The sequence below is a fragment of the Natator depressus genome, chromosome 1 (assembly GCF_965152275.1).
Source record: "Natator depressus isolate rNatDep1 chromosome 1, rNatDep2.hap1, whole genome shotgun sequence".
NCBI lineage: Eukaryota > Metazoa > Chordata > Testudines > Cheloniidae > Natator > Natator depressus.
Genome location: NC_134234.1, coordinates 6,716,956 through 6,788,702, shown reverse-complemented (window position 1 = coordinate 6,788,702; position 71,747 = coordinate 6,716,956). Strand labels below are relative to the sequence as shown.

The following is a 71,747-nucleotide window of genomic DNA, read 5'->3' as shown; positions in this document are numbered from 1 at the left end:
TCCCCACTGAGGCAGGGTAGAACTGCATGTGTGAGTAATGGTCGGACACACAGGAGTCCTGGTAAGAGACTCAGGCCTAGTTTCCCTCCCCATCCGCTCCATTTGTGCTGCCCCAGCAATGCAAAACTGTAGAAACTCGCCTCAACTCAGGCCCAGCTAGCTCCTATCCCAGCCCAGCCCATTCAGTGTAGGGTGACCACCTTTTCAAAAAGCAAAAGCAGGCCACAGGCCAGGATCTCCATCTCCTCGGTGACCCCGCCCTGCCCCTCTTCTTCCCCCTGGAGACCGCACTCCCTGCTTCTCCTTTTTCACCAAGGCTCCACCCCCTGTCCAGTCCAGAAGCCGGAGCCTGGATATGGAAGGTGCTGATCAAGGAGCCAGAGCCTCTTTGAGGAGCCCCAGATCCTCCAGCTGCCCTGCAGGGGACTAGGGGGACAAAAGAATGCCCTAGCCTATGTCTCTGCCCCTCAGGATGAATCCCCAGAGAAGATGGAGAGTCTGGGAATCCCCACAGCAGCCTGGGCTCCCGGGCTAGATGTAACCATGCTTTGGTGGATCACAACAGCAAATACCAAATTCAGGACAAACTGCTAAGAAATAGGGCAGACAGACCCCAAAATTGGTGATTATTCTCCCATGAGATATACCAAAACAGCAACACAAAGTAAACTTCTGTTTGACCACAATGGCTAACAAGAAGTCATAAAAGCAGTTTCCTTAGATATTCCAGTCTTTATATCCCCATCAAAAATGCTAGATTTAAAGATGAGTGTTTTTTTTTAAACCAATTAAATGTAATGACAGGTGCTTCTGATCCCAAAGGACGAGCCGCACACCTAGGTCAATATATAACTCAGATCTTACCCAAAAATCATGGTGATGCCAATCCTTTGGTATCTAAAGTCTAAAGGTTTATTTACAAACAGAAAGAAAGAAAGGTGAGAGTTAAAATTTGTTAAAGAAGTCAAATACGTACACTACATAGGAAGTTCTTATTTCAGGTTTGTAGTAGTGTTGGAATAACCTGTTGCCTTGATAAGTCTCTGGTCGCTTCCAAATCATTGGAAAGACCTCAGTCCATCGGAGAGAATGCTCCCATTAGTCTAAGTCAATAGTCCAGAGACGTGAGCAGGAAAGAAGCAAAATTGAGGTGTTTCCTTTTATAGCCATTTGTAGCATCTGCCATGAGGAGGGAAACCCATTGTTTCAAACAAAGCCCTCAGCACAGCTGATGGAAAATGACAGGTGACAAGCTGGGGTTTGGAGTCACCTAGGCAAGTCACATGGGCATGATAATTTTGCCTAGTCACAGCAGAAAATAATTACCTATACCCTGGACAGTATATTTGCAGGACAGTCCATTCAGTGTAGATGGGCGTCTCCCAGGGTCCATTTTCAGTTAAGTGTTTCTTGATGAGCCCTTGATTTGAATATTCCCTCCAAGATTTTCAGGCTAACTACTTTGTGGTTAGGAGTAAACATTTGAAATCCAGGTATAGAGCCAATAGTCATACCTTCAAATACAAAAATGATACATGCAGACAGACAGCAGAACCATATCCAGCAAATCATAACCTTTTCATAGACCTCTTACATGCCGCATTTTGTACAAGTTTGTTGAAAATATATAACAGTGGTTGCAAAAGTGATCTATATGGTCATATTTTGATCAGAGAACACCACGATAGCTCTTACCACTGCCCAGCTCTGGTGTGGCCAGGAGGCGGAGCCTCAGGGGAAGTGGAGCAGCAGGAGGCAGGGCCTAGTGGGAAGAGATGGGTGGTGGGGGACTCAAGGGAAAAAGCATTGCAGAAAGTCTGAAACAATGCAGACACCACCAACAAGGATGATAGGGTGTTCATGAGTAAAACAGACTGGTCAAGCTGGAGGGTAGGAGAACTTGTGTTTTAGAGAAGACTGAAAAAATGTGACCTCACAAAGGGAGCTGTCATAAATATAAAGGGAAGGGTAACCACCTTTCTGTATACAGCACTATAAAATCCCTCCTGGCAGAGGCAAAATCCTTTCACCTGTAAAGGGTTAAGAAGCTCAGGTAACCTTGCTGGCACCTGACCAAAAATGACCAATGAGGGGACAAGATTCTTTCAAATCTGGAGGGGAGAAAAAGGTTTTTGTCTGTCTGTGTGATACCTTTGCCGGGAACAGATCAAGGATGCAAGCCCTCCAACTCCTGTAAAGTTAGTAAATAATCTAGCTAGAAAATGCATTAGGTTTTCTTTGTTTTGGCTTGTAAATTCGCTGTGTGGAGGGAATGTGTATTCCTGGTCCCTCCCCCCCCCCCCAACTGTTCCTCAGACGTTCTTGTTAAACCCTGGATTTGTGCTGGAAATGGCCCACCTTGATTATCATACACATTTTAAGGAGAGTGATCACTTTAGATAAGCTAGTACCAGCAGGAGAGTGGGGTGGGGGGAGAGAAAACCTTTTGTAGTGATAAACACCCATTTTTTCATGGTCTGTGTGTATAAAAACATCCTCACTTTTTTTCACGGTCTGTGTGTATACACACATCCTCACTATTTTCCACTTTATGCATCCTATGAGGTGAGCTGTAGCTCATGAAAGCTTATGCTCAAATAAATTGGTTAGTCTCTAAGGTGCCACAAGTACTCCTTTTCTTTTCAAGGTGCTCATTATACTCAGAGACCGGAAGATCAGTTCTGTGTCAGGGATCCAGAGAGCAACAACTCCGTCAGTATCAACATCCTGGTCTGCTGATCGGTAATATATCCCTACTGCTATATTCTTCTTATTAGAGAATGGAATTACTATTCATTGAGATCCTTTGGTAGAATTTGGTTCATTTAAGATTTTTACTTCATTTGTTTCAACACTTTCTATAACATACAGTGCCACTCTTCCACCAGCACGATCTGTTCTGTCCATCTGATATATTTTCTACCCTTTGATTATCCTCATTCCACAAAGCTTCTGTGATGACTATTATATCAATATCCTCATGTAATACGAGGCAATCTAGTTCCCTCTCTTATTATTTGGTCCAGTTAGGTAGCATCACCGCACTGGCCCTGTGATTTGGCCTCCTGCACTTCGCCATTGGGGGTTAAATCTGTTGCACAGGAAGCCGAGCAGCTGAGATTCCCTTTTGGCCAAGTGGCCCCCAGGGGAATGTGCAGGCACGCTTCATAAAGACACCTGCCTCCCTGTCTGAACAGATACGGCCTGCTGCCTGTGCGACATCTCCAATGACTCCTTGTCCTTTAGGGTGACGACCTCTGGTGTCAGGAGCTCCCCTTCTAACAGGAATTGGGTACGTTGGCAGGTTTCACTATCTTTAAAATGTGAAGTGAAGGGGAAAGGCTGGAAGCTGTTTAAATTTGAAGATGTTCTGTGCCACCACAGCGAACTCCGCTGGGCTGTCGGGGTGACTCAGTAACAGAGGAAGGAGGACAGGCAGCATTAGGAAGCTTGGGCACCCCTCCCCTGCATGTTCCCACGGTGCTCAGTGCGTTATTCAAGTTACATAGAAACTGGAGCTTGGAGTGTTAAAACCCTGATGCCCCGAGTCAGGATTTTTCAAGGGGTCCCATTTCTAGAGGTTCCGTGTGCTCTGGGCCCGATCCTGCCATTGGCTGAGTGACAGGAGACCCTACGGAATGTCAATGACTAGTTCCCAAATCGCCTCAGGTTTATTTGCTCCTGGGAATTTAATCAGCACATGCATTTTCAAAGCTTTTATTCTCTGTCTTGATTGTGAACTCAGGAATTCAGAGGTTCATTGCTTTGTGGTAACGGGTCTGAGAGGGCATATTTTTGCCCTATAGTTACAGGGCTACCGTCATCTCTTCCCCGTCTCTGGTCTCTGAGTTCCAAATGTCAGGCACTGTAGCCTTCCCGCTCATGGGATGGAATCCTTCCATTCACCCACCCTCAGACTGGACCCTGGGCTACAGCTCAGTGTGGGTCAACTGTGCCTGCCGAGAAGGTCCGAGTGGGTTCAGCACCTGTGGTTGACACATGGCTGTATATTGAAAGCCAGCAGCAGAGTTGTCAGAATCTCTGCAGGAAGGAGCAGGGGTAACTTTACTGCTTAATGGCTTTGGCTTTAGAATGGGTTTCAGAAGTGCTCCACATACGGTTTGCAATGGTGTCAAGTATCATGGGGTAGCCGTGTTAGTCTGTATCCACAAAAACAACAAGGAGTCCGGTGGCACCTTAAAGACTAACAGATTTATTTGAGCATAAGCTTTTGTGGGTAAAAACTTCACTTCTTCAGATGCATGGAGTGAAAGTTACAGATGCAGACATAAATCTACTGACACATGAAGAGAAGGGAGTTACCTCACAAGTGGAGAACCAGTGCTGACAGGGCCAATTCGATCAGGGTGGATGTAGTCCACTCGCAACAATAGATGAGGAGCTGTCAATTCCAGGAGAGGCAAAGCTGCTTCTGTAATGAGCCAGCCACTCCCAGTCCCTATTGAAGCCCAAATTAATGGTGTTAAATTTGCAAATTAATTTTAGTTCTGCTGTTTCTCTTTGAAGTTTGTTTCTGAACTTTTTTTGTTAAGTATAGCTACTTTCAAATCTGTTAGGGAATGTCCAGGAAGACTGAAGTGTTCTCCCACTGGCTTTTGTGTGTTACCATTCCTGATGTCCGATTTGTGTCCATTTATTGTTTTACGTAGGGACTGTCCGGTTTGGCCAATGTACATGGCAGGGGGGCATTGCTGACACATGATGGCATATATAACATTAGTAGACGTGCAGGTGAAAGAGCCTCTGATGGTGTGGCTGATGTGGTTGGGTCCTCTGATGGTGTCGCTAGAGTAGATATGGGGACAGAGTAGGCAACGAGGTTTGCTACAGGGATTGGTTCCTGGGTTAGTGTTTCTGTGGTGTGGTGTGTAGTTGCTGGTGAGTATTTGCTTCAGGATCGGGGGCTGTCTGTAAGCGAGGACTGGCCTGTCTCCCAAGGTCTGTGAGAGTGAGGGATTGTTTTCCAGGATAGGGTGTAGATCGTTGATAATGTGCTGGAGAGGTTTTAGCTGGGGGCTGTTCGTGATGGCCAGTGGTGTTCTGTTATTTTCCTTGTGGGGCCTGTCCTGTAGTAGGTGGTTTCTGGGTACCCGTCTCACTCTGTCAATGTGTTTTCTCACTTCCCCAGGTGGGTATTGTGGTTTTAAGAACGCTTGATATTGATCTTGTAGGTGTTTGTCTCTGTCTGATGGATTGGAACAAATTCGGTTGTATCCTAGGGCTTGGCTGTAGACAATGGATGGTGTGATGTGTCCTGGATGGAAGCTGGAAGCATGTAGGTAAGTATAGCGGCCAGTAGGTTTCCGGTATAGGGTGGTGTAGTTTCTTTTGCTACTCCTCACTGGGGTCAGAGGTTAGTAGCCTGTAGAATATGGTGTTGGAGAGTTGCCTGGCAGCCTCCTGTTCATAATCCGATCTGTTCATTATTATTACATCACTTCCTTTGTCAGCCCCTTTGATTATAATGTGAGAGTTGTTTCTGAGGCTGTGGATGGCGTTGTGTTCTCTACAGCTGAGGTTATGGGGCTGTTTGTTCATAATTTCAGCCTGTGCACGTCTGCGGAAGCACACTATGTAGAAGTCCAGTCTGTCATTTCGACCGTCAGGAGGAGTCCACGCACAATTCTTCTTCTTGTAGTGTTGGTAGTGTCGAGGACTCGAACCCCAGATGGCACGGTTCGTTGTCTGACCGCAGAGAGACAGGCAACACCAGCAAGGTCCAAACAGAAGGTCTTTATTGAGGAGTGCACACAACAATAGAGAGCGGCCCGTCTCCAAGGAGAACCAGCTGCCTCTTAGGTAAAACTAGTAGGTTTTTATAGACAGTTCCATCGCTTCACAGATTATTTATTAAGCAGCCCCCCCCCATGTTAGTTAAAAGTTTTTTTTTTATTATGCATGGGCATACTTATCCCCCTATTGTATATAGCTTTTAGCAAGTCGCAATGCCTCACCAAACTTTTTTTATTAGTATTGTTGTTAAACCGGAGACGAGGAGTTAAGAACAGACATAGAACAGAAACAGGGAGTGGAGACAGTGTGTCTCCTTATCTAAACAAACCTTTTTCAGAACATCTGGTACAAAAATGCAGGAATGCAGGTCTCCCCTTATTTTATTCCTGCAACTTAAACAAGTATTCTTTCATTCTATTTATTTTGTTCAGGGACTTTCCCAGCAACCTTTTTTGGCCTGACTTTGGTTCGGTTGGCATTACTGCTTCATGTTTAATTATTCTCACCTAACAGTAAGAGGGGGTCCTGTGGGTCAGTGCACTGTTCAGTGGTGTGTTGAAAATATTCCTCAAGTAAAAGATGATGAATGTAGCCTTCCAGATCACCTCAGAACGGTAACATGTTTGTGGGGGTGGTGGGGCAGAAAGAGAGTCCCCGAGATAGGACAGACTCTTCACCCAGGCTAAGTGTGTGGTTGGATAGATTAACTACATTGTTAGGTGAGTTGAGGGTACCACTGTTGTAGCCCCCTGTGGCATGTAGGAGTTTAGATAGTTTACTGTCCTTTTTCCTCTGTAAAGAAGTGAAGTGTGTGCTGTAAATGGCTTGTCTCGTTTTTGTAATGTCCAGCCACGTGGAAGTTTGTGTGGAAGGTTGGTTTTGTATGAGAGTCTCCAGTTTTGAGAGCTCATTCTTGATCTTCTCCTGTCTGCTGCACAGGATGCTGATCAGGTGGTTCCTCAGATTCTTTGAGAGTGTGTGGCACAGTCTCTCACCATAGTCAGTGGAGTATGTCGATGGCAATGGATTTTTTACCTTCAGTCCAGTTGGTATGATGTCCATCCATCTGCACTTGGAGAGGAAGATGATGTCTGTCTGTATCTGTGTGAGATTTTTGTTGAGGATGATGGATTTCCACTCCATACGGCTTAATTTAGTGCCTTGCATGGTGTCAAGTATCAGAGGTTAGTCGTCTTAGTCTGTATCCACAGAAACAACAAGGAGTCCGGTGGCACCTTAAAGACTAACAGATTTATTTGAGCATAAGCTTTCGTGGGTAAAAACCTCACTTCTCCAGTTTGCAATGGGTTTGTGCTATTAACTCTTTGTTCAGTGAACAGTTGTAGGATACTATCTCCTGGTAACTAATTGACTAGCAGCTGTTTCTAACACTTACATTCAGAGTCATGCACTCAATACCTCTCCAAGGCGTGTGCAAGACTTTCTAAAGAGTCATGAGAGACCAGAACCGCTGGTCTGTGTTTCAACAAAGAGTTTAGCTGAGGTGCAGGGAAGGGGAGTGGTATAGTAGTTGTATGTAATTGACCCCAGTCACCAATTACATGAGCACGACTGAAGTAACTTGTACACTCAAGTGGATATAAGTGCAATACCAGGGTTTGCAGGATTGACCCATTTGTGATGCCAACTCCTCTGCTGCCCAGCTGAAATAACTGTCAGTGTCAGGTTGTAATTTTCCAAATATCTACAGACCGTTGCATGGGGAGAGGATGCAGGTCCCGGGGGGATAAAGAGAAGCCTGTAGGATGATTGAAGTCTCTGAATTCCATCAACATTGGCCAGGCAATGCCCTTCAGCTTCTCTTGGAGGGATTCTTGAGGGTCAGAGTGTATCACTGGAAGCTTTTGGTAAGGGTGAGTTGAAAGCCCAGTTCTGATTGAATTTACACATGAAAGTGTGGCATGAGCCGTAGATATCACTGTTATTGAATTAAGGACCTGACCCTAAAAATGTATCCCATATCCTGGAAAGAGGCAGTTGCATAACCTAGACTGTCAGCAGCACAGAAGAAAAGAATTCACATAATGAAGCTATAAAACACATTTAAAAATAGCTTCACTGCAGGATAGATAAATACAATGACCGTTTTCACCATGCACGTACCATGTATTTACACACATGCCATGATACAAGGGGCCACACTCAGAAGTGCAGGGCCAGAAAGGGTGTCTGTGTGAAGAGTGTAACAGGGTTCAAAAGAGAACTATGTAAATTCATGGACGATGGATCACTCGATGATGATCTGTTCTGTTCATTCCCTCTGGGGCATCAGGCATAAGCCACTGTAGAAGACAGGATCCTGGGCTAGATGGACCTGTTCTCTTATCCAGTATGGCTGTTCTTATGTTTGTATGTTCTAAGGTCACAATGGTTAAATAATACAGTGTGCAAGCAGGCTGTGGAATTCACAGCCACAGGATATCAGTGGGGCCAAGAGCTTAGCAGGATTCAAAGAGGGACTGAGTAACCAGAAAATCCAATTACAGTAGACAGGATTGTTTTAAAAAGGTTTTGAGGAGGCGATAAACCTTCCTGATTTACACCACAAAACATGTCTAACTTGTGGGTGTCAGGGGGAAACTCCCTGGGAGCAGCTTATCTCATCGCTGCTTATTTCAGGGCTTCTTCCACCTCCTCTGAAGCATCTGGACATGGCCACTGGCTACTGGGGGATGTGGACTACAAGTCTGATCCAGTCTGACTAATCAGAACCATGTAAATCCAACAGTAGGTTTTTGCTTATCTACCTTGAGTTCTCGGAGTCCATAGACGTGCAATAAAGGCAGAATGATTTCTTGCTAATATCATCTAAACTCCTCTTTTTTTCTTTTAGGAAGGACATTTCAGAATTCCTCGGAGCTCCACAGTACAATATGTCAGCTGTCAATGACACCAAAATAAAATCTGTAATATTCCTTCTCACTGGGTTACAGGTTCATGGAGATACACATCTCTGGATCTCTATCCCCTTCTGCTTCATGTATGTTATTTCCATAGTAGGAAATTCAGTCATTCTGTTCATTATAAAAACAGATCCAGCCCTCCATGAGCCCATGTACATTTTCCTTTCCATGTTGGCCATCACAGACCTTGCCTTATCGATAACCACCATACCGACGATACTGGGCATATATTTGTTTAACTCAAGGGAGATCAGCCTCAATGCCTGTTTAGCCCAACTCTTCTTCATCCATTTGCTTCAATACATTGAATCCTCTGTGCTGTTGTTGATGGCCTTTGACCGCTTCATTGCGATCCATAACCCGCTGAGATATACCTCCATCTTAACCCTGCCGAGAATAGCCAAGATGGGACTGGTGTCTGTGCTAAGAGCGATGGTCCTAATACTTCCACTTCCCTTTCTCCTGAAATGGTTCCGATACTGTCAAGCCAATGTCCTCTCCCATTCCTACTGCCTGTACCAGGAGGTCATGAAGATGGCTTGTTCGGATATCACAGTCCACAGCATCTATGGATTGTTTACTAAACTCTTCCAGATGGGGTTGGACTCACTGCTTATTTTCCTCTCTTATGTGATGATCCTCAAAACAGTGCTGAGCATCGCGTCCCATGAGGAGTGCCTGAGGGCCCTGAACACCTGCGTCTCCCATCTCTGCGCCCTCCTGCTCTTCTACACACCAGAGATCAGCTTGTCTGTGATACACAGATTTGGGAAGGGCTCTTCTCCTTTGCTTCAGATTCTCCTGGGCTACATGGCCCTGCTTCTCCCACCGCTGATGAACCCAATTGTGTACAGCGTGAGATGCAAACACCTTCGTGTGAGGATAATCAGGCTGTTCATCAAGTGAAGGGTCAGTTCACCACCTGGCTCCAGTGACATGGGAGATGAAAAACATGAGCCACCTGTTCCATTCTGGACCCTTACATCTGAGATGACATGAGTTACTGATCTCCACTCTATAGAGTGGTTCAGATGGGGTCCAAGGCTGGTAAGGGGGTACAGGGCACTGGGGGTGGGAGGCCATCGGCAAGCCATTGGCTGTCTCCAAGTCTGTGCTCAGGTGGATAATAGCCAGGCCCTGCCTCATAGCGATGGCAGGAGGATAAATACATTCAAGGTGCTCAGATATTCTGAGACCAGAAGATCAGTTCTGTGTCAGGGATCCATAGAGCAACAACTCCATCACTATCACCATCCGAGTCAGCTGATTGGTAATATACCCCTACTGCTATATTCTTTTTATTAGAGCATGGAATTACTATTCATTGAGATCCTTTGGTAGAGTTTGGATCATTTAAGATTTTTACTTCATTTGTTTTGACACTTTCTTTAACATATAGTGCCACTCTTCCACCAGCACGATCTGTTCTGTCCTTCTGATATATTTTCTACCCTTTGATTGTCCTTATTCCATCAAGCTTCTGTGATGACTATTATATCAAAATTCTAATTTAATATGAGGCACTCTAATTCACCCATCTTATTATTTGGCCTTCTAGCATTGGTATAAAACCACTTGATAAACTGTCACTTTTTAGCTGTGTGCCATTACATGATGTAATTGAATAGGACTTTTTTCATTTCACTGTTCCTCATCAGATCCTACCTTTATTTTATCATCTTCCATTCACTCCTCTTTACTAGGAGATAAAGAATCTCTATTAATAAATTATTCCACAAGGGATATCTCTGCCCAAATTCGTGCTCCTTTGCACCTGTTGGCTTTCCCCCAGCCCTTAGTTTAAAAATTGCTCAATGACACTTTTAATTTTAAGTGCCAGCAATCTGCTTCCATTTTCATTTAGATGGAGCCCAGCCTTCCTGTATGGGCTTCCTCCTTTCCCAAAAGTTTTCCCAGTTCCTAATAAATCTATCCCCCTCCTCCCTACACCATCTTCTCATCCATGCTTTGCGACGCTTCAGTTCTGCCCGTCTCACTGGCCCTGCACATAGTAATGGAAATGTTTCAGAGAATGTTATCCTGGAGGTCCTGGACTTCAATCTCTTACCTAGCAGACAAAATTTGGCCTCCAGGACCTCTCTCCTATCCTTCATTATGTCATTGGTACTTACATGTACCACAACTTCCCCAGCACTACACATAAGTCTATCTAGATGTCTCGAGAGGTCTGCAGCCTTTGCTCCAGGAAGGCAAGTCACCATGCAGTTCTCCCACGCATCACAAAGCCAGCTATCTATTTTTCTAATGATTGAATGCCCACAAGCTATGACCTGTCTCTTCCTAATAACCGGAGTTCCCTTCCCTGGAGATGTATCCTCAATGTGAGAGGACACCACAACATGATCTGGAAGGAGGGTCCCAACTAAGGGGTTATTTCCTTCTGCTCCAGTTGACTATTCTCCTTCTCTGAGACTTTCATCCTCCTCAACAGGACAGAGAGTGTGAGAGTAGGGGAGGGACTGTTCTACTCTGTCCCAGAAAGTCTAATCTATGTACCTCTCTGTCTCCCTTAGCTTCTCCAATTCAGCCACCCTCGTCTCCAAAGTCCATACAAAGAAAAAAGAAAAGGAGTACTTGTGGCACCTTAGAGACTAACCAGTTTATTTGAGCATGAGCTTTCGTGAGCTACAGCTCACTTCATCGGATGCATAGCATATCATGGAAACTGAAGAAGGTCTTCAGAGTAAACAGCAGAGAGGGAGACGAGGTCCTGGAGCTAAAATACAGTGCTGGCACAAGAACAACTGGGACAAACTGACCAGAAGTAAACTGAGGCTGGAAAGGAGAAGGAGGTTTCTGACCATCTGAGGAGGGATGTTCCGGAACAGCCTCCCAGAAGGAGCAGTATTGAGCAAACAACCCAGTTGGTTTTACAATGAAGCTCGACAGATGTCAGCCTTCTGCCAAGTGGAGGCAGCAGCAACCAGGGTGGCCTTCAATCTCTAGGGGTTCCTTTTCAACAGGACATCACAGAAGTGTCTTGAGCCCCCATCCAGTAAACTGGGAAAATTACACGCCACCCCTTGGTGCCTCTGAAAGGCAATACTTCTCCACTCACAAGCACAAACTCTGAGTGTAGGAAAGTAACTTTTAATTAAAGGAGGGAAGTTATCCAATCTTAATTAGGGAAAATGTCACAAGCAGGAGTCATACACATAAAACTGTGAGCAGGACAGAGTGTGTGGGGCAGTGGCTTCTGCCTCATATGCTTGCATTCTACAACAAAAAGTTCCTTTACTGTGCCCCTCTCTTCTCCCTCACCTCACCCCACTCACTGAGGTCATCCTTGGTCAGCGAGGATACAGGGTTGAGAGGTGCATATGTGTGAGTTCATCTCTCACCTGGGGAAGAAGGCACCTTGCTTGCTCTGCCAACTGAGCACTTGCTCTGGCTGGCCATCCCGCCAGACGCAGTTCCTCTCCACTGGACGACTGGTACTTCCCTTCTACTGCCACCAGTATCTCTGCTTTGATCTTGGAAGGTCAGTCTCTTAGTCATTGTCAGCTTTTAGTGATTTTCAACTTTTAGCAGGCCAGGCAGAAATGCCCTCCCACCACCAGTGATTTCAGTTCTCATATGATCACTGAAAATAACAAAAGGCTCCTAATGGACCCTATTTAGCTCTATCTTTGAACAGTGGGTAGGAACACATTAAACCAGACCTGGAACCCTTAGGGAGAGTCCACACATCCTGGCTAGGACACCTGTCCCCACCCCTTTTACCCTCACAGGAATCTGGTTTTCGAGCCCCTGGCTTAGGAAGATACTTTCAGCTAAGGGTACCCCCCCACACACATTTGGGGCAGGTTAAGCACAGTTCTGATCCCCTTTATTCATACAATAAAAACAATAAGATTGATAACATTTCACCCTTAATGCATTTAGTACTACAGAGATTTGTAACCCAACACTAATCAAAGCTGATCTTTTTGAGCATCACCACTCTATCTGCTGGATACCTAGGCAGAGTAAGTGTGTTTATGAAAATAAAGGTTGCTCCTGAAGTGTCTCCCCTCCTGAATAGCTGTCAGGGGAGAACTCACTCAGACCCTGCTTACACAGGCTTATTCACAGGATGATATGCCCGGGTCACCTGCCGTAAGAGAGGACCAGGCACACTGACCCAGGATGTCTTTCCAGGCCTATGTCCATATTGGTCACATTAGCCCATTTTGAGTCACACTGGGAGCTCATGTGGAGTTGCTTGTCCAATATGACCCTGCTCTGTGGCCTGGCCAATGGATTTGTCCTTCAGTGGAATCAGGAGAAAACATGATTCAGCCCCAGAGAGGAACAATGGTTGAGTCCCAGGCTCACACAGGTTTCAGCAAATGCTCCTTCCACAAGAAAGAGGTAAACAGATTGGAAGATGCTCTCAGAGACATGGGGAAACTAAAATGGATCCCAAGAGCTCCTTGGCTTCCCAAAAGAATGTAACTTGGAAACGTATATTTTTCTCTTGGAGAAGAGACAACTAAGGGGAGATATGATTGAGGTATGTAAAGTCATGACTGGTGTGGAGAAAGTAAAGAAGGAAGTGTTGTTTACTACTGTCATAAATATAAAGGGAAGGGTAAACCCCTTTAAAATCCCTCCTGGCCAGAGGACAAATCCTCTCACCTGTAAAGGGTTAAGAAGCTAAAGGTAACCTCACTGGCACCTGACCAAAATGACCAATGAGGAGACAAGATACTTTCAAAAGCTGGGAGGAGGGAGAAAAACAAAGAGTCTGTGTCTGTCTGTATGCTGCTTTTGCCGGGGACAGAGCAGGAATGGAGCCTTAGAATTTAGTAAGTAATCTAGCTAGGTACGTGTTAGATTGTGATTCCTTTAAATGGCTGAGAAAACAGCTGTGCTGAATAGAATGAATATTCTTGTCTGTGTGTCTTTTTTGTAACTTAAGGTTTTGCCCAGAGGGATTCTCTATGTTTTGAATCTTATTACCCTGTAAGGTATCTACCATCCTGATTTTACAGAGGTGATTCCTTTACTTCTATTAAAAGTCTTCTTGTAAGAAAACTGAATGCTTTTTCATTGTTCTAAGATCCAAGGGTTTGGGTCTGTGGTCACCTATGCAAATTGGTGAGGATTTTTACCAAACCTTCCCCAGGAAGTGGAGTGCAAGGGTTGGGAGGATTTGGGGGGGAAAGACGTCTCCAAACTACGTTTTCTCAGGAACCCAGATAAAGTTTGGTGGTGGCAGTGGAAATCCAAGGGCAAAGGGTAAAATTAATTTATACCTTGGGGAAGTTTTAACCTAAGCTGGTAAAAGTAAGCTTAGGAGGTTTTAATGCAGGTCCCCACATCTGTACCCTAGAGTTCAGAGTGGGGAAGGAACCTTGACAACTACGTCTCATAACACAAGAACTAGGGCCACAAAATGAAAATAATAGGCAGTAGGTTTAAAACAAATAAAAGAAGTATTTCTTCACACAATGCACAGTGAACCTGTGGAACTCCTTGCCAGAGGATGTTGTGAAGGCCAAGACTATAACAAGGTTAAAAAAAGAACTGCATACATTCACGGGGGAGGGGTCCATCCATGGCTACTAGCCATGATGGGAAGGTGTGGAGTCCCTAGCCTCTGTTTCCCAGAAGATGGGAAAGAACGACAGGGAGCTGCCGTCCCCCGCCTCCCGACTACAGCCGTGTCACTGCAAGTGTCAGGAAGCTACTTCCGAAGCTGCAGGGATTGGTACCTGCAGGCAAGCGCAGGGCCGTGTGGACCCACCTGCACCCCCCACCAAACGGGACCTGCCCCAGGTCAGTACCGAGCACCCCATCCCCCTACCCCTGCCCTAAGCCCCGTTGCGCACTCTTACTCCTGCCCAGGCCCTGCACCCCAATCCCCGGTCTGCTCCTGAACCCTAACTCCCTCCCAGACCCCCACACCAACCACCAGCCCTGAGCCCCCTCCTGCACTCCAAACACCTCATCCTCACACTCACCCCAGAGCCCACACCCACAACTGGAGCCCTCACCCTCTCCTACACCCACCTCCTGCCTCAACACGCAGCCCCCTCCCACACCCTGAACCCCTCATCTTTGTCCACTGGAGCCCAGCAGGGTGACACCATTGGCTCAGGACTAGTGGCTGATCCACTACTGGCCCAAACCCACCCCCACAAGTCACACCCCCATCTGGGGCAAGAGACCAGGGAATCAGCGCTCCTCACCAGCTGGACAGGGATACAACTGGGCACCAAGCTGGAATCGGGAGTCCAAGCTGGTGGATTGGGCTTGAATGATAAATAGATGGGCCCTGGCCCCACAAGGCCCACCCATGACTACACCCCTGCTTCGACACAGCCTTGTTTCCCTGTGTCTCTGAGAGCATCTTTCCGTCTGTTTGCCCCTTTCTTGTGGAAGCAGCTCTTGCTGAAACCTGTGTGAGCCTGGGCCCTGTCACCACAGTGCTCTGTGCTCAGTGTGTTACAGGGTCAAGGTGTGAAGCTGACCTTTGCCCTCAGACTGCTTTCTGCCAGCCAGACCGTCTAAGATGAGGCTCCTGTGTCTGTTAGTCCATTCTTTGCAATGACTTGAAAACACAGGTCTGGTGACTGTGCAGAAACTCCCGGCATCCCCGTGAGACTCCCACACGCCCCTCCAAAATCCTCATCCTTATTCCTTGTTCCTCATGGAGAAGGGAAGGGTCCTCCCCTACTGAAAAAATGGAGGGAAATTTCTATGTGGGGACCCTTGTGGAATCTCCCTTCATTTGTCTGGCCTGCACCCTGGGTTTGTAATGCAGGAAAGGGGGCTGCCGGGGAGAAATCAGGCCCCATATTATTACTCTCTTTTATTTTATTTCAGCAAGATCACAGCTGTGATGGCATCATTGTTACCATTCAGCCGCCCTCGAAGTGGCCATGTCACTAATCAGAACCATATGAACAGTGATGACCAGCCCGGATTCCAGGAATAGAGCCTGCTGCAGAGCTGACACTAAAGTCTAATTAAGTAGCATCACCGCACATCCCCTGTGATTTGGCCTCCTGCACTTTGCCATTGGGGGTTAAAGCTCGTGCACAGGAAGCCAAGCAGCTGAGATTCCCTGAGGGCAAGTGGCCCCCAGGGGAATGTGCAGGCACGCTTCATAAAGACAGCTGGCCTCCCTATCTGAACAGATACGGCCTGCTGCCTGTGCGACATCTCCAATAACTCCTTGTCCTTTAGGGTGACGACCTCTGGTGTCAGGAGCTCCCCTTCTAACAGGAATTGGGTACGTTGGCAGGTTTCTCTATCTTTACAATATGAAGTGAAGGGGAAAGGCTGCAGACTGTTCAAATGTGAAGATGTTCTGTACCACCGCATCGAACTCCGCTGGGCTGTCAGGGTGACTCAGTAACAGGGGCAGGAGGACAGGCAGCACTAGGTAGCTTGGGCACCCCTCCTCTGCATGTTCCCACGGTGCTCAGTGCGTTATTCAAGTTACACAGATACTGGAGCTTGGAGTGTTAAAACCCTGATGCCCCGAGTCAGGATTTCTCTAGGGGTCCCATTTCTAGAGGTTTCTTGTGCTCTGGGCCCGATTCTGCCATTGGCTGAGTGAGACCCCACGGAATGTCAGTGACTAGTTCCCAAATTGCCTTGGGTTTATTTGCTCCTGGGAATTTAATCAGCACATGCATTTGCAAAGCTTTTATTCTCTGTCTTGATCGTGAACTCAGGAATTCAGAGGTTCATTGCTTTGTGGTAACGGGTCCGAGAGGGCATATTTTTGCCCTATAGTTACAGGGCTACCAGCATCTCTTCCCCCTCTCTGGTCTCTGAGTTCCAAATGTCAGGTCTTGTAGCCTTCCTGCTCATGGGATGGAATCCCTCCATTCTCCCACCCTCAGACTGGGCCCTGGGCTACAGCACACTTTGTGTCAACTTTGCTTGCCGAGCAGGTCTGAGCGGGTTCAACACCTGTGGTTGACATGTGTGTACTAAGGTACAGAAGTGTAAATGTTATGCCAAAACTATTCATTTTCATACAAATATTACAAACCAAACTTTCATGACATGACTGTATATTGAAAGCCAGCAGCAGAGTTGTTAGAATCTCTGCAGGAAGGAGCAGGGGTAACTTTACTGCTTAATGGCTTTGGCTTTAGAAAGTGTTTCAGAAGTGCTCCACATACTGTTTGCAATGGGTTTGTGCTATTAACTCTTTGTTCACTGAACAGTTGTGTGATACTGTCTCCTGGTACCTGACTAGAAGCTGTTTCTAACACTTACATTCAGAGTCATGCACTGAATAACTCTGCAAGGCTTGTGCAAGACTTTCCAAAAAGCCATGAGAGACCAGAATCGCTGGTCTGTGTTTCAGCAAAGAGTTTAGCTGAGGTGCAGGGAAGGAGAGTGGTAGAGTAGTTGTGTGTAATTGAGCCCAGTCACCGTGGCTGAAGTAACTAGTACACTCAAGTGAACATAAGTGCAGTACCAGGGTTTGCAGGATTGACCCATTTGAGATGTCAATTCCTCCGCTGCCCAGCTGAAATAACTGTCAATGTCAGGTTGTAATTTTCCAAATATCTACAGACCGTTGCATGGGGAGAGGATGGAGGTCCCGGGGGGAATAAAGAGAAGCCTGTAGGATGATCAAAGTCTCTGGATTCCATCAACATTGGCCAGGCAAAGCCCTTCTGCTTCTCTTGGAGGCATTCTTGGGGGTCAGAGTGTATCACTGGAAGCTTTTGGTAAGGGTGAGTTAATAGAGCCCAGTTCTGATTGAATTTACACATGAAAGTCTGGCGTGAAGCTGTTGATATCACTATTATTGAATTAAGGACCTGACCCTAAGAATTTATCCTAGAGGCTGGAAAGAGGCAGTTGCATTACGTGGACTGTCAGCAGTGGAGAAAAAAAGAATTCATATAATAAAGGTATAAAACACAGGTCAAGGTTCCTTCCCCACTCTGAACTCTAGGGTACAGATGTGGGGACCCGCAGGAAAGACCCCCTAAGCTTATTCCTACCAGCTTAGGTTAAAAACTTCCCCAAGCTTCAAACTTTGCCTTGTCTTTGAACCGTATGCTTCCACCACCAAGCGTTTAATAAAGAACAGGGAAAGAGCCCACTTGGAGACGTCTTCCCCCAAAATATCCCCCCAAGCCCTACACTCCCTTTCCTGGGGAAGGATTGATAAGAATCCTCACCAATTGGTACAGGTGAACACAGACCCAAACCCTTGGATCTTAAGAACAATGAAAAAGCAATCAGGTTCTTAAAAGAAGAATTTTAATTAAAGAAAAGGTAAAAGAATCACCTCTGTAAAATCAGGATGGTAAATACCTTACAGGGTAATCAGATTCAAAACATAGAGAATCCCTCCAGGCAAAACTGTAAGTTACAGAAAGACGCAAAAACAGGACTATACATTCCCTCAGCACAACTTATTTTACCAGCCATTAAACAAAAGGAAATCTAAGGCATTTCTAGTTAGATTACTTACTAACTTAACAGGAATTGTGAGGCTGCATTCCTGATCTATTCCCGGCAAAAGGATCACACGGACAGACCAAAAGCTTTGTTCCCTCCATCCAGATATGAAAGTATCTTGTCCCCTCATTGGCCATTTTGGGTCAGGTGCCAGCAAGGTTACCTTAGCTTCTTAACCCTTTACAGGTGAAAGGATTTTGCCTCTGGCCAGGAGGGATTTTATAGCACTGTATACAGAAAGGTGGTTATGCTTCCCTTTATATTTATGACAGCACATTTAAAAATAGCTTCAGTGCAGGACAGATAAATACGACTGTTTTTATCATGTACTTGCCATGTATTTACACACATGCCATGATACAAGGGGCCACACTCAGTAGTGGAGGGCCAGAAAGGCTGTCTGTGTGAAGTGTGTAACAGGGTTCAAAAGAGACCTACATAAATTCATGGACGATGGATCACTTGATGATGGCCTGTTCTGTTCATTCCCTCTGGGGCACCTGGCATAAGCCACTGTCGAAGGCAAGATCCTGGGCTAGATGGACCTTTTCTCTCACCCAGTGTGGCATTCTTATGTTTGTATCTTCTAAGGTCACAATGGTTTTACACCACAATATATGTCTAACTAGTGGGTGTCAGAGGGAAACTCCCTGGGAGCAGCTTATCTCATCACTGCTTATTTCAGGGCTTCTTCCACCTCCTCTGAAGCATCTGGACATGGCCACTGGTTACTGGGGCAGATGGACTACAAGTCTGATCCAGTCTGACTAATCAGAACCATGTAAATCCAACAGTATGTTTTTGCTTATCTACCTTGAGTTCTCGGAGTCCGCAGACATGCACTGAGGGCAGAATAATTTCTTGCTAATATCATCTAATCTCGTCTTACTTTTCTTTTAGGAAGGACATTTCAGAACTCCTCACACCTGCCCAGTACATTATGTCACCTGTCAATGACACCAAATTAAAATCTGTAATATTCTTTCTCTCCGGGCTACCCGGTCATGGAGACGCACATCTCTGGATCTCTATCCCCTTCTGCTTCATGTATGTTATTTCAATAGTAGGAAATTCAGTCATTCTGTTCATTATAAAAACAGATCCAGCCCTCCATGAGCCTATGTACATTTTCCTTTCCATGTTGGCCGTCACAGACCTTGCCTTATCGATAACCACCATACCGACGATACTGGGCATATACTTGTTTAACTCAAGGGAGATCAGCCTCAATGCCTGTTTAGCCCAGCCCTTCTTCATCCATTTGCTTCAATACATTGAATCCTCTGTGCTGTTGTTGATGGCCTTTGACCGCTTCATTGCGATCCATAACCCGCTGAGATATACCTCCATCTTAACCCTGCCGAGAATAGCCAAGATGGGACTGGTGTCTGTGCTAAGAGCGATGGTCCTAATACTTCCACTTCCCTTTCTCCTGAAATGGTTCTGATACTGTCAAGCCAATGTCCTCTCCCATTCCTACTGCCTGTACCAGGAGGTCATGAAGATGGCTTGTTCGGATATCACAGTCCACAGCATCTATGGATTGTTTACTAAACTCTTCCAGATGGGGTTGGACTCACTGCTTATTTTCCTCTCTTATGTGACGATCCTCAAAACAGTGCTGAGCATCGCGTCCCATGAGGAGTGCCTGAGGGCCCTGAACACCTGTGTCTCCCATCTCTGTGCCCTCCTGCTCTTCTACACACCAGAGATCAGCTTGTCTGTGATACACAGATTTGGGAAGGGCTCTTCTCCCTTGCTTCAGATTCTCCTGGGCTACATGTCCCTGCTTCTCCCTCCGCTGATGAACCCAATAGTGTACAGCGTGAAAAGCAAACACTTGAGTGTGAGGATAATCAGGCTGTTCATCAAGTGAAGGGTCAGTTCACCACCTGGCTCCAGTGACATGTAAGATGAAAACATGGGCCACCTGTTCCACTCTGGACCCTTACATCTGAGATGACGTGAGTTACTGATCACCACTCTGGAAAGAGGTTGAGATGGGGGTCTAAGACTGGTGAGGGGTGACAGGGATGGTGAGGGGGGACAGGGCACTGGGGGAGGGAGACAAAGGCAGGCATCAGCATTTGCAAAGTGACTGTTTGTGGAGAGCCGGGGGATCGGTGGGATGTTGGCTTATAAAGAGCCATATTAGTGGTGCTCCGACCTCACAATTCCTCTCAATAATTAATACAGAGAAGGGATGTGGATGTTGTTTCCCATTATACCAGGCCTGTCACTGTCCCATCTCTGGCTCAACATCCAAGGGCCATTGTGAAAGCTGTAGGGCTGTTCTGCTGTTGGAGCCCTGGCCCCTCCTGAGAGCTCTGGGTGCAGCATGACCCATGAGTGCTGCACCAGCTGGGGACAGGGGCTATTGAAGGGGAACGGACACCCGCCCTTCTCCTACGCCCTCAGCCACATGTTTGTGACTGGTTTCAGAGTAACAGCCGTGTTAGTCTGTATTCGCAAAAAGAAAAGGAGTACTTGTGGCACCTTAGAGACTAAGCAATTTATTTGAGCATGAGCTTTTGTGAGCTACAGCTCACTTCATCGGATGCATACTGTGGAAACTGCGGAAGTGAAGAAACAGATCGACAGATCCAGAAGAGCTCCCAGAAGTCACCCACCACAGGACAGGCCCAACAAAGAAAACAACAGAACGCCACCAGCCGTCACCCTCAGCAGTGGCGTTCTGTTGTTTTCTTTGTTGGGCCTGTCCTGTGGTGGGTGACTTCTGGGAGCTCTTCTGGATCTGTCGATCTGTTTCTTCACTTCCGCAGTTTTCACAGTATGCATCCGATGAAGTGAGCTGTAGCTCACGAAAGCTCATGCTCAAATAAATTGGTTAGTCTCTAAGGTGCCACAAGTAGAATCATAGAATCATAGAATCATAGAATATCAGGGTTGGAAGGGACCCCAGAAGGTCATCTAGTCCAACCCCCTGCTCGAAGCAGGACCAATTCCCAGTTAAATCATCCCAGCCAGGGCTTTGTCAAGCCTGACCTTAAAAACCTCTAAGGAAGGAGATTCTACCACCTCCCTAGGTAACGCATTCCAGTGTTTCACCACCCTCTTAGTGAAAAAGTTTTTCCTAATATCCGATCTAAACCTCCCCCATTGCAACTTGAGACCATTACTCCTCGTTCTGTCATCTGCTACCATTGAGAACAGTCTAGAGCCATCCTCTTTGGAACCCCCTTTCAGGTAGTTGAAAGCAGCTATCAAATCCCCCCTCATTCTTCTCTTCTGCAGACTAAACAATCCCAGCTCCCTCAGCCTCTCCTCATAAGTCATGTGCTCTAGACCCCTAATCATTTTTGTTGCCCTTCGCTGGACTCTCTCCAATTTATCCACATCCTTCTTGTAGTGTGGGGCCCAAAACTGGACACAGTACTCCAGATGAGGCCTCACCAGTGTCGAATAGAGGGGAACGATCACATCCCTCGATCTGCTCGCTATGCCCCTACTTATACATCCCAAAATGCCATTGGCCTTCTTGGCAACAAGGGCACACTGTTGACTCATATCCAGCTTCTCGTCCACTGTCACCCCTAGGTCCTTTTCCGCAGAACTGCTGCCTAGCCATTCGGTCCCTAGTCTGTAGCGGTGCATTGGATTCTTCCATCCTAAGTGCAGGACCCTGCACTTATCCTTATTGAACCTCATCAGATTTCTTTTGGCCCAATCCTCCAATTTGTCTAGGTCCTTCTGTATCCTATCCCTCCCCTCCAGCGTATCTACCACTCCTCCCAGTTTAGTATCATCTGCAAATTTGCTGAGAGTGCAATCCACACCATCCTCCAGATCATTTATGAAGATATTGAACAAAACCGGCCCCAGGACCGACCCCTGGGGCACTCCACTTGACACCGGCTGCCAACTAGACATGGAGCCATTGATCACTACCCGTTGAGCCCGACAATCTAGCCAGCTTTCTACCCACCTTATAGTGCATTCATCCAGCCCATACTTCTTTAACTTGCTGACAAGAATACTGTGGGAGACCGTGTCAAAAGCTTTGCTAAAGTCAAGAAACAATACATCCACTGCTTTCCCTTCATCCACAGAACCAGTAATCTCATCATAAAAGGCGATTAGATTAGTCAGGCATGACCTTCCCTTGGTGAATCCATGCTGACTGTTCCTGATCACTTTCCTCTCATGTAAGTGCTTCAGGATTGATTCTTTGAGGACCTGCTCCATGATTTTTCCAGGGACTGAGGTGAGGCTGACTGGCCTGTAGTTCCCAGGATCCTCCTTCTTCCCTTTTTTAAAGATTGGCACTACATTAGCCTTTTTCCAGTCATCCGGGACTTCCCCCGTTCGCCACGAGTTTTCAAAGATAATGGCCAAGGGCTCTGCAATCACAGCCGCCAATTCCTTCAGCACTCTCGGATGTAACTCGTCCGGCCCCATGGACTTGTGCACGTCCAGCTTTTCTAAATAGTCCCTAACCACCTCTATCTCCACAGAGGGCTGGCCTTCTTTAAAAGTACTCCTTTTCTTTATGCTTGTGACTGAGTGGTATCAGAGACATGATTAATGAAGGTGCGCAGGACAAGCCATTCAGGCAACCCCTCCATTAATGGCTTTGCACACCGCACACCTGCTCACACCCTGATTATACAGGTTCATCCGGCTTCTTACCTCTGGAGGAACTTTGCTACACTGAAGCTCTGAACAAAGCAGTGAATGACCCATCCCAGCTGTGGATGTTCTCCAGAGACTTGATTTGAACCTGCCGTTTATTCCACCACTGCTACAAGCCTGAACCAAGAACTGTGCCATTGCTGTATGTCATTGATTCCTTTCACCAGTTTTAGATCTAATCTGTATTCCTTTCTTTTTATGAATAAACCTTTAGATTTTAGACTCTAAAGGTTTGGCAACAGTGCTATTTGTGGGTAAGATCTTACTGGTATATTGACCTGGGTCTGGGGCTTGGCCCTTTAGGATCGGGGGAACCTGTTTTTCGTTTACTGGTGTATTGGTTTTCATAACCATTCATCCCCATAAGGAGCAGTGCTGGTGGTGATACAAGGGAACTGGAGTATCGGAGGCAATTGCTTGTATAACTTCTGGTTAGCCAATGAGGTAAAACCGAAGTCCTCTCTGTTTCGCTGGTTTGGCGTGCCTAAATAGTAAAGGAGCTCCAGCTTTGGGCTGTAACTGACCTGCTCTAATAATGTGCATGGTCTTGCTTATCCTGCATGTGCATGTCTGAACAACAGGAGAGAGGTAGGCCATAGTTATCCACTGACTCAGCGATCCCATCTATGTTATGTGATCCCAGCAATTACAGGCCTGTAAGGCTGACTTCAGTACCAGGCAAACAGGATGAAACTGTAATAAAGAACATTATTGTCAGACATATAGATGAACATAATTTGTTGGGGAAGACTCAACATGGCTTCTGTAAAGGGAAATCATGCCTCACCAATCTATTCGAATTCCTTGAGGGGGTCAACAAGCATGTGGACAAATGGGATCTAGTGGATATAGTGTACTTAGATTTTCAGAAAGCCTTTGACACGGTCCCTCACCAAGGCTTTCATGCAAGGTAAGCTGCCATGGGTTAAGAGGGAAGGTGTACTCATAGATTGGTAACTGGTTAAAAGATAGGAAACAAAGGGTAATAAGGGAGAGAGGTCTAAATAGTGGTGTCCCCCGGGGTCTGTTCTGGGACCAGTCCTATTCAAAATATTCATAAATGTTCTGGAAATAGGGATAATCTGTGAGGTGGCAAAATTTGCAGATGTTACAAAATTACTAAAGATAGTTAAGACCCAGGCAGACTGCGAAGAGCTACAAAAGGATCTTGCAAAACTCGGTGACTGGCAACAAAATGGCAGATGAAATTCAGTGTTGATAGGTGAAAAATAATGCACATTGGAAAACGTTGGAAAACATAATCCCAACTATACATATAAAATGATTGGGTCTAAGTCAGCTGTTACCATTCAAGAAAGAGATCTTGGAGTCGTGGATAATTCTCTGAAAATATCCACTCAATATGCAGCAGCAGTCAAAAAAGCGAACGTAATGCTGGGAATCATTAGGAAAGGGATAGATAATAAAATAGTTCCATTATATCAATCCATGGGATGTCCACATCTGGAATACTGCATGCAGTTCTGATTGCCCCATCTCAAAAATATATATTGTAGAGCAGTGGTTCTCAAACTTTTATACTGGTGACCCCTTTCACACAGCAAGCCTCTGTGTTTGACACCCCCCTTATAAATTAAAAACACTTTCTTACATATTTAACATCATTATAAATGCTGGAGGCAAAGCGTGGTTTGGGGTGGAGACTGACAGCTCATGACCCCTCATGTAACAACCTTGTGACCCCCAGAGGGGTCCCGACCCCCAGTTTGAGAATCCCTGTTGTAGAGTCCAGCGGACGGCAATAAAAATGATTAGGGGGCTGGGGCACGTGACTTATGAAGAGAGGCTGAGGAAACTTGGCTTCTTTAGTCTGCAGAATAGAAGAGTGAGGGGGGATTTGATAGCAGCCTTCAACTACCAGAAAGGCGGTTTCAAAGAGGATGGAGCTCGGTTGCTTTCAATGGTGGCAGATGACAGAACAAGGAGCAATGGTCTCAAATTGCAGTGGGGGAAGTCTAGGTTGGATATTAGGAAACACTATTTCACTAGGAGGGTGGTGAAGCATTGGAATGGGTTCCCCAGGGAGGTGGTGGAATCTCCATCCTTAGAGGTTTTTATGACCTGGCTTGACAAAGCCCTGGCTGGGATGATTTAGTTGGTGTTGGTCCTGCTTTGAGCATGGGGTTCAACAAAAATGTTTAGGGGTATGACAGAGCTTTCATATGAAGAGAGATTAAAAAGACTGGGGCTGTTCACATTGGAAAAGAGATGGCTAAGGGGGGGGAGGGTATGGCAGAGGTCTATAGAATCACGAGTGATGTGGAGATCGTGAATAAGGGAGTGTTATTTACCCCTTCACATGAACCAAGGGTCACCCAATGAAGTTACTAGGCAGCAGGTTTAAAACAAAGTACTTTTTCACACAACACACAGATAGCCTGTGGAACTGTTTGCCAGGGCATGTTGTGAAGGCCAAAATTCCAGGGGATCCCTCTGTTACAGAGCTAGCATAGATACCATAGCAGACATCCAGGGGCTGCTCTGTGTGGGAGGCAGACTGGGGGTTAGTGCTGCCACCTAGGGATGTGGACGTGTAGCATGAGTGACAGAGGCTCATAATTTGAGATACAGGTGGGCTGGAAAACAGAGAGATTTTTACACCTACCGAAAACGTTTGACCCAAATGAAAATGCTTCTGTGTGACACCCCAGAGAAGTTGGTGTCAGCTCTGCCTAGCCTGCTTGATGGCCCATTAAGGACCATCAGCTGTACAATTGACCCGTTGAGAGAAGGCAGATACACCTTGTAACTCAGTAAGACATGCAGGAACATGTCTACTGACAGAACCTTTAAGACTTTTCTGTGCCATGTGATGGGTAGCTTGTGTTTGAAACAAAGGAAGCACAGGCCACATGGCAAGGGACTATAAAAGGCAGCTGAATCATCTCCATTTTGACTTCAATCCTGCTTCTTACCTCTGGAGGAACTTTGCTACAAACTGAAGCTCTGAACAAAGCACTGAATGACCCATCCCAGCTGGGGATGTTCTCCAGAGACTGGATTTGAGCCTGCAGTTTATTCCACCACTGCTACAAGCCTGAACCAAGAACTTTGCCATTGCTGTATGTCATTGATTCCTTTCACCAGTTTTTGCTCTAATCTATATTCCTTTCTTTTTATGCATAAACCTTTAGATTTTAGATTCTAAATAATTGGCAACAGTGTGATTTGCGGGTAAGATCTGACTTGTATATTGACCTGCGTCTGGGGCTTGGTCCTTTGGGATCGGGGGAACCTTTTTTCTTTTACTGGGGTATTGGTTTTCATAACCATTCATCCCCAAAAGGAGTGGTGCTGGTGGAGATACAAGGGAACAGGAGTGTCTAAAGGAATTGCTTGTATAACTTCTCGTTACCCAGTGGGGTAAAACTAAAGTCCTCTCTCTTTGGCTGGTTTGGTGTGCCTTATTTAGGAAAGGGACTCCAGTTTTGGGCTGTAACTGCCCTGCTTTAAGCAATTTATCCTGAATTGATACTCCCACCAAAGGGAGCATCATTACAGAGACTTGTGGAATTTCCCTTCCCTGGACTGCACCCTGGGTTTTTAATGCAAGACAGGGGGCTGCCAAGGAGAAATATGTTCCTATATTATTAATTATTATTATTTTTATATTTTATTTTATTTCAGCAAAATCACAGCTGTGACATCGTCATCGTTACCACTTGGAAGCCTTCGAAGTAGCCCTGTGACTAACTGGAATTATACAAAGAGTGATGACAAGCCCAGTCCTCTTCGGTAGCATCATTACACATCCCCTGTGATTTGGCCTCCCGCAGTTTGCCATTGGCTGTGACGGGGCTAAAGCTGGTGCACACGAAGCCACGCAGCTGAAGTTCCCTGATGGCCAAGTGGCCCCCAAGGAAATGTGCCAGCATGCTTCATAAAGACACTTGCCTCCCTATCTGAACAGATACTAGCTGCTGCCTGTGTAACCTATCCAATGCCTCCTTGTCCTTAAGGGTGAAGGTTTCTGATGTCAGCCACTCCACGTTGAGCAGGAATTGGGTACGTTGGCAGGTTTCACTATCTTTAAAATGTGACGTGAAGGGAAAAAAGCTGGAAGCTGTTTCCATTTGCAGATGTTCTGTGCTGTGGCAGAGGACTCAGCTGGGCTGCCGGGGTGATTCATTTCTAGAGGTGCTATGCGCTCTGGACCTGACATTGCCATGGGCTGAGCAAGAAGAAACCCCACAGAATATCAGTGACTAGTTCCCAAATTGTCTCCAGTTTATTTTCTCTTGGAAATTTAATCAGCAAATGCATTTTCAAAGGGTTTATTCTCTCGCTTGATTGGAAATGCAGGAATTCCGAGCTGCGTTGCTTTGTGGTAAGTGGTCCGGTAGGGAATATTTCTATTTCCTGACTGGCTGAGGGCTCCAGCACTTCTGCCCTGTAGACAGTGCTCAGGATTACAGGGCTACCTGCATCTCTGCCAGATGTCAGGCCTCATAGTCTTCCCTCCCATAGGGTGGAATCTCGTGATTCTCCCACCCTCAGACTGGTCCTGGGCTACAACACACTGCGAGTTAACTGTGCTTGCTAAGCAGGTCCTGGTGGGTTCGGCACCTGTGGTTCACATGTGCGTACTAAAGTACAGATCTATCAATATTATGCCAAATCTTTTCATTGTAATACATTATTACAAAGAAAACTTTCATGACATGAATGTATGTCGAAAGCCAGCAGCAGAGTCACTGGAATCTTTGCAGGAAGGAGCAGAGGTAACTTTACTGCTTAACAGTTTGGGCTTAGAAGGTATGTCAAAAGTACTCCACGTACTGTGTGCAATGGGTTTGTGCTGTTAACTCCTTGTTCAGTGAACAGTTGTATGATACTGTCTCCTGGTAACTGACCAGAAGTTGTTTCTAACTCTTACATTCAGGGTCATGAACACAATCCCTCTGCAATACATGTACAAGTCTTTCCTAAAAGTTACGAGAGAAAAGAACCGCCGGTCAGTGATTCAGAAAAGAGTAGAACTGAGGTGCAGGAAAGGGGAGTGTAATTGCGGTCATAAGTAATTCACACTCATCACCTGTTACAGGAGCACTGCTGAAGTAATTTGTACACTCAACTGCACATTAGTGGAACACCAGTGTTTGTACTCTTCACCCATTTGTGACACCAACCCCTCTCTCACCCAGCTGAAGTAACTGTCTGTGTTGGCTTGTAACTTACCAAATATCTACAGACTGTTGCATGGGGAGAGGATGAGGTTCATGTGAGGATGAAGAGAAGTCCGTAGAATGATCGACGTCTCTGGATTGAGTCAAGAACAGAGAGGCAAAGAACTTCAGCTTCTCTTGGAGGGATTCTTGGGGGTCAGAGTGTATCTCCGGGAGGATTTGGTAAGGGAAAGTTAATAGAGCCTGGTTTTGATTGAATTTACACATGTAAATCTGGAGAGACACAGTTGAATCTGGAGTCAATATTACTGAATTAAGATTCTGGCCCTAAATATTAATGCCATGTTCTGGAAAGAGGCAGTGGTATAATTTGGACTCTCAGGAGTGGAGAAAATAAATAATATTATTACTGGTGCAATGAAACAGCTTCAATGCAGGGTCTGATCATTTTCAGTATGTGTTTGCCGTGTGTTTACCACATGTCAAGCTACAATGGGCCACACTCAGAAGTGGAGGGCCAGACAGGGTGTGTCTGTGAAGGTCATCATTTTAAAATTACACAGTTGTCAAAAAGGCTGCGGAACTTAACAGCTACAAGATATCGATGGGGCCAAGATCTTAGCCTGATTCAAAGAGGGATTGGATGTTTCTATGGGTAACCAAAAAATTCAATTACAATAGGAAGGATTTTTTAAAAGAAGTCTTAGTAGGGCTATACACCTTCCTGATTTACACCACAGAATATGTCTAACTAGTCTGTGTCTCCAGGAAACTTTCCCTTGAAGTAGGTTATCGCATAGCTGCCCATTGCAGGGCTTGATCTGATCCAGTCTGGCAATATCTATCTTCTTATCATTGGTGTAAATCCAAGAGTATATTTTTGCTGATCTACCTTGAGGTCCTGGGCATCTCTAGACTTGCATTGAGACCAGAAAGATTTTTCATTAAATATCATCTAGTCTCCTGTTCTTTTTTCTTTTAGGAAGGAAAGCTGAAAACTCTCCGGACCTTCACAGTACATTATGTCAGCTGTCAATGACACCAAATTTCAATTTGCAGTGTTCCTTCTGACTGGGCTACCTGAGCAGGAAGACATGCATCTCTGGATTTCTATCCCCTTCTGCTTCATGTATGTTATTTCAATAGTAGGAAATTTAGTCATTCTGTTCACTATAAAAACTGAACCAAGCCTCCATGAGCCCATGTACATTTTCCTTTCCATGTTGGCTGTCACAGAGCTTGGCATATCCATAGCCACCATACCAACGATACTGGGCATATACCTGTTTAACTCTAGGGAGATCAGCCTCAATGCCTGTTTTGCCCAGCTGTTCTTCATCCACTCGCTTCAATGCTTTGAGTCCGCCGTGCTCTTGTTGATGGCCTTTGACCGCTTCATTGCGATTTGTAATCCACTGAGATATGCTTCCATCATAACCCTGCCAAGAATACCCAAGATGGGACTGGTGTTTGTGCTAAGAGGGGTGGTCATAGTATTCCCACTGCCCTTGTTCCTGAAACGGTTCCAATACTGTCGCACCAATGTCCTCTCCCATTCCTACTGCCTGTTCCAGGACGTCATGAAGATGGCTTGTTTGGATATCAGTGTCAACAGCATCTATGGCTTGTTAGCTAAACTCCTAATAATGGGGTTGGACTCGCTGCTCATCTTGCTCTCTTACATAATGATCTTCAAAACAGTGCTGAGTGTCGCGTCCTCCAAAGAGTGCCTCAGGGCCTTGAACACCTGTATCTCCCACCTCTGCGCCGTCCTGCTCTTCTACATACCAGAGATTGGCCTGTCTGTGATACACAGATTCGGGAAGGGCTCTTCTCCCTTACTTCAGGTTTTCCTGGGATACTTTTCCCTGCTAGTCCCACCCCTGATTAATCCAATTGTGTACAGCTTGAAAAGCAAACACCTTTGTGCAAGGATAATCAGGGTGTTCATCAAGTGAAGGGTCACTTCATCACCCAGCTCCAGCGCTGGTAAAGGGAGACAAAATCAAGAAGCTAACCAAATGCTTCACTAATGCTTTTTAGAATCAAACATATTGAGATACAAGTACCTAGCTAATATTCATAACTTCAAATACAAAATGATACACACATACAGACAGCATAATCACAACCAGCAAATTAAAACCTTTTTATATACACTTTATTTGACCTCCTTTGTCCAAGTCTTGGTGCCACTATGGGACCTTGGTTGCAACAATGATCTATACGGTCAAAAGCTTGTGTCAATAACGTCACACCTCCTCTAGCACACTGTGTAAAATTCTGGTCAGTCATATTCCAGAAAGAAGAATTCAGAAGTTCAGAGAAGGGCTCCTAGGATGGTCAGCACAGTGGAGATCTTGTCTTACAAGAAGACTTGAAGAGCTTGGCTGGTTTAGCCTACCACAATGCAGGCTGAGTGGGGATCAGAGTGGTGGTAAACACCGGGGAGGGAGATGAGCTCCTGAAGCTAGAGGATAGTGCTTGCACAAGAACAAATGGGGACAAACTGACCAGGAGCAAACTGAGCTGGGAAGGAGAAGGAGGTTTCTGACCATCAGAGGAGGGAGGCTCTGGAACAGCTGCCCAAGAGGAACAGTGGGGGGCAAACAATCTAGCTGGTTTGAAAAGGAGTTTGACAGGTTTATGCACTGGACCAAATGCCAGGAGGTCCCTTCCAGGCCTATATCCCTAAGGGTCACAATAGCTCATTTTGCATCACACCGGGAGCTCATGTGGAGTTGCTTGTCCACTGTGACCCCGCTCTGTGCCCCGGCTGATGGATTTATCCCTCGATAGAGTTAGCAGAAAGCATGACTCAGCGTTATTGTCTGGAAAAGGAATTGTTTTGGGGTTCCTGTTTGGTGATGTCACAGACGTTTAATTCTCTGAGTTTATGGTAATCTCAGCATGTTGAGCTGCCAGCTGCTCTCTCCCCAGCCACCAGTCCCAGAGAGGAAGGATGGTTCAGTGGTTAAAAGGCTAGCCTGGGATTCAGAAGAACTGTCTTCAGTCCAAGCTCGCTCAAAGAATTCTTCTGTGACCTTGGGCAACTCACTTTGTCCCTGTGTGTCACAGCAACATGTGTTTTAATACGGCTCATTGTAAATGTTTACATCTAGGAACAAGGGATGCAGGCCATCCTTACTGGATGGGGGACCCAATCCTGGGAAGCAGTGACTCTGAAAAAGATTTGGGGGTCATAATCAATTGAATATGAGCTCCCAGTGCGATGTTTCATCTAAAAAACCTAGTGCAATCCAGGATGTACAACCAGGGGAATCTTGAGTAGGAGTAGAGAGGTTATTCTGTATTTTGCACTGCTGGGATCCTGTGTCATAGAATCATCGGATATCAGGGTTGGAAGGGAACTCAGGAGGTCATCTAGTCCAACCCCCTGCTCAAAGCAGGACCAATCTTCAATTTTTGCCCCAGATCCCTAAATGGCCCCCTCAAGGATTGAACTCACAACCCTGGGTTTAGCAGCCAATGCTCAAACCACTGAGCTATCCCTCCCCCTCATCTACTTCTGCTGTCTACAGTTGAAGAAGTATGTTGATAAATTGGAGTGAACCACAAGAATGATTAAAGAATTATAAAAGCTGCTTATGGAGAAAAAGAAAAGGAGGACTTGTGGCACCTTAGAGACTAGCAAATTTATTTGAGCATAAGCTTTTGTGAGCTACAGCTCACTCAAGAACCTTATTGAAGAGAAGGTGAAGGGGTGACTTGGTCACAGTCTGTAAGTACAGGTTTCAGAGTAACAGCCGTGTTAGTCTGTATTCGCAAAAAGAAAAGGAGTACTTGTGGCACCTTAGAGACTAAGCAATTTATTTGAGCATGAGCTTTCGTGAGCTACAGCTCACTTCATCGGATGCATACTGTGGAAATTGCAGAATACATTATTATATACACAGACACCATGAAACAATACCTCCTCCCACCCCACTCTCCTGCTGGTAATAGCTTATCTAAAGTGATCATCAAGATGGGCCATTTCCAGCACAAATCCAGGTTTTCTCACCCTCCGCCCCCCCACAGACAAACTCACTCTCTTGCTGGTAATAGCCCATCCAAAGTGACCACTCTCTTCACAATGTGTATGATAATCAAGGTGGGCCATTTCCTGCAGAAATCCAGGTTCTCTCACCCCCTCACCCCCCTCCAAAAGCCAGACACACAAACTCACTCTCCTGCTGGTAATAGCCTATCCAAAGTGACCACTCTCCCTACAATGTGCATGGCAATCAAGGTGGGCCATTTCCAGCATAAATCCAAGTTTAACCAGAAGGCCCGGGGGGGGTAGGAAAAACCAAGGGGAAATAGGCTACCTTGCATAATGACTTAGCCACCCAGTTTGGATGAGCTATTGCCAGCAGGAGAGTGAGTTTGTGTGTGGAGGGGGGGTGAGAAAACCTGGATTTGTGCTGGAAATGGCCCACCTTGATTTTCATGCACGTTGTAAGGAGAGTGGTCACTTTGGATAGGCTATTACCAGCAGGAGAGCGAGTTTGTGTGTGTATGGGGGTGGGGGGGTGAGAAAACCTGTATTTGTGCTGGAAATGGCCCACCTTGATTTTCATGCATGTTGTAAGGAGAGTGGTCACTTTGGATAGGCTATTACCAGCAGGAGAGTGAGTTTGTGTGTGTTGCTTTTGGAGGGGGGTGAGGGGGTGAGAGAACCTGGATTTCTGCAGGAAATGGCCCACCTTGATTATCATACACATTGTGAAGAGAGTGGTCACTTTGGATGGGCTATTACCAGCAGGAGAGTGAGTTTGTCTGTGGGGGGGCAGAGGGTGAGAAAACCTGGATTTGTGCTGGAAATGGCCCATCTTGATGATCACTTTAGATAAGCTATTACCAGCAGGAGAGTGGGGTGGGAGGAGGTATTGTTTCATGGTGTCTGTGTATATAATGTCTTCTGCAATTTCCACAGTATGCATCCGATGAAGTGAGCTGTAGCTCACGAAAGCTCATGCTCAAATAAATTGGTTAGTCTCTAAGGTGCCACAAGTCCTCCTAGTCCTAGTAAGTCCTCCTAGTCCTAGTAAGTACCTGCATGAGGAACAAATGTTTAACAACGGGCCCTTCAATCTAGCAGCAAAAGTTACAACAGGATCCAATGGCTGGAAGCTGAAGCTAGACAAATTTGGACTGGAACTAAGGTGTAATTTTTTAACAGTGAGTGTAATTGCAACAATTTACCAAGTGCCGTAGTAGATTCTCCAGCACTGAAAATTGTTAAATCAAGGCAGGAGGAGACAAATGTTGTTCTAACAGCTCTGCTCTAGGACTATTGTGGGGCAGGTCTCTGGCTTGTGCTCTGGAATTGGTCAGACTAGGTGATCATAATCTGTGCCTTCTGGTCTTGGGATTTGCTGTAGCCCAGGGGGCCAGCTCACCTCTATTATATTCACTGCTTTGCATTATATTCTGCTTCATTATAATCAGCAGTAATGCAAGGAATTTACAGGTTTGTATCATGTAAGATATTGCCTTCAGCAGTTAGCATGAGGCTTGAGACCTATGAACTTTGGCATATATAAACTTCGGTAACTCATAAGTTGTGGGGAACTGGAAGTGGAGTGTCGGGGGGAATTTTGTCCATGACAACATCAGCCAACCATAGTACATGAACCAACACCAGCTTCTGCAAGGTTTTGGGATGGAACATCCAATTGCACGAGTGCCATGGCATCAAAATGAAATATATGATAATGGGGTGAAATCATAAATACACTAACCTTTAAAAGAAGGACACCTTAACATTGGTAAAGGGAGGAAATACAAATAAGGAAGAGGGGAGAAACCCCTACTGAATACGTATTAGACATGATAATGTCAGAATAACAGATTAGAAAAGTGGCATACCAGGGCAGTAGGAGAGAGCGATGTAGCCCTTGGGAGGGAACAGAAGTTGATGGCTAACATTTCAGGTTGTTCTGCAAGGGATGGTGTGAGTATGGATGTTCAGATGTACTTTCTGTATTATCTCTATCCAACTTACTGAGTTATAGTGTGTGTGACTTTGCCAAATGTATTAATAAATATTTATTTGTAAATATAAAAGAGTTCCTGTCATATGAGTTGTCAAGGTTCCTCCCCCACTCTGAACTCTAGGGTACAGATGTGGGGACCTGCATGAAAAACCTCCTAAGCTTATCTTTACCAGCTTAGGTCAAAACTTCCCCAAGGTACAAAATATTCCACCCTTTGTCCTTGGATTGGCCACTACCACCACCAAACAAATACTGGTTACTGGGGAAGAGCTGTTTGGACACGTCTTTCCCCCCAAAATACTTCCCAAAAACCTTGCACCCCACTTCCTGGACAAGGTTTGGTAAAAAGCCTCACCAATTTGCCTAGGTGACTACAGACCCAGACCCTTGGATCTTAAGAACAATGAACAATCCTCCCAACACTTGCACCCCCCCCCCCCCCGTTCCAGGGAAATGTTGGATAAAAAGCCTCACCAATTTGCATAGGTGACCACAGACCCAAACCCCTGGATCTGAGAACAATGAAAAAGTATTCAGTTTTCTTACAAGAAGACTTTTAATAAAAATAGAAGTAATTAGAAATAAGAAATCCCCCCTGTAAAATCAGGATGGTAAATACCTTACAGGGTAATTAGATTCAAAACATAGAGAACCCCTCTAGGCAAAAACCTTAAGTTACAAAAAAGATACACAGACAGAAATAGTTATTCTATTCAGCACAATTCTTTTCTCAGCCATTTAAAGAAATCATAATCTAACACGTACCTAGCTAGATTACTTACTAAAAGTTCTAAGGCTTCATTCCTGGTCTATCTCCGGCAAAGACAGAATGTAGACAGACACACAAACCCTTTGTTTCTCTCCCTCCTCCCAGCTTTTGAAAGTATCTTGTCTCCTCATTGGTCATTTTGGTCAGGTGCCAGCGAGGTTACCTTTAGCTTCTTAACCCTTTACAGGTGAGAGGAGATTTCCTCTGGCCAGGAGGGATTTTAAAGGGGTTTACCCTTCCCTTTATATTTATGACGCCCCCCAAATCTCAGCTAGGGTGAAACACTGGCTGGGATTTCTTCCTGGAGCTCTAGGAAAAACAGAGTTAATAAGACACATGCATCTCTAAATATACTACCAAGTACATAAAGACTAACAATATTTTCCACATCTCAAGGATGATTTTAACCAGTTGATTCTGGGAAACTTTCACGTGAGAGTGCATCAGCCACTTTGTTAGAAGCTCCTGAGATGTGTTGGATGTCGAAATCAAAATCTTGGAGAGCTAAACTCCACCGAAGAAGTTTTTTGTTAGTTTCTTTTACGGTGTGAAGCCACTTCAGTGCAGCATGGTCGGTTTGCAGGTGGAAACGCCGTCCCCAAACATATGGGCGTAGCTTTTCCAGAGCGTAGACAATGGCGTAACATTCTTTTTCAGTGATTGACCAGTTGCTTTCCCTCTCAGACAGTTTTTTGCTGAGAAACACTACAGGGTGGAATTCTTGATCAGGTCCTTTCTGCATTAAAACTGCTCCCACACCACGCTCGGATGCATCTGTGGTTACTAGGAACGGTTTGTCAAAGTCTGGGGCCCTTAGTACAGGGTCAGACATGAGTGTCGCTTTAAGCTTGTTAAAGGCCTTCTGACACTTTTCGGTCCACTGCACAGCATTTGGCTGTTTCTTTTTGGTTAGGTCTGTCAGTGGGGCGGCGATTTGGCTGTAGTGCGGTACAAATCGTCTGTAATAACCGGCCAAGCCTAAGAAGGATTGAACCTGTTTCTTTGACTTTGGGACAGGCCACTTTTGGATAGCATCCACTTTGGCCTGTAGGGGGCTGATAGTTCCTTGACCCACCTGGTGTCCAAGGTAAGTCACTCTGTTTAGGCCTATTTGACACTTCTTAGCCTTAACAGTTAGTCCTGCCTCCCTTATGCGCTCAAGGACTTTTTGTAGATGTTCCAGGTGGTCTGCCCAGGAATCCAAAAATATGGCCACATCGTCAAGGTAGGCGACTGCATATTCTCCTAATCCCACTAGGAGACCATCTACAAGTCTTTGGAAGGTGGCGGGTGCATTTTGCAGCCCGAAAGGGAGTACATTAAATTCATACAGCCCGAGATGTGTGGTGAAGGCTGACCTTTCCTTGGCAGACTCATCTAGCGGTACCTGCCAGTACCCCTTGGTTAAGTCCAAGGTAGAGATGAACTGGGCCCGTCCCAGTTTCTCTAATAGTTCATCTGTGTGTGGCATTGGATAGTTGTCTGGGCGAGTTACAGCATTTAGCTTACGGTAGTCCACGCAAAAACGTATTTCCCCATCTGGTTTGGGAACTAGAACCACTGGAGATGCCCATGCACTTTCAGAGGGGCGGATTACACCCATCTGTAACATATCCCGGATCTCCCGTTCTATAGCAGTTTTAGCTTGAGGAGACACTCGGTAAGGTTGGACTCTAATTGGGCGAGCATTACCTGTGTCAATGGAGTGGTATGCCCGTTCAGTCAGTCCTGGGGTGGCTGAGAACGTTGGCGCGTAGCTAGTGCACAGCTCCTGGATCTGCTGTCGCTGCATACGCCCAAGGGTCATGGAGAGGTTCACCTCTTCCACACCACCAGCACATTTCCCTTCGTAGTAGACACCTTCAGGCCACTTAGCGTCGTCTCCTCCCTGGGCTGTAAACTGACAAACCTTTAATTCTCTGGAATAAAAGGGCTTTAGAGGATTAATATGGTACACCTTAGGCTTTCGGTTGGAGGTGGGGAATGCTATGAGATAATTAACAGCTCCCAGGCGCTCCTGGACCGTGAATGGCCCTTCCCACGATGCTTCCATTTTATGGGCCTGGAGCGCCTTTAAGACCATGACCTGGTCCCCTACTTTGAAGGAACGCTCTCTGGCATGTTTATCATACCAGGCTTTTTGCTCTTTTTGAGCATCCTGTAAGTTTTCTTTAGCAAGGGCTAAAGAGGTTCGGAGGGTGTTTTGTAGGTTGGTTACAAAGTCCAGAATGTTAGTTCCTGGAGAAGGTGTAAATCCCTCCCATTGCTGCTTCACCAACTGCAATGGCCCCTTAACCTCACGGCCATATACAAGTTCAAATGGGGAAAACCCTAAACTGGGGTGTGGTACAGCTCTGTAGGCAAAGAGCAACTGCTGCAACACTAGGTCCCAATCGTTGGAGTGCTCATTTACGAATTTACGTATCATGGCCCCCAAAGTTCCATTAAACTTCTCCACCATTTCATTTGTTTGATGGTGGTAAGGAGTGGCAACCAAGTGATTTACCCCATGAGCTTCCCACAGGTTTTTCATAGTTCTTGCCAGGAAATTAGTCCCTGCATCTGTGAGGATGTCGGAGGGCCAACCTTCCCTGGCAAAAATGTCTGCTAGTGCCTGGCACACACTTTTAGCCCTGGTGTTGCTTAGAGCTACTGCTTCCGGCCATCGGGTGGCAAAATCCATGAAAGTCAGTATGTACTGCTTTCCTCTGGGTGTCTTTTTCGGAAAAGGACCCAGAATATCCACAGCTACTCGCTGAAATGGAACTTCAATGATGGGGAGTGGCTGGAGAGGGGCTTTGACCTGGTCTTGGGGTTTTCTCACTCTTTGGCACACCTCACAAGACTGGACATAGGTAGAAACATCCTTGCCCATCCCCTCCCAGTGGAATGACCCCCCCAAACGGTCTTTGGTCCTGTTCACCCCAGCATGGCCACTAGGGTGATCATGGGCTAAGCTCAAGAGCTTGGCCCGGTATTTAGTTGGAACTACCAACTGTCTCTGAGGATGCCAGTCTTCCTGGTGTCCACCAGAAAGAGTTTCCTTGTATAAAAGTCCTCTTTCTACAACAAACCTGGATCGATTAGAAGAGCTGAGAGGCGGTGGGTTGCTCCGTGCTGCCGTCCAAGCTCTCTGGAGGCTTTCATCTGCTTCCTGTTCGGTCTGGAACTGTTCCCTTGATGCTGGAGACATCAGTTCCTCATTGGATTGTGGACCTAGGCTTGGTCCCTCTGGAAGCGATATAGGGGATGGAGCTGTTTCTATTGACTGTGAACCGCTCTCCGCTGGTGCACTATGTTGGGATTCAGGCTCCGGCTGAGCCTCTTGTGTCGGGTTATCGGCTGCTGCCAGTTCAGGGTCGGTGGGGCCCTCTGGTGTTGAGGTTGCAAGTACTGGATTCAGTGCTGACAATGGGTCTGGTGTTGGTTGTTCGGCTGGTTCCGGTTCTGGGACTGGTTCCGTCTGGGTTTCTGGGACTGGATCCACTACTGCTGTTGCAGACATTGGCCTGGGGTCCGGGTCCATCACCTCTGACCGGGTCCTGATAGAAGTTTCCGGAACAGAGCTAGGCCTCACGGCTTGTTTAGCCTGGCTGCGGGTGACCGTTCCCACCCTCTTGGCCTGCTTCACATGATTGGCCAAGTCTTCCCCCAACAGCATGGGGATGGGATAATCATCATAGACTGAAAAAGTCCATGTTCCTGACCAGCCCTGGTACTGGACAGGCAACTTGGCTGTAGGCAAATCGAAAGAGTTGGACTTGAAGGGTTGAATCGTCACTTGGATCTCTGGGTTGATTAAATTGGGGTCCACTAAGGAAGCATGGATAGCTGACACTTGTGCTCCGGTGTCCCTCCACGCGGTGACCTTCTTCCCGCCCACACTCACAGTTTCCCTCCGCTCCAAGGGTATCTGGGAGGTATCTGGGCCTGTGGACCTCTGGTGCGATTCCGGTGCAATGAACTGTAATCTGTTGGGGTTCTTGGGGCAGTTGGCCTTTACATGCCCCAGCTCGTTACATTTAAAACATCGTCCAGCTGACGGGTCACTGGGGCGAGGAGGGTTGCTGGAGAACGGGGTGGTGGGACGATAAGGGGTCTGGAGGGTTCTTTGGGAGGTAGGTGGGGCTTTGGGCGGCCCCCGGTAATAGGGTGTGGTCTGGGGTTGTCCCTTCTGGTCTCCGCTCCAACTGCGACCAGTTTTCTTCTTCTCTGCCACCTCCACCCATCTGGCTCCAATCTCTCCTGCCTCGATTACAGTTTTGGGCTTCCCATCTAGGATGTATCTTTCTATTTCCTCAGGAACACCCTCTAAGAATTGTTCCATTTGCATTAGGAAGGGCAAATTTATTGGAGATTCAACACTTGCTCCTGATATCCAGGCATCCCAGTGTTTCACAATGTGGTAGGCATGTCGGGTAAATGACACGTCTGGTTTCCACCTTAGGGCTCTGAACTTCCGACGAGACTGCTCGGGTGTTATCCCCATTCTGACTCTCGCCTTGGATTTAAACAGTTCGTACTTGTTCATGTGTTCTTTAGGCATTTCAGCTGCCACCTCAGCTAAGGGTCCACTGAGCTGCGGCCTCAGCTCTACCATGTATTGGTCAGTAGAGATGTTGTACCCAAGGCAGGCCCTTTCGAAGTTTTCTAAGAAGGCCTCAGTATCATCACCTGCCTTGTAGGTGGGGAACTTTCTGGGATGGGGAGTGGTACCTGGAGAAGGATTGCTAGGGTTTGTTGGTATATTCTGCTGAGCCTTTACCTTCTCCATCTCCAGTGCATGCTTCCTCTCTTTTTCCTTCTCCTCCTCCACATGCTTCCTCTCTTTTTCCTTCTCCTCCTCCTCATGCTTCCTTGCCTCCATTTCCCTCCTGTGGGCAGCCTCCTGTACCTCCTTCTCCAGCCGCATGAGTTCTATCTGTCTTTCATGTTCCTTTTGTTTTTCCCCAGCCTGAAATCTGGCTAATTCCATCTTTTGTTGTGCTGTGGATTCTGTCATCCTAACCTCTCTGTTTTTAACTAACTTTACACCCGAGGTTTAGAAATAAACAAACAAAACTTGGCTGTAAAATTTTGCTGTGCTGGAATAGAATACCTATTCTCTGATAGTGATTGTCAGCCTACAGAAAAAGACAATTCCCTTGTCTCTGCTCTGGGCCCAAATCAAAGCAAAAAAACTTCCAACTACTTGGAAACCTGTTTACCCAGCCCGAAGAAAAAACAAGTTTCCTTTTTAAACTTGTGCTCCTTGTAAAAAACCAAAATCCAAAAAAAAAAAAAAAACCCTGCCACTTTTGTCTCCAGGCAAATGGGTAGAACACCCCTCCTTCTATTTACTTTTAGGGAAACAAAAAACTCTGGGTTGGAAGACTGTGAATTTCCCTGCAGGAGTTAAGTACCCTGCCTCCAGGCAAAGAAAACCTGCAATTCACAAAGATAATCCCCTTTTGTCTCTGCTTGGCCACAAAGCAGAGAAAAACAAGCTGCTTTCAGTTTCAGCTGCTTCTGGACTTCCTTTTTTTTTAAAATCTGTATTTCTAGTTCAAAAAAATCTCAACTGGATCTCAAAATGATTTCAGGTTAATCCCACCGCTGCCACCATGTCAAGGTTCTGAACTCTAGGGTACAGATGTGGGGACCTGCATGAAAAACCTCCTAAGCTTATCTTTACCAGCTTAGGTCAAAACTTCCCCAAGGTACAAAATATTCCACCCTTTTGTCCTTGGATTGGCCGCTACCACCACCAAACAAATACTGGTTACTGGGGAAGAGCTGTTTGGACACGTCTTTCCCCCCAAAATACTTCCCAAAAACCTTGCACCCCACTTCCTGGACAAGGTTTGGTAAAAAGCCTCACCAATTTGCCTAGGTGACTACAGACCCAGACCTTTGGATCTTAAGAACAATGAACAATCCTCCCAACACTTGCACCCCCCCCCCCGTTCCAGGGAAATGTTGGATAAAAAGCCTCACCAATTTGCATAGGTGACCACAGACCCAAACCCCTGGATCTGAGAACAATGAAAAAGTATTCAGTTTTCTTACAAGAAGACTTTTAATAAAAATAGAAGTAATTAGAAATAAGAAATCCCCCCTGTAAAATCAGGATGGTAAATACCTTACAGGGTAATTAGATTCAAAACATAGAGAACCCCTCTAGGCAAAAACCTTAAGTTACAAAGAAGATACACAGACAGAAATAGTTATTCTATTCAGCACAATTCTTTTCTCAGCCATTTAAAGAAATCATAATCTAACACGTACCTAGCTAGATTACTTACTAAAAGTTCTAAGGCTTCATTCCTGGTCTATCTCCGGCAAAGACAGAATATAGACAGACACACATACCCTTTGTTTCTCTCCCTCCTCCCAGCTTTTGAAAGTATCTTGTCTCCTCATTGGTCATTTTGGTCAGGTGCCAGCGAGGTTACCTTTAGCCTCTTAACCCTTTACAGGTGAGAGGAGATTTCCTCTGGCCAGGAGGGATTTTAAAGGGGTTTACCCTTCCCTTTATATTTATGACATGAGTATTGCACCTGTGCATGTCACAGTCCCCAGCTATATAATAATTTTAATAATACTGGGCCTGATCTTGGGTCAAGAACCTGTCAACCCTCAAAGTAATAACTAGGATTTTTTATTCATCATCTATAGATAGGGACACACTGCCCAGTGCTGTTAATTACACTGCCGTACTGGATGGGGTGTTGTTCTGATAAATATGTTAGAGATTGAGAGGCACTTGGACACTACAATTGTTGAGGTCATAGCTAAGTGCCTTAGAGAGATTTCAGCTCTCAGATTTGGGGCACTGGGTGGAGAACCTGAACGTGTCCCAACATCCCTTGGTAATGAGGCCTGTCATTAGCACAGTCCCCTTTGACAAGGGAATTCTGAGCCCCTCCTCAGCTCGGCAGTAAGAGGGGGAATCAGGACATGCTTTAAGAAAGCAAAGGATCTGGAGGGTGTTTCCTGGCTGAACAGAGACCTGCCCCTCAGTCTGATCCTGACCCCCACCCATTCCATGAGCACTGATAGCAACTCTAGTGCTGGAGATAGACCTCACACCCTGCATCCAAATTGCCGTCATCACCAATTTTGGGGGCTGCTGGATGTGGGTGAGCTGTTTCGGTCCAACAGAGGCATTTGGAGCTGAGCTTGAGTCATGCCCCTTTCTATTAAGAATGGCCTTGCTTACCCAGCTTATGCATGTCTCATGCCTGAACAAGAGGAGGAGTCTCTCTGAGCTGTGCCTGAGGAACCTGTGAATCTGCAAGACAGTCACTGATATGTCTGGCTAGCTGTGGTGTACCCTGTTCCTTACAACAGGATGCTCTGTATCCCAGTGCAGAGGGAAAGAGCGTCTCTGCCACTGGTCTGTGTGACCAGAAATGTCCACTAACCAACCCTCAGTTCCTTCATTTGTGGGTGCTCCACTTGAGATACAGCCAGCTGGGATTTTACTGAGAGTCTCGCACGATTTCCTGTTTTTTTTCTTAAAGCTCCAACTTCTGAAATCAAGACACTGCACAGAATCTCAGCTTTCTGTTTTCTCAAAAAAAAAAAAAAGAAATGGTTTAAAGAAAGTTGCAGAAAAGCTAGAACATCGGAAGTGGCTGACCCCTACGACTTGGACACAAAAGGCAAATGAAAACGAACCCCACATTCATGTATTTTTAAATCTAATTATTTGTTACCAACCTCATGGGTTTGGGGGGAGTGACTTATAATTCTTGAATGAGGCTTGGCAATATTGCGTACCTAGTTCAAAAGATCTGAAAAGCAGCTAGCAAATGAAATGAAAAATAACATCAATTTTTTTTAAAGTACATCAGAAGCAGGAAGACTGTCAAATAATGAGTGGGGCCACTGGACGATTGAGGTGGTAAAGGAGCACTCAAGGAAGATGTGGCCGTTGCGGAGAAGCTAAATAAATTCTTTGCATCGGTCTTCTCGGAAGAGGACGTGAGGGAAATTCCCACACCTGAACTATTTTTTTAGGTGACAATTCCTGGAAACACCAGAGGAACAAAGACTGAACTCGGGGAAGTGCTGGACCCAGGCTAAAAGGATTTCTAGCCTGCGTATGGAAACTTGGTGGATGGCTTGTATCAACAGTCAGGATGAGAAATTGCTAATTCATATTTAATCTATCTAGTATGTTAGGTTTAGTTTGCATTTTTGTTTATTTGCTAGGTAATCTGCTTTGATCGGGTTGCTATCCCTTTTAATCACTTAAAATCCATCTTTCTGTAGTTAATAAATTTGTTTTATGCTTTATATTTACCAGCATGTCTTGAGTAACATGTCTGGTGAAAATTCAGCTCTATCTACAAATGCTGTTGCATATCTTTCCCACATCAATGGGAAAGTAACCTATATTAATGACCTAGATTAATAATGATGTTGTACAGATACCTGTGCAGTGAAAGATGGTATAATTCTAGGTTTATACTCTAGGAAGCATGCCAGGGGGGAGCTGGGAAATTGGCTGTTGTCTCCTGCCTGTCTTTCAGTGGCTTAGGTAAAGCACTCAGGCAGCTCAGTTGGGTTTGTGGCACCATCGTCTGATGTCATACTGGGTGATAACAGGGCTTGAAGAGGCTGGCTGTGTTCACCAACAAAGCAGTGTAAAATTGGCCAGCCCACCTGGAGGGTTAAGGGGCACAGAGGTTCCAACAGCTCCCAGATTGCACCCCAGGGGTAACAATTTCTCACAGTGGTATATGTTACTCAGCTTCCTGGGTTCATCAGTAATCTCTATGGAGTCCAGGGAGATCACTGATGAACCCAGGAAGCTGAGTAACACATACTGCCTCCCCAGCCACACTGGAACCTGCATGGTGCATAATAATAAGCAAAAACTTCCCTCGGTAAACCCTGCAACTGGTGGTCAGCGGCCACAGCTGCGACAGGGGAGGTTTATCCTGTCCTGGCCTATTATATCCACCATCTATTGTTCCCAGCATTCTGTTAGCTTTTTTGACTGCCTCTGCACATTAATCGGATGTTTTCAGAGAACGATACATGACTCCAAGATCTCTTTCTGGAGTGGTAATGGCCAATTTGGAACCAACATTTTGTAGGTATAGTTGGGAGTATGTTTTCTAATGTGCATTACTTTGCATTTATCTACACTGAATTTCATCTGCCATTTTGTTGCCCAACCATCGACTTTTGTGAGATCCCTTTGTAACTCTTCGCAGACTCCTTTGGACTTAAGTATATTGAATAATTTTGTCTTGTCTGCAAATGTTGTCATCTCACTCCTTACCACTTTTCCAGATCATTTATTAATATGTGGAACAGCACTGGTCCCAGTATAGACCCCTGTGGGGCACCACGAGTTACCTCTCTCCATTTTGAAAGCTGACCTTTTATTCCTACCCTTTGTTTCCAGTGTGGAAAAAAATAAATCCTCACTGTCAGGTTGGAATGCAACAAAATCAGACACAGCTTTATTTCAGGCAATTGCCAGGGAAGAAATACAGCTGACAGAGAGCATCTCTGCCTCAGTTTCTCCAAAGTACAAACAATAAGCCACCAACATTTATACTCTTTTATGGAATGCATTAATTAAAAAATCTGCAATTTATTTATGTTATGGCCTGTCCATTCCATTATTTTCTCACTTCTGTCTCACTTCTGTTCTCACAACATCATTATCTTCAAGGTTAGTTCACACTGACTCTGCGTTGTTTCCGCCCGCTTCAGACACAAAGTCTGCTTTCCCAAGTCTCGCATTATGAGACTTCAGAGTTAGCTTGACCATGCTCTGTCTTGACATAACTGAGGAGCCTATAGTCAAATCCTTTAACCCTTGTTTCCACACCAGTGTTTTAACTAGTTACTGATCCATGAGAGAACCATCCTTCTTATTCCATGACTGCTTAATTTTCTTAAGAGCCTTTGGTGAGGGACTTTGTCAAAGGCTTTATGAAAGTCCAAGTATACGATATCCTCTGGATCACCCTTGCTCACATTTTTGCTGACCTGCTCAAAGAATTCTTATATAATGGTGAGGGATGATTTCCCTTTGCAAAAGCAGTGTTGACTCTTCCCCAACAAATCATGTTCATGTATTTGTCTGAAAATTCTGTTCTTTATTATAATTTCAACCAATTTACCTGGTACTGAAGTTTGGATTACTGGCCTGTAATTTCTGGGATCACGTCTGGAGCCTTTTTAAAAAATCAGCATCACATTAGCTATTTGCGAATCATCCAGTACAGAGTCTGATTCAAGTTATAGGTTACATTTAGTAGTTCTGCAATTTGATACTTGAGTTCCTTCAGAACTCTTGGGTGAATATTATCTGGTCCTCGTGATATTTCTTTTTTAAATTATCAGTTGGTTCGAAAACTTCTTTGACGGGTTGTCACCCCCGGAGTGCAGGCTGGGATCCCGTGGACCTGCAGAGACCCCTAATCATTCAGTTGGGCTGGCCTCTCTCACATTGATCTGCTGCTGACACAACCAGCCTCTCCAGGCCCTGTTGTCACCCAACACAACAGCAGGTGGTGCCACACACATGACTAAGGTACCTGAGTGCTTTACCTAAGCCACTCAAGGACAAACAGGAGACAACAACCAATTTCCCAGCTACCCAGGCTTGCACTCTTGCAGGAGCATACATCCAGAATTATACCATCTTGCACTGCACAGGGATCTGTATAATGCAAACTCGTTAATATAGGTCACTTTCCCCTCAAAGTGGGATAGATATGCAACAACCTTTGTTTACAGAGTTAACATTTTGGATCCCCAAAAGAAATTGGAGGCTTTTCATCTGCCTCTCCCTCATAACATAAACAATGGTTGCAGTGACTGAGTCTATGGCTGCGCTTTGGGAATGGAAAGGTCGAAACCTCCCGACCAGTCTATGGCTACTCTAACCAGCCTTTCCATATCTGTGCAGCCTCCTCCACCCTGTGCAATGCCCCCTTCAGCAGATACTGCGGGCAGTGTCTACTGTGACAAGCGCAGGTAGAACATTTCTGATGAACCTGTGCTAGCAGGGAGCGAAAGCAGTTGTGGAGTCACAGAGATTGTGGGTGGGCTGAGCTACAAGTGGATCACTGAGATCTGTGCATAACTTTGGGGATCCCTGGATCCCGGGTCCCCTTTTCATTCCTCAGGGAGAAGGGAAGGAACCTCTGTTACTGGAAAGAACCGAGGCAAATTTCCCTGTAGGGAACCTTGTGGAATCTGCCTTCCCTGGCTTGCACCTTGGGTTTACAATAGAGGGAAAGGGGCTGCAGGGGAGAAATCTGGTCCTATATTATTATTAATCATTATGACTATTATTATTATTATTATTATTTTATTTCAGCAAGATCACAGCTGTGACAGCATGATTGTTACCACTTGGCTCCACCCAAGGTAGCTATGTGACTAATCGGAATCATATGAACAGTGATGACAAGCCCGGATTCCGGGAATAGAGCCTTCAGCAGGACTGGCACTGCAGTAAGGTTGGCGGGCATAAGCTGGCATCCCCTGTGATTTGGCCTCCTGCAGTTTGCCATTGGCCGAGATGGGAGTTAAAGCTGGTGCACAGTAAGCCAAGCAGCTGAGGTTCCCTGATGGCCAAGTGACCCCCCCCAAGGGAATATGCAAGCACACTTCATAAAGACAGCTGTCTCCCTATCTGAACAGATACTGCCTGCTGCCTGTGCTACCTCTCTGATGACTCCTTGTCCTTTAGGATGAAGACCTCTGGTGTCAGCGGCTCCTCTTCTAGCAGGAATTGGGTATGTTGGCAGGTTTCACTATCTATAAAATGCAAAGTGAAGGGGAAAGGCTGGAAGCTGTTTCTTTTGCAGAGTTTCTGTGCAGCGGCAAAGGCCTCAACTGGGCTGTCGGGGTAATGCAGTGATTGGGCTGGAGGGTATCTCCCTTACACCTGCCCATGCTCCATGGTGGATCATTTAAGCTACACATTCAAAGCGAACTCGGAGTGTTAGAACCCTAATGCCCCAAGTCAGGATTTCTCAAGGGCTCCCATTTCTAGAGGAGCTGTGTGCTCTGGGCCTGATCCTGCCAGGGGCTGAGTGAGCGGTGATCCCACGGAATATCAGTGACTAGTTTCCAAATCGCCTCAGGTTTATTTGCTCCTGGAAATTTAATCAGCAAATGCATTTTCAAAGGTCTTGTTCTCTGGCTTAATTGTGAGCTCAGGAATTCAGAGCTGCGTTGCTCAGCGGTAACAGGTCCGATGAAGCATATTTGTATTTCCTGACTGGCTGCGGGCTCCAGCCTTTCTGCCCTGAAGAGATCCCTCAGAATAACAGGGCTACCGACATCTCTGACCCCCCTCTGGTGTCCAAGTGCCAGATGTCAGGCCTCGTAGCCTTCCTTCTCATGGGGTGGAATCCTGCGATCCTCCCACCCTCAGACTGGGCCCTGGCTACAGCACACTGCAGGTCACTTGTGCTTGCTAAGCTGGTCCAAGTGGGTTCAGCACCTGTGGTTCTTCCCTCTGGGAGTCTGTGACTAGTGGTAAGACGAGTGACCAGCCAGCCTTCTTGAACCAAAATACTGTTTATCTGAACAGCAGTGTAACATGGGAGAATAAGAGGGTTTTCAAACAACAATCTGTTCAGATCTCTGACCCCAAGCCTTCCCGCTCTGATGGGAACCCAGGCAGGCCGAGGGGCTTCAGACTTCCCCAGCAGTGTTTGTGCCTGTCAGTCTAAAGAGCTTCTCACAACAGCTGCTCCACCTGTGTACTGACTCCCAGTGCTGTCAAAACAAGCTGGGTAATATGGCTGGAGCCTGGAAATAGGCTCTTCCCAAGTTCCCAGCTTGTAGCTCCAGTATTGTCTCTCAATCTCCCTGGGGTGGCTACTGAGCGACAGATTTTCTTGAGCTGTTGCTTCCCTTCCTGCTTGTTTTCCAGCAGCCTGCTGTTAAACTAAGAAGAGCCATACTGGTTTCACCTAATATAGACATAACATAAACATCCCGATAAAATTAACGCCAAATAGCCATAACATAAACATCCCAAGAACTGGGTTTAACCTACACATTCATTATGGCAGCTCAGTTCCATGTCTGTCCCAATACCATTCCAGTTTGCTATGGATTTTATGAATACAGGTCATAGGCAGTCAGAGAGCAATAGACTACTTTCATATGGGAAATGAGGTTCCACTTGCATTTGACTTTTAAATGCACTTCCTGCAAACCCTCATCATGCCTGAAAAACAGGTGCTGGGTTTACTATGTACTAGAGTGTTAAAGCCCAGGTAATTAATGTTTTCTACACTGATTGCAATGCCTGTTACCACTCCGGATAGAGGCTACAGAGTGATTGTCTCTGAGTTAATAGCTGACTGGTTCTTCTCAGGTTCTGAGGAGCTACTAGACTTTTGTTTGCTGACAAGTGATTGACTGAAGGGTAAGAGGTTGTGATCTTTTCAGGTTCTGGAGAAATCCAGATGACATACATGTAACCCTTCTTCCAGGTGTAGCTGGCAGCAACCAGAGCCGGGTTCAATATCTAGGGTTTCCTTTACAATAATACCACAAAGAAGAGGGCTGAGCCCTCACTCAGTAACCAGCGAAAATTACACACCCATCCTGGGGACATCTGAGAGGCAATACTTCCCTCTTGCAAGCACAGGGTCTTAGTGTAGAAAAGAAACTATAAAAAGGAAAGAAGTCTCCTGACATTAATTAGGGAAAATGCCACAAGCAGGATTCATAATCCTAAAACTGTGAGCAGGACACCCACCCCTTAGTGCATGGGGCAGTGTCTTTTGCTTTGTGCTCTTGAGTTCTACAACCCACAGTTCCTTTACTGTGCCCCTCTGTGCTCCTTCACCACACCCACTCACAGTGGTTCTCCTTGGTCAGTGAGGACCCAGGGTTTAGAGGTGCAGCTGTGTGAGTTCACCTCCCACCCGGGGAAGAAGGCACCTTGCTTCCTCCCACCCCGCCAGCCATGGCTCCTCTCTCCTGGCTGCCGCACCAACCACTTGCTCTACTCTGGCTGGTTGACTGTCAGTTACCTTCTGCTGCCACCTGCCACTCTGCTGTGACCTCTGCAGGTCTATCGCTTAGTGATTGACAGCTCTTCATGACTGTCAGCTTTAAGAAGGCTGGGCAGAAATGTTTTTCCACCGCCAGTGATTTCAGCTCTCATTTAAGCACTTACAATAAAAAAGCCTCCTAATGGAGTCTATTCAGCTCTATCTTTGAACGGTGGCAGGGAACAGATTAAACCATAGCAGGGACCCTTAAGGAGAGTCCACAACTTCTGCCTGGGATACCTGCCCCCACCCCTCTTACTTTTACAGGGCTCTGGCATTCGAACCCCTGGCTTAAAGAGATACATTCAGCTGAAAGTGACCACCTTTTTTGGACTGGTTAAGCATAATTTTGCTCTCTTTTATTCACACAATAAAGACAACAACATTAATAACAGTATTTCACTGCCCCTGCATTCAGTACTAAGGGATCTGTGCACCAGCCAAAGTTGAACACTTTGAGCAACATCTCTCTATCTGCTGGATATCTAGGGACAGTAGGTGTGTTCATGTAAATAGTGTTTGCTCCTCAAGTCTCCCCCCCTTCCAGGTAGCTGTGAGGGGAGAGTTTATTCAGACCCTGTTTACATATGCTACTTTTTAAGTCCCACTTTGACCTGAGAAATCTTCTCTGAAAGAAGATTTGTTATATCGAAACTTTTAATTGTAATACAAATATTACAAACCGAACTTTCATGAGATGTATGTATGTTGAAAGCCAGCAGCAGAGTTTTTGGAATCTCTACAGGAAGGAGCAGTGGTAACTTTACTACTTAATGACTTAAGCTTTAGAAAGTATTTCAGAAGTACTCCACAAACTGTTTGCAATGCATTTGTGCTATTAGCTCTTTCTTCAGTGAACAGTTGTATGCAGTGGTGAGCTGGAGCCGGTTTGCACCAGTTCGCTAGAACCGGTTGTTAAATTTAGAAGCCCTTTTAGAACCAGTTGTTCCGCGAGGTAAAAACGGTTCTAAAAGGGCTTCTAAATTTAACCGGCACAAAGTGGCACCTTAGGTGCCGACTCCATCGGTGCTCCAGCCCTGGAGCACCGAAGCAGAAAATTTTGTGGGTGCAGAGCACCCACCGGCAGCTCCCCGCCCCACCCCCAGCCCCAGCTCACCTCCGCTCTGCCTCCGCCTCCTCCCCTGAACGTGCTGCCCCCCTCCGCTTCTCCGCCCCCTCCAGGCTTCCTGCAAATCAGCTGTTCACACGGGAAGCTGGGGAGGGCGGAGAAGCAGGCGGCGGCTTCCCGCTCAGGCCCAGGGAGGTGGAGGTGAGCTGGGGTGGGGGTGGGGGCCTGAGGAGGGCCGCCCATGCCGCAGCAGGTAACCCGGGGGGGGCGCAGGTGCAGGGGAACCTTTCCTCACCCCAGCTCACCTCCACCACCCTCGGCCTGAGCGGGAAGCTGCCACCTGCTTCTCAGCCCTCCGAGGCTTCCTGCCGAACAACTGATTCATGGGAAGCCGGGGTGGGGGCACGGAGAAGCAGAGTGGGGCATTGCGTTCGGGGCAGAGGTGGAGCGGAGGTGAGCTATGGCCGGGTGCAGGGCGGGGAGCTGCCAGTGGGTGCTCTGCACCCACCAAATTTTCCCTGTGGGTGCTCCAACCCCGGAGCACCCACAGGGTAGGCGCCTAAGGTGCTACTTTTGATGTGGTCAGTAGGGGGAGCGGCCACTCACCCTGTTCCTCCCCTAGCTACACTCCCCCGCCCCTAGGAGCCAGAGGGAGCTGCCGGATGCTTCCTGGGAGCTGCCCCAGGTAAGCACCCCTGGGACTCCCCACCTCGCCCCCCAGCAGGTCCCTCTGGCTCTTAGGGGTGGGGTGGGCACCAACTACGGTGGCCCACAAAACCCTCCTGCCTGGTTCTGGGGGCAGTCAGGGGACGGGGAGAGGGTTGGATGGGGCAGGAGTCCCGGGGAGCGGGGGTGGGCAACGACCCCCTCATGGGGTGAGGAGGGAACCAGTTGTAAAGATTTTGGCAGCTCATCACTGGTTGTATGATACTATCCCCAGAAGCTGTTTCTACATTCATAGTCATGAACACAATCCCTCTGCAATACCTGTGCAAGACATTCCAAAAAGTCTTGAGAGACCAGAACATCTAGTCTGTGTTTCAGCAAAGAGTAGATCTGAGGTGCAGAAAAGTGTAATACTGGTTGTATATAATTTACTCCCATCACCTCTTACACAAGAATGGCTGAAGTAACTTGCACATTCAGTTAGATATTAGTGCAAATCTAGTGTTTACTCTATTCTCTCATTTGTGACACCAACCCCTCCCCTGCCTAGCTGAAGTAACTGTCTATGTTAGCTTGTAAGTTGCCAGATATCTACAGACCATTGCATGGGGAGAGCATTTAGGTCCTGTGAGAATGAAAAGAAACCTGTGGATTATAAAACTCTGGATACAGTTTACGCTGGGCAGGCAAAACACTTCAGTTTCTCTTGAAGGGATTCTTGGCGGTCAGAGTGTATCACTGGGAGCATTTGATAAGGGAAAGTTAATAGAGCCTGGTTCTGACTGAATTTACAAATGTAAATCTGAAGTGATGCTGTTGAAGTCACTGTTATTGAATTAAGCACCCGGCCCTAAGAATTTATCCCAAAAAACTGCAAAGGGGCAGTGGCATAATTTAAACTCTCAGGAGAGGAGAACATTATATATCTATATATATAATGAGGTAATGAAACACATTTATAAATAGCTTGACTGTAGGGCACATAAATACCGTTTTCACCATGCACTTGCCATGCGTTTACCTACATGTCATGATACAAAGGACCACATTCAGAAGTGGAGGGCCAGAAAGGGTGTCTGTATGAGGGTCACAATTGTAAAATCACACAGTGCTCAGATAGGCTGTGGAACTCACAGTTAAAAGATATCACAGGGGCCAAGAGCTTAGAGGATTCAAAGAGTGATGGGATGTTTATATGGGTAACTAGAAAATCGAATTATAGTAGTGAAGATTTTTAAAACAATGTCTTGTAAGGGCTCTAAACCTTTCTGATTTATATCACAAATTATGTCTAACTAGTGGGTGTCAGAGGAAAATTTTCCTTTGGAGAAAGTTATCTCAGAGCTGCCTATTGCCGGGCTTCTTCCATCTTCCACTGAAACATCTGTAACTGGCCACTGGATACTGGGTGTCATAAATATAAAGGGAAGGCTAACCACCTTTAAATCCTTCCTGGCCAGAGGAAAAACCCTTTCACCTGTAAAGGGTTAAGAAGCTAAAATAACCTCGCTGGCACCTGACCAAAAGGATCAATGAGGAGACAAGATACTTTCAAAGCTGGAGCGGAGGGGAAACAAAGGGCTCTCGCTGTCTGTTGCTTTTGCCGGGACCAGAGCTGGAATGCAGGTCAGAACTCCTGTAAAGGGTTAAAAAGCAATCTAGTTAGATATGCGTTAGATTCTGTTTTGTTTAAATGGCTGATAAAATACGCTGTGCTGGATGGAATGTATTTTCCTGTTTTTGTGTCTTTTTGTAACTTAAGGTTTTGCCTAGAGGGATTCTCTATGTTTTGAATCTGATTACCCTGTAAGGTATTTACCATCCTGATTTTACAGAGGTGATTCTTTTACTTTTTCTTCAATTAAAATTCTTCCTTTAAGAACCTGCTTGCTTTTTCATTGTTCTTAAGATCCAAGGGTTTGGGTCTGTGTTCAACCATGCAAATTGGTGATGATTTATATCAAGCCTTCCCCAGGAAAGGGGGACTTGGGAGGATTTTGGGGGGAAAGACTTTTCCAAGTGGACTCTTTCCCAGTTATATTTGTTAGACGCTTGGTGGTGGCAGCAATAAAGTCCAGGGGCAAAAGGTAAAATAGTTTGTACCTTGGGGAAGTTTTAACCTAAGCTGGTAAAAATAAGCTTAGGGGATCTTTCATGAAGGCCCCCACATCTATACCCTAGAGTTCAGAGTGGGGAAGGAAACTTTACACTGGGCTATATGGACCACAGGTCTGATCCAGTCTGGCAGTGCCTGTCTTCCTATTGGTAGTGTAAACCCAAGGCTATGTTTTTGCTGATCTTCCTTGAACTCCTGGGAGTCTCTAGATTTGCACTCAGAGCAGAAAAAATGTGTAATTAAATATCAATTAGTCTGCTGTTCTTTTTCCTTTTAGGAAGGAAAGTTCAGAACTCCTGGGAACTGCATAGTACATTATGTCAGCTGTCAATGACACGGAATTGAATGCTGCAGTGTTCCTTCTGACCGGACTACCTGGGCAGGAAGACATACATCTCTGGATCTCTATCCCCTTCTGCTTAGTGTATGTTATTTCAATAGTAGGAAATTCAGTCATTCTGTTCATTATAAAAACAGATCAAAGCCTCCATGAGCCCATGTACATTTTCCTTTCCATGTTGGCTGTCACAGACCTTGGCTTATCGATAACCACCATACCGACGATACTGGGTATATACTTGTTTAACTCTAGAGAGATCAGCCTTGATGCCTGTTTTGCCCAGCTGTTCTTCATCCACTCTCTGTCATTCATTGAATCCTCCATTCTCTTGTTGATGGCCTTTGACCGCTTTGTTGCGATCTCTAACCCACTGAGATATGCTTCCGTCTTAACTCTTCCGAGAATAGCCAAGATGGGACTGTTGTTTGTGTTAAGAGGATTTGTCCTAACATTCCCATTCCCCTTTCTCTTGAAGCGGTTCCGATACTGTCAAGCCAATATCCTCTCCCATTCCTACTGCCTGCACCAGGAGGTCATGAAGCTGGCTTGTTCAGATATCACAGTCAACAGCATCTATGGCTTGTTTATTACACTCTTAATGGTGGGGTTGGACTCGCTGCTCATCTTCCTCTCTTATGTGATGATCCTCAAAACAGTGCTGAAAGTTGCGTCCCCCACAGAGTGGCTCAGGGCCCTGAACACATGTGTGTCCCACCTCTGTGCCGTTGTGCTCTTTTACACACCAGAGATCGGCTTATCTGTGTTACACAGATTTGGGAAGGCTTCTCCTCCATTACTTCAGATTCTCCTGGGCTATGTCTATCTGCTGGTCCCACCTCTGATGAATCCAATTGTGTATAGTGTGAAAAGCAAACACCTTCGCGAGCGGATAATCAAGGTGTTTGTCAAGTGATGGGTCAGTTCATCACCTGGTTCCATCACTGGTTACATGGGAGATGAAAACCAGGGGCCACTTATTCCATCCTGGACGCTTACATCCGAGATGACATAAGCTATTGATCTCCACTCTGTAGAGAGAGGCTCAAGCAGGATCTAAGGCCTGCAATAATGGAATAGGGGCTGTTCCTGTCTCTTGGTGAGGGAGGCTAGTGCACTTGGGGAAGGGTGGCCAAGGCGGGCAGCAGCAATTACAAAAGGACTATGTTCCTGGAGAGCCAGGGGAATGGTGGAGTGTTGGCCCATAAAGAGCTGTATTGGCAGCTGGTCCAACCTCAGAATTCCTCTCAATACAGTCAATAAAGAGACGGGATGTGGATGTTGTTTCGCATTTTAACTGGCCCATCACTGGCCCGTCTCTGGTTAAACATCCAGGGGCCACAAAAAAAAAAGTGCCGAGCTGTTTTTCAGTTTCAGTCCTGCCTCTTCCTGAGCATTCTGGGTGCTGAGTGATCCACGGGTGCTGCACCAGCTGTCACCAGGAGTTATTCAAGGGGTAGGGACACCCACCCTTCCCCTACCCCCTTAGCCAAGTCCTAATGACTGAGTCATGTCAGAGACATGACTAACGCCAGCACCGCAGGAGAAGCCATTCACATAGCCCCCTACCCACCCCTGTTGGTGGCTCTGCACACAACACATCTGCTGAACTCACTACTCACGTAGGCAGGGCAGAGCATGTGAGCAAGGGTCTGACACACAGGAGTCCTGGCAAGAGAGTCAGGACCAAATTCCCTCCTACTCTTCCCCTTCTTTTGCCCTGCTGCAGGGTGGAAACAGTCCTCAACCCCCCCCCCCCCCACCGAGGCACAGTGAGCTCCTATCCCAGATCAGCCCATTTGGTGCAGGGTGACCACCGCTTCAAAAAGCAAAAGCAGAATATACGCAGGAGCCACATCCTGCATTGACCCTGCTCCTGCTCCTCTTCTTCCCCTGAGGCACCTACCTCTGCCCAATCCCTTCCTCCAAACCACACCTTCTGCTCCTCCTCTTTACCTGAGGCTCTTCCCCCTTTCCAGGCCAAGGCCAGAGACCAGCTGCCCTAAGAGCTGCCCAGGGATCCAGAGCCACTGTGAGGAGCCCCAGACCCTCCTCTTGCCCTGGGCTAGTGGCTGGGGGGCCCGAGAGCAGCCCCCAGCCTGTGACTCCGCCCTCACCCCCTCACCCCCAGATGCACCCCCTTAGGGAAGTTGTAGAGTTTGAGGCTCCAAACAGAGGCCTGGGCTCTCAGGGCAGCTCTTACCACAGCCCAGTTCTGGCCTGGCCAGGAGGAAAAAACCTCAGGGGTAGTGGAGGAGCAGGGGAAAGGTCCAGGTAGGAAGTGATGGGGGCAGGGTATCAGGGGAAGAGAATGGGCAGCGGGTGCGGCAAGTGAATCAATGCTGACCCCAGCCAGCAGCGTGGTGGGTAGCTCTTGAGTAAAGGAGGAAGGTGGGGCTGAGGGTTAGGAGACCTTGTGTTTTGGAGAAGACTGAATAAATGCGACCCCACAAAGGGGGCTCTTGTTTTAAGTATCCCATGCTGAGACTCAGTTATTGCAAGGACCTTAGAGGGAAGCACAGGGCACCTACACGGCTACCTCAGATCACAAGGAATCACTCTGGGGTGGCCCCTGTTTGCAGGGACTTGGACAGAGTGGGATGTGCTCTTGGAAGCCGTTACCACTGGGCAGAAGTAAGCCCAGCCCCCAGGCTGCTCTAAACTCTGCTGAGGCAGTGGGACAACAGGCCAGTGAATCAAACCCCTGTAACTGGCTCCTGGCCCTCCCTGCTCGCTGAGTCCAGCCGGGCCTGTCACCGCTCAGATGGCTGGAACGCTGCCTGTGGTCTGTGCATTGCTCTGGGACTCAACAGAGCTGGGTTTGATTCCCTTCCCCTAGGAGACCGTGGGCCATTGGCTGTCTCTGAGCCTCTATATTGAATCTATTTCCCCATGTCAAGTATCCTCACACCTTCTTGTCAACTGTCTAAATGAGCCATCTTGATTATCACCACAAAAGTTTTTTTTTTTCTCCTGCTGATAATAGCTCATCTTAATTAATTAGCCTCTTACAGTTTGTATGGCAACTTCACCTTCTCTGTATGTGTATATATCTTCTTACTATATGTTCCATTCTATGCATCCGATGAAGTGGGTTCTAGCCCACAAAAGCTTATGCTCTAATAAATTTGTTAGTCTCTAAGGTGCCATGAGTCCTCCTGTTCCTTTTGCACAGGTGGGTAATAACCCTGCCCCTCCTTACAGCGTTGGTGAGAAGATATATACATTCAGTGTGCTAAGATTCTCTCACAAGGGAGCCACATGAGACCCTAAGATCAAGGTGTGACACTACTTCCCAAATTTTTCATAGAAATATTGTTATGAGATGATTATAGCATATCTAGGATGTATTTTATGCAAGGTGAATCATGTAAGGTATCATTGGAAAGGTTATGATTTACTGAATATGATTATCCTATTTGTATGCACGTATCATTCCTGTCTCTGAAGTCAGGAATATTGACTATGTAACAATTACAGCTGTGTTTACACCTGGAGAACACCCATCACATATTAAGCAATCAGCCTGATGGGTCATTAGGGAGAATAATAGGAGTTTGAACATGCTAATATCCCACCTTCCTGAGAAGCTTCCTGGGATGCTGTTCTGGCACTGCAGCTTCATGTGATCATATCACCTGGTACTGGACCCCATCTTGGCCTGCTAGTATTTTTCCAAAAATAAGGGGTGAGGATCAAACTGGGAAACAAAAGATTCCTGTCCTGCGTAAATCTTATTTAAGGCATAGAATTGAGTTAATCAGGGTCGGTTCTTCACAGAATCCCCACCCAGGATGACTGCTTAAAACACCTAAGACTGATCTAGGGAAGAAAGGACTGGACCCAGGCTAGAAGGTGTCTGGCCTGTGAAAGAAATACCTGGAGTTCTACGCTGCAAGCAAGAAACTCTGCAACCTGCTTAAAACAAAATGTAGGGATAGAAATGACTACTTGCTACTTGTCACCCGTTTCTTTAGTGCATTAAGCTTAGTTTGGGTGTTTGTTTTATTTGCTCAGTAATCCGATTTGATCTGATTGCTGTCCCTTATAATCACTTAAATCTTTCTTTCTGTAGTTAAGAAACTTGTTTTTGTTTATTCTAAAACCCAGGTTGTGGAATTCATAACGGACAAGGGGAGCTGTGCGTATACTCCTCCACATTCAGGGAGGGGGTGCTGTACAGTTCTCTGTGCAGCTCAGGACAATACAATTTTGGGTTACACTCCTGATGGGGTGTGTATTTGAGTGCTGGGCAATTCCTGAGCTGAGTCTTCCTATGCAGAGCTGATTTTAGTGTCTGTGGCTTTCTGCAGCTGGATGTGTCCCTACCTGTGTGTGTGTGCTGGAGGAGGCTTGAGGGCCTGGCTCAGCAGGACAGTGTAAGAGAGCCCAGGCTGGTGGAACAGGTGGGCTCAGTGATACCCCAATACATCAGGTGGCACCCTAGAGGAGGGAGAAGTCTGTCACACAGGGCTATCTCAGGGTTCCAACGAGCAACACCTCCGACATTTGTCTATAAGAGGCTTCTTATCCTGAAACACAGACACAGCTGAGCACTATGGTGCCTGGGCCCAGGCTCACACAAGTTTCAGCGAAGGCTCTTTCCACAAGAAAGGGGCAAACAGATGGGAAGAGGCTCCCAGAGACACAGGGAAACTAGGCTGGGTCCCAAGAGCTCCTTTGCTTCCCAAAAGAATGTAAGTTGGTCCAGTTCTGTTCCTCTATCTCCAGAGCAAAGCCTGTCTAACTTAGCTTGCAGTGGTATGTGAGATGGGTGAGTGTAGACGTGTGACAGCTGCTTGTTATTTTAAAACTATTTTCTCTAATGCTTTGTTCTGTTTACTAATAAACCTATCTGTTTTAAGGAGGCTGATTGCTCTGGTCATAAGCATCCAAAGGGAAGCGACTGAGGTCCCATCAGAGCTGCTTGGTGATAAGCATTAGCATAGATGGGATGTTGTTCCTAGCTCCAAGAGTGGGACAATTCTAAGATTCCCCCCAAGACAAGATAGGGCCTGGTTTAGGGGATAAAGAAACCATATATCCCAGTGTCAAGGCTGATTCCCCACTCTGGCACTTCAAGTGCAGAAGGCGGGGACCCGCGAGGACTTTAAAAAATGAATACTTGCCACTCCAGATTTGTATTAAACTCCCAAGGTTACAGATGCCCCTGGCCTTGGTTAGTCATGCTGCCACCACCCAAGTGCAGAACCCCTTGGAGAGCCAGGAACGCGCATTTGGGAATTCCTTCCTGTGCGGTACCCTCAAGCCCTTTCATCCCTCCTCTGGGGAAGAGCAGAGAAAAAGGAAAAGAAAAATAAACCAGCTATTGCTACCAGCTAACTGAAAAACAGGTGCAGAGATCTTTTAAGATACAGAAATCCAATTATGTTCTTAAAAAAGGTAAATTTAATTTAAAAAGATAGAAGGAGAACACATCTGGAAAATCAGGCTGTTGCTAGATATTAAAAGAGCAACTGCAAGGATTAAACACCAAGAGTGGCTTTCTTGGGGTCCAGCTTAAAGGTTACAAAAGAAAACAAAGGTACCTGTGTTAGCACAGAGCAATCCACAAGCCCAAAATAAAGAGATAAACCAGATCACATCTAACTAAACATTTCCTTATCTACTTACATATCTGTGGTTCCAAATGAGTAGTTTCTAGGGATGATGCTGATGATTTTTCATACCTGGCCCAAGCCCTACAGCAAACCTACTGCTCTCTGTGTCTCTTCAACCGAGAGAACACCACAAAGGGAAGGGTTTTTTTCCCCTAATTTTAAAAGTTTTTAGTCTTCCCATTGGATCTTTTGGCCAGGTGCCAACTCACGTCCTCTTACCTAAGCATCTCAGTGAGACTTCTTAACCCTTTACAGGTAAGGCAAGTAGAGAACAGCTACTAAGAAGGATTTTTATAGCTAACTGACTGGTTAGGTGTCTGTAAAATGTGTGCTACACCCACCCATCCCATTAACCGCACCCAATTCTTCTTGGTTAACATATATACTTGCTCAGTGCCAATCAGCATTCAGAGTAGCAACCTTTTCAAGTCGCATCCCAGATAAAGATCCACTCAAGACAATGATTCATGGAATTTAAGGCCAGAAAGTACCGTTAGATCATCCAGTCTGACTTCCTGTATATCATAGGCTGCAGAATTCCACCCAATTACCCCTATATTGAGCCCAATGACTTGTGTTTAACTAGCGTATCACTTGTGTTCCTCTAAAGTGTATCTTCCAGGAAGGCATCCAGTCTTCATTTGGAGGTATCAGGAGACTCCACCACCTTCCTTGGGAGTTTGTTCCAGTGGTTAAGAACCCTCACTGTTAAAAATGTGTGCCTCATTTCCAAATTTCATTTGTCTGGCTTCAGTTTCCACCCATTGGTTCTTGTTATACCTTTCCCTGCTAGGTTAAAGGGCTCATTAGTAGCTGGTATTGTGTCCCTGTGATGGTGCTTGTAAACTGTCATCAAGTCAGCTCTCAGCCTTCCTTTTGCAGATTTATCTCTTCAAGTCTCTCACTGTCCAGCATTTTCTCCAGCCCTAACATCTTTCTTTCTGCACCCTCTCCAATTTTTCAATCTGGGCACCCGATCTGGATTCAGAATTCAAACATTGGTCTCACCAATGACGTATCCAGAAGTAAGATCACCATGTACCTTCTACTCACTATAACCCTGTTTATATAGCCAAGGATAAGCTGCAAACAACAAAGGAGGAGAAAGACCGGGGTGTATTTGTCAATCCCAGGAATCAGGATGACTGTGAGCTGCCAATGTGACGTGGCTGTGAACAAGGCACATAAGATCCTAGGCAGGGATTGTGTCAATTGTGTCAGGGCAATATTAATATCCTTATACAAGGCGCTGGTGAGACTCTGGCAAACTGTGTAAGATTCTGGTCACTTGTATTCAAGAAAGATGAATTCAGACTGGAACAGGTGCAGAGAAGGGCTCCTAGGATGGGCAGGGGAATGGAGGGCCTGGCTTACGTGGAGACTGAAAGAGCTTGGCTGATTCAGCCTAACAAAATGCAGGCTGAGTGGGGATCAGATTGCTCTGTAAATACTGTCTCAGTCTGCACCCCAAATTCATCTTAGTAATATGATTATAAAATGATTATGATATAATTATTATGCATCTTGTACAAGATATGTAATGTAAGGTGTCTATGGAAAAGTTATGGTTTGCTGACTATAATTATTCTATTTCTATGAATATGTATAATTTTTGTATAGGGAGTTATTCATATTGACCATGTATCTGTATTTCAAACGTGCTTGCACCTGGGTAACATGCACAAAGCTTTACCCACAGTCTGCCAGCACACTCTGAATAGCCTATTCCAATTGAATGGCCCATCAACAAAGACAATGGGCCATGGGGAAAGCTTATCTTCACCTGATGAACTGTCCTGGGACATTCATTCAGCCTATGAATAATGGCTGCCATGACTCATGGAAGCATGCAAGGGCATTTGACTAGATCACATGATACTGAACTCCATTTTGGTGCCTGTATTTTTCCATAAACTCGGCTAGGAACTTGGTTTGGAGCAAAGGGGTCCCAGTCATATAGGCACTGGGTGGAGAATCTGAACTCTTCCCAACACCCCTTGGTGATGAGGTCTGTCATTAGCATAGCACCCCTTGAAGAGGGAGTTCTGGGCCCCTCCTGAAGCTCCGCAGCAATGGGGGAATCAGGATGTGGTTTCAGAGAGTGAAGGATCTGGGGAACGTTGCCTGGCTAAACAGAGCCCTGCTGGGCTGCCCCTCACTCTGATCCTGACCCTCACCCCCTCCATGAGCACTGAGAGCCCCTCTAGAGCTGCAGATAGACCTCACACACTGCATCCACATTTCCAACATCACCAAGTTTGGGGGTAGCTGGATCTGGGAAAGGGGTTGTTTGAGTCCAATAGAGAGCTAGCCGCAGGCACGTGGAGCTGGGCTTGGGTCACGCCCCTTTCTATTAAGAATCTGCATGGCCTTGCTTAACCGGTGTGTGCATGTCTCATGCCTGAGCAAGAGGAGGAGACCCTCTGAGCTGTGCCTGAGGAACCAGTGACTCTCCGAGCCCGTCACTGTTATGTCCGGCTGTCTGTGGCGTAACCCTGTTCCTTACAACAGGAGGCTCTGTAGCCCAGTGCAGAGGGAAGCAGTGTCTCTGCCATAGATGGACTGTGTGTCCAGAAATGTTCACTAACCAACCCTCAGTACTTTGATTTGTGGGTGCAGCCAGCAGCGCCAGCTCCTGGGATTTTATTGGGAGTCTCACACTATTTCCTGTCTTTTTTAAAGCCCCAGCTTCTGGAATCAAGACACTGCTCAGGAACCTAAGCTTTCAGTTTTCTTTAAAAAGTTTCTTTTTAAAAAGTGAGTTTCAGAAAAGCTAGAAAACCCGAAGCAGATGCACCGCAAAGGCTGAGAAACCAAAGGCACATGAAAATGACCCCCACATGCATGTATTTTAAAATGTCATTATTTTAAAACCTATCTCATGATTTTTGGGGGTGAGACTCATACTTGTTGAACAGGGCTGGGTGATACTGCATACCTAGTTTGAAAGATACACTCTCATTCAGCCACTGGGTGCTGGGCTCAACACTAGAATTTGCTGAGTGAAATTCCCTGGTCTGTGTTTTGCAGAAGCTCAGTACAGGTGACAGCAATGGACGTTTCTGTCCCTAATATATATGAACGTGGGTACATAAAATCTGACATACCCCAGATCACTGGACAATGGAAAACGTTCTCCTTGACCCTTCTCGGTCTCTCATTTCCCTGCTGTAATAATGCTAATAATTTTCTTGGCAGTGCACAAGCCAAAAAGGAATGTATCCTCTATCGCCCAATGAGCTCTTGCGAGCTATAAACCTGTTACCTGACGTTCCCATTTGAATGCCTTCAGTTGACAGGACTTGTGCACTGTACTGGGAAATATTTACAGACCGTGCAGCCTTTGGAGAGAGAGGTGTCAAGGTTCCTTCCCCACTCTGAACTCTAGGGTATAGATATGGGGACCTGAATGAAAGACCCCCTACGCTTATTCTTACCAGCTTAGGTTCAAAACTTCCTCAAGGTACAAACTTTGCCTTGTCCTTGAACAGTATGCTGCCACCACCAAGCGATTTAAACAAAGAACAGGGAAAGAGCCCACTAGGAGACATCTTCCCCCAAAATACCCCCCCAAGCCCTACACCCCCTTTCCTGGGGAAGGCTTGATAAGAATCCCCACCAATTTTTACAGGTGAACACAGACCCAAACCCTTGGATCTTAAGAACAATGAAAAATCAATCAGGTTCTTAAAAGAAGAATTTTCATTAAAGAAAAGGTAAAAGAATCACCTCTGTAAAATCAGGATGGTAAATACCTTACAGGGTAATCAGATTCAAAACATAGAGAATCCCTCTAGGCAAAATCGTCACTTACAAAAAGACACAAAAACAGGACTATACATTCCCTCCAGCACAGCTTATTTTACCAGCCATTAAACAAAAGGAAATCTAATGCATTTCTCGCTAGATTACTTACTAACTTTACAGGAGTTGTGAGGCTGCATTCCTGATCTGTTCCCAGCAAAAGCATCACACAGACAGACAACCCTTTGCCCCAGCCCCCCACCCCCGGCCAGATTTGAAAGTATCTTGTCCTCTCATTGGTCATTTTGGGTCAGGCGCCAGCGAGGTTACCTTAGCTTCTTAACCCTTTACAGGTGAAAGGGTTTTGCCTCTGGCCAGGAGGGATATTATAGCACAGTATAGAGGAAGGTCATTACCCTTCCCTTTATTTTTATGACAGAGGCACTGACTCTGTGGTATCCCTCGGGGCACCGGACCCCCTCTCCATCCCAGGCCCTGGCCCCACTCTGCCCCCATCCTGCCTCTTTCCACCTCCTCCCCCAAACATACAGTACATTATACAGTATAAACCGTGTTATCTGACACTTTAATATCCTGAAAACTCAGTTAACTGGGATCTGGGGCTGGAGCACTTGCTGGGGAAAAGCCGGCAGGCCTGCACTCAGTAACTCCTCCCCCACCCTCCCAGAGCTTCTGGAGCACCACAAATGAGGTCAGGAAGGGAGGGCGAGGAGCTGGGGGGGGCTGCTCTGGGGAAGAGGCAAATTTAATAAGAATCTGACTGGGCCTGATCTTGGGACAAGAACCAGTCAACCCTCAAAGTGATAACTTGGAATTTAATTCATAATCTTTAGACCAGGTTACACCCCAAAAATAATAAATCCAGGGTCCCACTTCACTTTGACTCATTGTGAATAAAAGATGATGCACTGCCTTTCCCTGCTTTTTTCCCCTCCCTTTTTCTGGCTACAATGCCAAGCGTCTTCACTTCCTCTCTCCTTAGATTTACTCCTGCACAGCCATCAGATTCATCTTCCTAACTGGAGTTTCTCCTTCCAACTGTATTGTCTGAATTCGCTGTTGGAGATAGAGTGAGCAGGGCAGTCTGCTGAATGGATTTCTGTGTTCTTAGTGCATGTGATTGGCATCAACTCTCTCCAATTATGCACAAATCTGGAGTCAAGCCAGTCTGCAAATCTGGTGTCAAATCAGGAAACACAATGGCATTGTTCCAGATTTACACCAGTGTAGGTGAGATCAGAATCTGACATCTATTTTTATATCAATGTAAAATCACTGCTGGTAACATTTGTGAGTGGCACAAAGATTGGTGGGGCAGTAAATAATGAGGACAGGGCACCATCCCACAGAGCCATCCGGGCAAGCAGGGCTCATTCGAACAACATGCATTTGAATACCGCCAAAAGCAAAGACAGACATCTCGGATCAAGGAATGCAGGCAGACCTACCATATGGGGGACTATATCCTGGGAGGCAGTGACTCTGAAAGGGATTATGGGGTCATAGTGGACAAGCAACTGAGCACGAGCTCCAGAGTGATGCTAGGGATGATGCAGTCATTGGATATATGAACAGGGGGTAGTGACCAGAGTGCAGGGAGGAGATTTTACCTCTAGTGGGCATTGGTGAGACCAACACTGGGATGCTGCATCCAGCTCTGGTGCCCTCATTTTAAAAAGGATGTTGAAAAATTAGAGAGTGTGCCAAAAAGAGCCACATAACTAATTTGAGGGAGAAAGAAAATGCCTCACATGAGAGACTTAAAGAACTGTCTGTTCATCTTATCGAAAAAGAGATGTGCGTAAGGACTTTTCTGGGACGAACACAAAGGGTACTAATGAGCTCTTTAATCTAGCAGAGAAACACACAGCAAGATCCCCTGTCTTCAAGCTGAATTCAGACAAGCTGAAATTAGAAATTATTCACACCATCCTCCAGATCATGGAATGAATTCAAACTGAACCGGTGCAGAGAAGGGCTACGAGGATGATCAGAGGAATGGAATACCTACCTATACTTTGATTTTTCTAGAATGTAATTTCTATCCATAGAGATTCTATGGTACAGTTTTGATTTTTACTTTATTTGACTCTATACTTTCTTTCACATATAGTGCCACTTCCACACCAGCACAATCTATTCTGTCATTCCTATATATCTTGTACCTTAGTATTACTGTGTCCCATTGATTATCATTGTTCTGCCAAGTTTCTGTGATACCTATTATATCAATGTCCTCATTTAATACCAGGCACTCTAGTATTAACATTTAGACTTTTAGCTCTTGTATATAAGCATTTGTACATTTTGTCAATATGCAATTGCTTGCCTGCCTGTCTTATATTTGAATGGCATTCATTCATGTTTGACTGTTGCTTGCTAACTCCCAGTTATAGAATCATAGAAATGTAGGACTGGAAGGGACCTCAGAAGGTCATCTAGTCCAGCCTCCTGCACTCAAGGCAGGACTAAGCAATAACTAGACCATTCCCGGCAGGTGACCTATACTATCCCTGATCTAACCTGTACTTAAAAATCTCCAGTGATAGAGATTCCACAACCTCCCTAGCTATTTGTTCCATGCTTAACTACTCTGACAGTTAGGAAGTTTTTCCTAATGTCCAACTAAGCCTCTGTTGCTGCAATTTAAGACCATTGCTTCTTGTCCTATCCTCAGAGGTTAAAGAGAAAAAAAATCCACCCTCCTTCTTGTAACGAACTTTTATGTACTTGAAAAATGTTATCATGTCTGGGACTTTTCATCTTGGAAAAGAGACAGCTACCCAGGGATATAATAGAGGTCTATAAACTCATGACTAGTATGGAGAAAGTAAATAAGGAAGTGTTATTTATTTCTTCTTGTAACGCTCAAACTAGAGGGTCACAAAATGAAATTAATAGGCAGCAGGTTGAAAACAAACAAAAGGAAGTATTTTTTCACACAACACACAGTCAACCTATGGAACTCCTTGCCAGAGGATGTTGTGAAAGCCAAGACTCTAAGAGGGTTAAAAAAAGAACCCTAGATAAATTCATGGAGGATAGGTCCATCAATGGGGGTAGTGACTGTGATGGGTTAGATCACAGAAATCCCCTGGGAGCTGCTGCCTGATGTGCCAAGACTACTTCTGCCTCTGTTTTCCTGTCCTGTCAGCTTAGAACTTCAGTGCCCTGCCTGGTTTGAGCCAGACCCGCTAGCCTGCTGCAAACCCAGACCAGGTCTGAACCACGTCCCCTAACAGCTGTAGGCTTAACTGAAAGCAGCTTACAGAAGTGTTCCTGTCTTTGACACTCAGATGCCCAACTCTCAATGGTATCCAAACCCCAAATAAATCCATTTTACCCTGTATAAATCTTATATAGGGTAAACTCATAAATTGTTCACCCTCTATAACGCTGATAGAGAGATATACACAGCTGTTTGCCCCCTCCCAAGTATTAATACATACTCTGGGTTAATTAATAAGTAAAAAGTTATTTTATTAAATAGAGAAAGTAGGATTTAAGTGGTTCCAAGTAGTAACAGACAGAACAAAGTGAACTTACCAAGCCACTAAAGTAGAAGCTGGAGAGTGTTCATCATCTGCTCCTGAGGAAGCAGAGTTTGAAAACTGCGCAGAAACATTCCCTCTGTCTGTCAGACACGCAGTGTGGAAGTATTTATAGCGCACCTGGTAAAAGCTCTTGAAGATGAGTTAATCAGCTGGGAATCACCATGGATTGCACTGTTACATGTTTCAGCTCGACCAGCACAAATAGAAAATACTTAAAAGGTAAATGATTTGAAGTATCTCTGCACTCACTCAGTTTTTCACTGGTGCAGCTTCCAGGCTTAAAGGGTAACAAAATTCTCAAAATGTTTTGGAATATTCAGCAATCGTCCACCTCAGAGCTGGTTTGAATGGTGTAGTTATGTGAGTCAGGGGACTGGCACTGACTTGCTCTCAGTCAGGATTTGAGTCTGATTTTTTTTTTCTCAAAGAGAAGTTAGTTCTTGTGAAAGGTGCCAGACTGACAGACCTGGAGATGGCTGTGCTTTGTTGAGCTGAAATTCCATGTGTACTATTATGGAATTATAAAACTAGAAGGGACCTTGAGAGGTCATCTGGTCCAGTTCCCTGCACTCATGGCAGAACTATGTATTATCTAGATTCTAGACCATCCCTGACAGGTATTTTTCTAACCTGCTCTGAAAAATCTCCAGTGAAGGAGAATCCACAACCTCCCTAGGCAATTTATTCCAGTGCTTAACTACCCTGACAGTTAGGTAGTTTTTCCTCATGTCCAACCTAAACCTCCCTTGCTGCAATTTAAGCCCATTGCTTCTTGCCCTATCCTCAGAGCTTAAGGAGAATAATTTTTCTCCCTCCTCCTTGCAACAAGCTTTTATGTACTTGAAAGCTGTTACCATGTCCCCTCTCAGTCTTAAGAGCATAAAAATGACCAGACTGTGTCAGAACAAAGGTCCATCTAGCCCAGTATCCTATTTTCCGACAGTGGACAGTGCCAGGTGCCCCAGAGGGAATGAAAGGAACAGGGAATCATCAAGTGATCCATCCCGTCTCTCATTCCCAGCTTCTGGCAAACAGAGCCTAGGGACAACATCCTTGCCCACCCTGGCTAATAGCCACTGATGGACCTCTCCTCTACGAATTTATTTAGTTCTTTTTTTAACCCTGTTACAGTCTTGGCCTTCACAACATCCTCTGGCAAAGAGTTCCGCAGGTTGACAGTATGTTGTGTGAAAAAATACTTCCCTTTATTTGTTTTAAACCTGCTACCTATTAATTTCATTTGATGGCCCCTTGTTCTTCCTTCTTTACTTTCTCCACACCAGTCATGGTTTTATAGACCTCTATTATATCCCTACTTAGTTATCTCTTTTCCAAGCTGAAAAGTCCCAGTCTTATTAATGTCTCCTGATAAAGCACCTGTTGCATGCCCCTAATATTTCTTCTTGCCCTTTTCTGAACCTTTTCCAACTCCAATATATATATTTTTGAGATGGGGTGACCACATCTGCACGCAGTATTCAAGGTGTGGGAGTACCAGAGATTTATACAGAGGCAATATGACATCTTCTGTCTTATTATCTGTCCCTTTCTTAATGATTCCCAACATTTTGTTCACTTTTTGGGCTGCCGCTGCACACCGAGTGGTTGATTTCAGAGAACTATCCACAATGACTCCAAGATCTCTTTCTTGGGTGGTAACAGCTAACTTAGACCCCATCATTTTATATGTATAGTTGGAATTATGTTTTCCAATGTGCATTGCTTTGCATTTAGCTGGCCAGTCACCCAGTTTTGAGAGATCCTTTTGTAGCTGTTCGCAGGCTGCCTGGGGCTTACCTACCTTGAATAGTTTTGTGTCTTCTGCAAATTTTGCCACCTCACTGTTTTCTCCTTTTTCCAGATCATTTATGAATATGTTAAATAGGACTGGGCCCAGTACAGATCCCTGCTGGACACCACAATTTACCTCTTTCCATTCTGAAAACTGACCATTTATTCCTACCCTTTGTTTCCTACCTTTAAACCAGTTACCAATCCATGAGAGAACCTTCCGTCTTATTCCATGATAGCCTACTTTGCTTAAGAGCCTTTGGTGAGGGACCTTGTCAAAGTCTTTCTGAAAATCTAAGTATGCGAAATCCACTGGATCCCCTTGTTCACATGCTTGTTGATCCCATTGAAGAATTCTAGTAGATCGGTGAGGCATGATTTCCCTTTACAAAAAACATGTTGACTCTTCCCCAACAAATTATGTTCATCTATGTGTCTGATAATTTTGTTCTTTACTTTAGTTTCAACAAGTTTGCCCATGACTGAAGTCAGGCTTACTGGCCTGTAATTTCTGGGATCACCTCTGGAGCCCTTTTTAAAAATTGATGTGACATGAGCTAGCCTCCAGTCCTTTTGTACAGAAGCTGATTTAAATGATAGGTTACAGATGACAGTTAGTACTTCTGCAATTTCACATTTAAGTTCCTTAGAATCATAGAATCATAGGACTAGAAGTGACCTCTAGAAGCCATCAAGTTCAGTCCCCTGCACTCATGACAGGACCAGCACTATCTAGAACATCCCTGACAGGTGTTTGTCTAACCTGCTCTTAAAAATCTCCAATCATGGAGATTCCACAATCTCCTTAGGCAATTTATTCCAATGGTTGACCACCCTGACAGTTAGCAAGTTTTTCCTAATGCCCAACCTAAACCTCCCTTGCTGCAATTTAAGACCATTTCTTCTTGTCCTATCATCAGAGGCTAAGGAGAATAATTTTTCTCCTTCCTCCTTGTAACAACCTCTGAGGTACTTGAAAACTGTTATCATGCCCCCTCTCCGTCTTCTCTTTTCCAGACTAAACAAACCCAGTTTTTTCAGTCTTTCTTCATAGGTCATGTTTTCTAGGCCTTTGTCCACATCTTTCCTGAAATTTGGCACCCAGAACTGGGCATAATACTCCAGCTGAGGCCTAATCAATGCAGAGTAGAGTGGAAGAATTATTTTTCGTGTCTTGCTTACAACACTCTTGCTAATGCATCCCAGAAGGATATTCACTTTTTTTTGCAGGAGTGTTACACTGTTGACTCATATTTATCTTGTGATCCATTATGACCCCCAGATCCCTTTCCGCAGAACTCCTTCTTAGGCAGTCATTTCCCATTTTTATGTGTGCAACTGATTGTTCCTTCCTAAGTGGAGTACTTTGGATTTGTCCTTATTGAATTTCATCCTATTGACTTCAGACCATTTCTGCAGTTTGTCCAGATCATTTTGAATGTTAATCCTATCCTGCAAAGCATTTGCAATCCCTCTCAGGTTGGTATCATCCACAAACTTTATAAGTGTACTCTCTATGCCATTATCTAAATCACTGATGAAGATATTGAACAGAACCGGACCCAGAACTGATCCCTGCGGGGCCCTTCCAGCATCACTGTGAACCACTGATAATTACTCTCTGGAAATGGTTTTCCAATCAGTTATGCACCCACCTTATAGTAGCACCATCTAGGTTTTATTTCCCTTGTTTGTTTATGAGAAGGTAATGCCAGACAGTGTCAAAAGCTTTACTTAAGTCAAAATATACCATGTCTATCACTTCCCCCGATCCACAAGGCTTGTTACCTTGTCAAAGGAAGCTATCCAGTTGGTTTGACATGATTTGTTCTTGACAAATCCATGCTGACTATTACTTATCAGCTTATTATCTTCCAGATGTTTGCAAATGGATTCCTTAATTATTTGCTCCATTATCTTTCGGGATACAGAAATTAAGCTGACTGGTCTGTAATTCCCCTGGTTGCCCTTATTTCCCTTTGTATAGGTTGGCACTATATTTGCCTCTTTCCAGTCTTTGTGAATCTCTCCTGTCTTCCATGACTTTTCAAAGATCATTGCTAAGGGCTCAGATATCTCCTCAATCAGTTGTGTGAATATTCTAGGATGCATTTCATTAGGCCATGGTGACTTGAAGACAACTAATTTGTCTAAGTAATTTTAAACTTGTTCTTTCCCTATTTTAGCCTCTGATCCCACCTCATTTTCCACTGGAATTCACTATGTTAGACATCCAATCACCACCAACCTTCTTGGTGAAAACCGAAACAAAGAAGTCGTAAGCATCGCTGCCATTTCCACATTTTCTGTTATTGTTTTCCCTCCTCATTGAGTAACGGGCCTACCATGTCCTTGGTCTTCCTCTTGCTTCTAACGTATTTGTAGAATGGTTTATTGTTACCCTTTACGTCTCTGGCTTGTTTGATCTTGTTTTGTGCCCTGGCCTTTCTAATCGTGTCCCTATATATTTGTGTTATTTGTTTATATTCATCCTTTGTTATTTGACCTAGTTTCCACTTTTTGTAGGACTCTTTTTTGATTTTTAGATCACTGAAGATCTCCTGGTTAAGCCAGGGTGGTCTCTTGCCATACTTCCTATCATTCCTATGCAGTGGGATAGTTTGCTCTTGTGCCCATAATAATGTCTCTGGAAAATTGCCCACTGTCTTCAATTGTTTTTCCCCTTACCCTTGCTTCCCATGGGATCTTGGGAGTTGCCTACCAACTCCCAGAATTTGCTGAAGTCTGCCTTCTTGAAATCCATTGTCTTTATTTTGCTGTTCTCCCTCCTACCATTCCTTAGAGTCATGAACTCTGCCATTTCATGATCACTTTCACCCAACCTGCCTTCCACTTTCAAATTCTCAACCAGTTCTTCCCTATTTGTCAAAATCAAATCTAGAATAGCCTCTTTCCCAGTAGTTTTCTCTATCTTCTGGAATAAAAAAAATGTCTCCAGTACATTCCAAGAACTTGTTGGATAACCTTTGCCCTGCTGTGTTATTTTCCCAATGGAGGTCTGGGGAGTTGAAGTCCCCCATCACCACCAAGCCCTGTGATTTGGATGATTTTGTTAGTTGTTTAAAAAAAGCCTCACCCACCTCTTCTTCCTGGTTAGATGGTCTGTAGTAGACCCCTAGCATCACATCACCCTTGTTTTTTACTCCTTTTATTCTTACCCAGAGACTTTCAGCAAGTCTGTCTCCTATTTCCAACTCAATCTCAGTCCAAGTGTGTACATTTTTAATATATAAGCAACACCTTTTCCCCTGTCTGTCCTTCCTGAGCAAGCTGTACCTTTTTATACCAATATTCCAGTCATACGTATTATCCCACCAGGTCTCTGTGATGCCAGCTCTGTCATAGTTTTGATTTATTTACTAGTATTTCAAGTTCTTCCTTCTAATTCCCCATACTTCTCACATAAGTATACAGACATCTAAGATACTGATTTGATCCCCCGCACCTCCAGTTCTGTGCTGCCTCTCCTTTATCCCTACTATAACAGTCATGTTCTCCCCAAATTCTGACCCTTCTGTCAGGTCTCCATGTTTTTTACTTACCTGTGTGCTTTGGTCACTTCCCAAAGTTATACATTTCAAGGTTTATCATTTATATGAAGACTTCACAAGTTACACATCTCTTCACCCGTGACTAATATCCATAGGCACGGAAAGTAGGGGTCCAGGGGATACTGCAGCACCCCCAGGTTTTGTACCTGGTGTTCCCATGCCCAGGGCTGGCCCCAGGTCCCCGTCGGCTCTGCCAGTGCCAGTCCAGCTGATGGACCCAGCAGGTTCTGCTGCTCCCGGCATCCCACCGCCCTCACAGGCTCTGCCGAGCCCCAGAGGCCCACCACCCACCGGGGGCATGCCATCTGCTGAACCTGAGGGTTCTGCCGCCCGGGGTCCCACCATGGCCCAGGTCTTCACAACTGCCCCAAGCTCTGACTGCAGCCTGGGGCAATGAGGGGCATTGCGTGGACAAGCGTAAGGGTGGTGCAGCTCAGCACCCCAACCCTAAAAATAATTCCAGCACCGCTACTAATATCCAACCCTCAGTTTGTCCCAGTTCCCTACTTTAGTGTGGGGAA

General features: G+C 45.7%; 3 protein-coding genes and 1 pseudogene across 3 annotated transcripts; all 4 read left to right on the top strand.

Annotated features, from left to right (window-relative positions):
* Nucleotides 1–8,648: 8,648 nt before the first annotated feature.
* On the top strand, nt 8,649–9,584 carry LOC141980633 (olfactory receptor 51G2-like). Its single transcript, XM_074942049.1, has one exon. It carries the CDS (start codon nt 8,649–8,651, stop codon nt 9,582–9,584), a length of 936 nt encoding a protein of 311 aa, XP_074798150.1.
* A 9,481-nt stretch (nt 9,585–19,065) lies between these two features.
* On the top strand, nt 19,066–20,001 carry LOC141980626 (olfactory receptor 51G2-like; annotated as a pseudogene).
* Nucleotides 20,002–28,947: 8,946 nt separating this feature from the next.
* On the top strand, nt 28,948–29,883 carry LOC141980621 (olfactory receptor 51G2-like). The gene has a single exon (XM_074942024.1). It carries the CDS (start codon nt 28,948–28,950, stop codon nt 29,881–29,883), a length of 936 nt encoding a protein of 311 aa, XP_074798125.1.
* A 22,987-nt stretch (nt 29,884–52,870) lies between these two features.
* On the top strand, nt 52,871–53,839 carry LOC141980618 (olfactory receptor 51G2-like). The gene has a single exon (XM_074942009.1). The coding sequence runs from the start codon at nt 52,904–52,906 to the stop codon at nt 53,837–53,839; it is 936 nt and encodes a 311-aa protein (XP_074798110.1). The 5' UTR covers nt 52,871–52,903.
* The last annotated feature ends 17,908 nt before the right edge of the window (nt 53,840–71,747 follow it).

What these genes read in the sequence shown, in the direction of transcription:
- LOC141980633 (XM_074942049.1), top strand. Translation starts at nt 8,649, where the DNA reads ATGTCAGCTGTCAATGACACCAAAATAAAATCTGTAATATTCCTTCTC.
- LOC141980621 (XM_074942024.1), top strand. Translation starts at nt 28,948, where the DNA reads ATGTCAGCTGTCAATGACACCAAATTTCAATTTGCAGTGTTCCTTCTG.
- LOC141980618 (XM_074942009.1), top strand. Translation starts at nt 52,904, where the DNA reads ATGTCAGCTGTCAATGACACGGAATTGAATGCTGCAGTGTTCCTTCTG.